Source organism: Gossypium hirsutum, chromosome D11 (assembly GCF_007990345.1).
Source record: "Gossypium hirsutum isolate 1008001.06 chromosome D11, Gossypium_hirsutum_v2.1, whole genome shotgun sequence".
In the NCBI taxonomy this organism is placed as follows: Eukaryota; Viridiplantae; Streptophyta; class Magnoliopsida; order Malvales; family Malvaceae; genus Gossypium; species Gossypium hirsutum.
In genome coordinates, this window is record NC_053447.1 from 64,088,332 (window position 1) to 64,159,343 (window position 71,012).

General features: G+C 34.4%; 8 protein-coding genes and 1 long non-coding RNA gene across 9 annotated transcripts in view; 2 read left to right on the forward strand and 7 right to left on the reverse strand.

Moving 5' to 3' along the window:
- Positions 1-22,940: 22,940 nt before the first annotated feature.
- On the reverse strand, positions 22,941-23,435 carry LOC107929739 (disease resistance protein RPV1-like). Its single transcript, XM_016861249.2, has one exon. The coding sequence runs from the start codon at positions 23,433-23,435 to the stop codon at positions 22,941-22,943; it is 495 nt and encodes a 164-aa protein (XP_016716738.1).
- An 855-nt stretch (positions 23,436-24,290) lies between these two features.
- On the reverse strand, positions 24,291-25,121 carry LOC107929791 (disease resistance protein RPV1-like). The gene has a single exon (XM_016861298.2). It carries the CDS (start codon positions 25,081-25,083, stop codon positions 24,628-24,630), a length of 456 nt encoding a protein of 151 aa, XP_016716787.2. The 5' UTR covers positions 25,084-25,121; the 3' UTR covers positions 24,291-24,627.
- Positions 25,122-28,733: 3,612 nt separating this feature from the next.
- Positions 28,734-30,736, reverse strand: LOC107929738 (disease resistance protein RPP2B-like). The gene is made up of 2 exons (XM_016861248.2): positions 29,381-30,736; positions 28,734-29,290 (listed from the first exon to the last, which is right to left on the reverse strand). The coding sequence occupies exons 1-2, from the start codon at positions 30,656-30,658 to the stop codon at positions 28,796-28,798; spliced, it is 1,773 nt and encodes a 590-aa protein (XP_016716737.2). The 5' UTR covers positions 30,659-30,736; the 3' UTR covers positions 28,734-28,795.
- Positions 30,737-32,166: 1,430 nt separating this feature from the next.
- LOC121223224 (disease resistance protein RPV1-like) lies at positions 32,167-33,613 on the reverse strand. Its single transcript, XM_041104356.1, has 3 exons — positions 32,690-33,613; positions 32,254-32,541; positions 32,167-32,211 (listed from the first exon to the last, which is right to left on the reverse strand). The coding sequence occupies exons 1-3, from the start codon at positions 33,611-33,613 to the stop codon at positions 32,167-32,169; spliced, it is 1,257 nt and encodes a 418-aa protein (XP_040960290.1).
- A 7,059-nt stretch (positions 33,614-40,672) lies between these two features.
- LOC121223225 (disease resistance protein RPV1-like) lies at positions 40,673-41,287 on the reverse strand. Its single transcript, XM_041104357.1, has one exon. It carries the CDS (start codon positions 41,285-41,287, stop codon positions 40,673-40,675), a length of 615 nt encoding a protein of 204 aa, XP_040960291.1.
- Positions 41,288-47,464: 6,177 nt separating this feature from the next.
- Positions 47,465-48,632, forward strand: LOC107929792 (uncharacterized). The gene is made up of 2 exons (XR_001692899.2): positions 47,465-47,904; positions 48,310-48,632. It is a non-coding gene; the product is annotated as an uncharacterized lncRNA (long non-coding RNA).
- A 3,970-nt stretch (positions 48,633-52,602) lies between these two features.
- Positions 52,603-54,161, reverse strand: LOC107929737 (disease resistance protein RPS6-like). Its single transcript, XM_016861247.2, has 3 exons — positions 54,068-54,161; positions 53,927-53,961; positions 52,603-52,977 (listed from the first exon to the last, which is right to left on the reverse strand). The coding sequence occupies exons 1-3, from the start codon at positions 54,159-54,161 to the stop codon at positions 52,603-52,605; spliced, it is 504 nt and encodes a 167-aa protein (XP_016716736.2).
- Positions 54,162-60,333: 6,172 nt separating this feature from the next.
- Positions 60,334-66,233, reverse strand: LOC107929736 (disease resistance protein RPV1). The gene is made up of 3 exons (XM_041104836.1): positions 65,725-66,233; positions 64,060-65,158; positions 60,334-63,232 (listed from the first exon to the last, which is right to left on the reverse strand). Exons 1-3 carry the CDS (start codon positions 66,231-66,233, stop codon positions 62,870-62,872), a joined length of 1,971 nt encoding a protein of 656 aa, XP_040960770.1. The 3' UTR covers positions 60,334-62,869.
- A 3,912-nt stretch (positions 66,234-70,145) lies between these two features.
- The window catches only part of LOC107923087 (3-oxoacyl-[acyl-carrier-protein] synthase II, chloroplastic-like), a 1,419-nt gene continuing 552 nt past the window's right edge, over positions 70,146-71,012 (forward strand). The window contains exons 1-2 of the mRNA XM_016853300.2: positions 70,146-70,832; positions 70,915-71,012. The exon at positions 70,915-71,012 is cut by the window's right edge and continues 106 nt beyond it. Of these exons, the coding sequence (XP_016708789.2) occupies positions 70,719-70,832; positions 70,915-71,012 (212 nt within the window). The 5' untranslated portion in view covers positions 70,146-70,718. The remainder of the gene's footprint in view (positions 70,833-70,914) is intronic.

Below are 71,012 nucleotides of genomic sequence, written 5' to 3' on the forward strand. Positions count from 1 at the left end.
AATGTTCCCGTTTTGGCTTGTGCATAAACTGACTAAGGTGTTGGACCCCAAAAGCAATATCTGGTCTAGTGTTGGTGAGATATAAGAGTCTCTCAATAAGTCGTTGATAGACACTCGCATCCGTTAATTCCGTACTAGTATCATGAATATCCAGTGCAGTATCATACTCCAAACTTGTCAGCTTTAAATTCTGCTCCAAGGGTGTATGCGCAGGTTTTGCATCAAGTAAACCAAGATCAGCAATAAGTTCCAGAGCATATTTCCGTTGATTCATGATGATACCTACTTTTGATCTAGCAATTTCAATTCCAAGAAAGTACTTAAGAGTACCCAAGTTCTTCATTTTAAAATTCTGATGGAGAGTAACTTGCAAGTCTTCAATCATGGAGTTATCATTCCCAGTGATCAAGAGATCATCAACATAGATAAGCATGATTACAATCTTGTTACCGGATGTTTTAACGAACATGGAGTAATCATACCGACTCTGAATATAACCAGTGTTGATGAGAGCCTCACTGAGTTTCAAATTCCATTGTCGAGAAGTCTGTTTTAATCCATAAAGAGATTTGAGCAGCCGACAGACATGATTGCTCCCTGGAGTGTCAAAACCCTGAGGTAAATGCATGTAAACCTCTTCATGAAGGTCACCTTGAAGAAAAGTATTGTAAATATCCATCTGAATGAGAGGCCAATCATAGAGAGCAACTAGAGCAACAATAACTTTGACTATAACCTACTTGACAACCGGAGAAAAAGTATCTTGAAAGTCAATGCCTTCTTTTTGATTATAGCCTTTAGCTACTAACCGGGCCTTGTAGCGTTCAATGGAACCATCAGAATTATATTTGATGCGAAAAACCCATTTACAACCAATGGGATGCTTGCTTGGTGGGAGGGGAACAATCTCCCAAGTGGAGTTAGCTTCTAAAGCTTCAATTTCCTGTTGCATAGCAGCTTTCCAACAATGATGTTTAATTGCCTCTTGGTAGGTACGCGGTTTAGAAAAGTGAGAAATAGAGGCAGCAAAACATTGAGTAGAGAAGGGTAGATGATGATAAGTGAGAAAGTTAGAGATAGAATACTGACCGTGTGCAGTAGTAGAAGATGATGAAGATCGGGATGAGGTGGAGCAAATATAATCCTGCAACCAGGCAGGTGGCCAAGAGGTTCGGGTGCTATGGCGAGATGGTGCAAGAGAAATAGAAGGAATAGAAAGGGAAGGTGGTGGTGGTGTACTGGATGAAGTAATAAGTAGAAAGTCAGGATCATGCAAAAAACCAAAAGCATGCACGTCCAAAGGAAAAAGGGGTTGATCTTTGGGTGGTGTTTTAAAAGGAAAAATGGATTCGTGAAAGAAAACATCGCGACTAACAAAAAACTTATGTGACATGAGATTAAACAAAATGTAACCTTTTTGTACCTGAGAATATCCCATAAAAATAGATGGTGTGGCTCTTGGAGAAAATTTGTCATGAAAAGTGGTGACTGTAGTGTAACAAAGACAACCAAATATTCTAAGGTGCGAAAGGTTTGGTGGCTTGTGATGCAATAACTCAAAAGGTGTCTTCCAGTCAAGCACAGCAGAGGGCAATCTATTAATCAAATAGCATGCAGTGAGAACACATTCTCCCCAAAACTTAATCGGGACTTGAGACTGGAATTTCAAAGCTCGCGCAAGCTCTAGAAGGTGACGGTGTTTGCGTTCAGCCACACCATTTTGTTGTGGTGTGTGAACATAAGAGGATTGATGAACAATTCCAAGGGAGTGAAAAAAAAGAGATCCTTCTTTAGTAAAAAACTCATGACCATTGTCACTGCGAACAACCTTAACTACTCCAGAAAACTGTATCTTAGCCATTGTGATGAACTGTTTGAGATAAAGAAAGGCATCACTTTTGAGTTTTAAGAGAAAAATCCATGTCATTCTAGTGTAATCATCAACAATTGTTAAAAAATATCTGTGACTAGAGTGAGTAGAAACGCGATAAGGACCCCAAAGATCAATATGAATAAGGGAAAAAGGGTTGATTTCCGGGAATTACTCTGTGGAAATGGTAATCGGGTTTGTTTAGCTAATGGACACACAGGACAAGTAGTAATGCTATGAGAGTTCAAAGAACTATGTTGTAAAAAAGAAATTTTATTCATTGTCGAAAAGGATGTGTGACCAAGTCTAGCATGCCACAAAGAATAATCAACATGCTTAGAGACAGAAGCAAAAGATTTTACAGGAAAAGATACTAGTGATGAAATGTGAGGTGAGGATGATTGAGGTAAAAGTATATAGAGGCCATCGTGCTCTTTACCAATCCCCATCATCCTTCCACTGCAAAGGTCCTGTAAAATACAAAAGGTTGGATAAAAAGAAACAACAATTAAGATCCTTGGTGAGCTTTGAAATGGAGAGGAGGTTGAAATGAAAATGATGAAGTTGGTTCAGCATGCAGCAAACTCGACAGCATGCAGGCCATGAAGACCAAGTCATGCAGGAGCTGCTAGAACGAGCTGAACTATTCCTATTTTGTTCATCTTGTAATCTTAAGTTAATGTAATGTACTTTAGTTCATTTAGAACTATGTTAGGTTTATGATTGATGTAATTTTGATGACAATTGAGCTGTTAAGTCAGCTTTGTTTAAGTGTGCAAGCTTAGTTTTTCAAGTTTCAATGTATTAGTGGTAGTAGGTGATGATTAGGTATCATTATGCAGATTTTGACAAGCAAATTGCTTGGTTTATGTATTGGCATTATGCCATTGTTCAACCTATGAATGAAGTTTTAGTTTGTTCATCAATTTCTCCCTTCATTTTTCTTAGCTTTTCTTCCTTTCTCTTGCTCGAATTCTTTTGTTTGCTCAACAAGTCTCGAGACTTGCTTAACAAGTTTGCACTGAATCTGTTAGTTTCAGTTATAGCACCAACAATTGGTATCTAGAGCCTATTTCTTAAGGGATCTGTTACACAAATCCATGGCTTCATCAAGCTTTTCACCAGCTGCACCTCAAGTCTTCAATGGAGAAGGCTATCACATATGGGTGGTCAAAATGAAGACCTACCTGCAGGCTTTCGATCTGTGGGAGGTGGTCAACACTGATGTTGAAACAGAGCCACTTAGAGCTAATCCAACAGTGGCTCAGATCAGGCAGCATGCTGATGAAAGGACCAAGAGGCACAAGGCTATGTCTTGCATCCAAAACTCAGTGTCTGATGTGATTTTCACAAGGATTATGGCCTGTGAATCACCAAAACAGGCCTGGGACAAGTTGCAGGAAGAGTTTCAAGGGACAGAGAGGACAAGGCAGCAACAGTTGTTAAACTTGAGGAGAGATTTCGAGAATTTGAAGATGAAGGAAGAAGAAACTGTCAAGCAATATTCTGACAGGATTATGGCTGTGGTTAACAGCATCAGGCTCCTTGGAGAGCAGTTTAATGAAGCTAGGATAGTGGAGAAGGTTATAGCAACTCTACCTGAGAGGTATGAGGCAAAAATCTCATCTCTCGAGGACTCAAGGGACCTGTCCACCATCTCCCTACAGAGTTGATCAATGCTCTATATGCTCAAGAGCAGAGGAGAGCAAGCAGACTGGAGGAGCACCAAGAAGGTGCCTTTCAGGCAAGAATAAATACTGCCTACAAAGGCAAGAAGGCCTGGAGAGACAAGCCAAAGGATGATGCTGCAAGGAGAGAAGGTCAGACTTGCAAGCACTGCAGAAAGGCTGGTCATTCAGAAGAAAAATGCTGGTTTAATCCAGATGCTGTGTGTCAGCATTGTAAGAAAAAGGGTCATGTTGAGAGAGTCTGTAAGAGCAAGGCCAAATCAAGGCGCAATCAGTCTCAACAGATGAAAGCTGAGGCTCGAGTAGCTAAGGAAGACAGTGATCAAGAGGAGCAAGTCTTTGCTGTGTCATGCTCAGCTGCTCAGGAAAGGTCCTCATCTGGTTGGCTCCTAGAGAGTGGATGTACCAACCACATGACACCTGATGCTGCAATCTTCAAGTCTTTAGACAGAAGCTGCAGAACTAAAGTCAAGATAGGAAATGGTCATTTTATTCAAGCTGAAGGCAAGGGTGATGTTCTGATATGCACCCTTACAGGTACCAAAGTGATTTCAAATGTGCTGTTGGTGCCTGAAATTGACAGAAACCTGCTCAGCATAGCTCAGTTGCTGGAAAAAGGTTATTCAGATGTGTTTAAAGACCACCAATGCCAAATCAGTGATCCAAGTGGATCCAAACTGATGGCAGTCCCTATGGCTGATAAGAGCTTTGTGGTTTGCTGGACAAAAAAGTCAGACATTGCCTACACAGCCACTTCAGATGAATCCAAGCTGTGGCATCAAAGACTGGGACATGCCAACTTCAAATCGATGGCCCGAATGATCAGAGAAGACCTAGCTGAAAACTTCATCAACTCAGTGGACCATGATGATGTATGTGAAGTATGTCAGCTAGGAAAGCAAGCCAGACTCCCATTTCCCTCGAATCAAGCCTGGAGAGCCTCTGAAAAACTCCAACTGGTGCATACTGATGTGTGTGGCCCTATGAAGACTGAGTCATTAAGTGGAAACAGGTATTTCATACTGTTCATTGATGATTTCTCGAGATATTGCTGGATTTACTTCTTAAAACAGAAATCAGAGGTGGCCACTGTGTTTTGGAAGTTCAAAACTGCTGCTGAGACTGAAACAGGCTGCAAGGTGAAGACCATAAGGTCTGATAATGGGACTGAGTACACCTCAGCTCAGTTCCAAGCCTTCTGTGATAAGGCAGGCATCAAACATCAACTTACCAACACATATACACCTCAGCAAAATGGGGTAAGTGAAAGGAAGAATAGGAGTTTGATGGATATGGCCAGGTGCTTGATGATTCAGAAGAATCTGCCTAAAGCACTATGGGCAGAAGCAGTTAACACTGCAACATACATTCAAAATAGACTTCCAACCAAGGCTCTGGATCAAAAGACCCCATTCGAGGCCTGGTTTAGCTTCAAGCCATCACTGGCTTATCTGAAGGTCTTTGGATGCATCTGTTATGCACATCTACCTGCTGTTAAAAGGGACAAATTGTCTGAAAGGGCTCGACCTGGTGTTTTGGTGGGCTATAGCACTGTTAAGAAGGGCTATAGGATTTTAGATCCTTCAACAAACAAAGTGTCAGTAAGCAGGGATGTGGTATTTGATGAGAGGTCATGTTGGAACTGGGAAAGACATGAACCTGAAGAAGTTTCTGAAGAACTTGCAATAGACCAAGCTGAGCCAGACCAAAATGTCCCTGAAATGGATATTGATGATGAACCAGTCAGAGGAACAAGGCCATTGGCTGAAATTTATGAAAGGGCTCATGTAGCCATAGCTGAACCAAACAACTTTGAAGAGGCTGAGGCTCAGCAAGGGTGGAAGCAGGCAATGGCTGAGGAGATCAGCATGATTGAGAAGAACCAGACCTGGGAATTGGTTGAAAGGCCAGTCAAAAGGAAGGTGATTGGGGTGAAATGGGTGTACAAAGCCAAGCAGAATGCTGATGGTACCTTGAACAAGCTGAAAGCAAGGCTAGTTGTCAAGGGGTTCAGTCAGAGGTATGGCTTAGACTACCTAGAGACCTTTGCACCAGTGGCCAGGCTCGACACCATCAGACTGCTGATTGCCTTAGCAGCACAGCTCGAATGGAAGATCCATCAACTTGATGTGAAATCAGCCTTTCTGAATGGTTTCTTAGATGAAGACATCTATGTTGAACAACCACAAGGGTTTGAAATAGCTGGCAGAGAGCATATGGTCTACGAACTGAAGAAGGCCCTATATGGATTAAAACAGGCTCCAAGGGCTTGGTATAGCAGAATCGATGGCTACTTGACTGATCTGGGATTCGATCGAAGCAAGAGTGAGCCAACACTGTATGTCAAGAAACAAGGGACACAAATACAACTCATTGTGTCCCTGTATGTTGATGATCTTCTGGTGACAGGAGGAGATCGAGTAGTGCTGGCTGATTTCAAGACCAAGATGCAGGAAGTGTTTGAAATGTCTGATCTTGGGGAGATGTCATACTTTCTTGGAATGGAGGTGTCTCAAGTGCAGAATGAGATATTTTTAAGCCAGAGAAGCTTTGCCACAAAGATTCTGACCAAGTTCTCCATGCAAAACAGCAAGGCAACTAAAACACCTGTTGCTGTTGGAGAAAAACTATCGAGCCAAGGTGATTTTAAGAAAGTTTGTGAAACAACCTACAGGAGTCTAGTTGGTTGCTTGCTATACTTGACTGCCACTAGACCAGACATCATGTATGCTGTAGGATTGCTCTCAAGGTTCTTGCATTGCTGCAATGAGTAGCATTTCCAAGCTGCAAAGAGAGTGCTGAGATATGTCAAAGGCACTTTAAACTATGGTTTGAAGTACAACAAAGAAGGAAATCTGAAGCTGGTTGGCTACACTGATAGTGACTGGGCTGGCTCGATAGATGACATGAAAAGCACCTCAGGGTATGCTTTTAACCTTGGTTCAGCCATGTTTTGCTGAAGCTCAAAGAAGCAAAGTCTAGTAGCTCAATCTACTGCTGAAGCAGAGTATGTGGCAACAGCAAGTGCTGTCAACCAAGCCATATGGCTAAGGAAAATATTGGCTGATTTGAATGTGCATCAAGAGGAAGCTACTGAGATCTTCTGATACGGGGTTGCGCGCGGACCAAGATCGAGTTGCCAAGTCACGAGAAACTCCTACGAAAACCCTAAACAATTAGATCTGAAACGAAACAGAAAATTAAAAGATTAGATTTTTGAATTTTCAGATCTGAAATAAAATCCCCAAATCAGAAAAGAATCAAATTGAGAATAGAAATAAGTGTTAGGGTTCTTGAAACCTTCAAGGAGATTGTGATTCTGCCCAATTGAACACCAAGATAGTTTTCCCCAAATTTCGGCAATCTAATTTCTCCCAAAAAGAGTATGGATGAATCGGCAAGAACCCTAGAAATTGGGAATTTTTGGGCTAATTCCTTAAGATAGAAAAAGGCTGAAAACACAATAAGAACAGAAAATAAATTAGATAAAGATTCGGCACAAGCAGAAATAAAGAAAGAATTGACAGTAAGAAATTAAAAGATAAGTCCTAAGAAGCCTTGAAATCTCGAAAGATCTCACAACTCCCTTCAAACGGCTCTAATCTCCCCTCCAAAGAATATCAATGGCAAGAAGAAGGTTGAAGATGGCTCCCACAATCACAAGATTGTTAAAACAACTTCTAAAGAAAACTCAAGAGAGAAATCTTGGAGAAAACTCAAAGAAAATTCTGCTCTCAACAAATCTGAAATTTTAATAATAATGATAAGTGTTTAACAAGGTGGATAGCCATGCCTTTAAATAGGCCTTATAACTAGTCCTAATCTAATTAAAAACTAAAATAAAAAAAACTCCTAATTATTTTAATATGGAAATTCGGTCAAAGGTCATTTTATCTGGGACTCTTGGACTGAATATTGACATAAAAATTTAAACTAAGTAAATAAATAAATAAATAAATAAAAATAAAAATAAAACTTTACAACTTGGGCCACTTTGACAATTTGGCCTGATTTTCAACTAAGTATGGATGGATTTCTTGATTGGGCTGGGAATTTGCTTATTGGGCCTCGCCTTCAAGAATTTGGGCTTTTGTGACTCGTATCATTCCCCCCTTCCTCAAAAAGATTCGTCCTCGAATCTGAAAAATCAAATGAACTCGACTTTCCTCTATCGAACGGGACTAATGGCAATTGAGTCCACTGAGAAGAATAGCCATGAGATAGTAAATAGTAACGGAAATAAGCTTGTAGTCCAATCATAAGCATAATAGAACAGGTATAACGCATGTGAATGGACAGATTCAGATTACCATGCAAACAATCTAATTTACTCACCACTGCCTCGTCAAATATTTGAAACAAAGATGGACATGTTTTAAGGCATTCAGTCGTCTCACATTGTTCCCACAAACCATGAATAAATTGCGAGTAATAAATCAAATGGTAAACATAATCGTCACAAGTAGGTATTTGAAAAGATTCACATGGTTCACAGAGTTGCATAATCATACCATGCATTAATCGACAGTCTATAGATTCACTCACACATGCATTATCAAAAACAAGAATCTTTTTATCAACCATCAAAACAGATAGATCATCAATAAATAAAATAGGACAGTCAAGCACGTTTCGATCTAAGTGTTCATCAACACGATCTTTATCACTATCCGATGAGTACAAAAGTGTTTCAAAGGTTTCAAGCATCTTACCTCGATAAGCAGAAGAATAAGGGTCGATTTTACCTTTTTCATTTAAAACAAACCTTCGCTCATCAGGGGCATAGTGTAGTCGAATCTCCGTTGTTGAGTTAACCTTTGTCAAATGGAACTCAAACTTCATGTACAACCAAAACTGTTTAAGGCACGAATATAAATTGAAAACAAATTTGGAAAATTTCGTTACTTTATTCTCCAAAACAGATTTGGACAAATTCAAGGATTTTACACAAGGTAAATCAAGAGAATAACAAATCACGCTTCTTTTCGTAATGACTTTATCAACCACAATCGAAGAGTAACAATTAATCGGATCAAAATGAGGGGATCTTTTAAGAACTAAGTCACCAAAAGTTTTATCAATAATTTTCAAATCTGCACTGGACTCGGTTTCTAAAATTTCCTTACCTCGCTTACCTTCGGGATCATGTAGTGTGATTTCATCTTTGCCTAAGTTGATCGTATGAAAGCGTCTTTCATTTGAGAGGTATTGAAGTTGAAAGTTATCTTTCGATCTTTTAGGAACCTGAAAAGTAGCAACACAAGAAAAATTCATATCTTGGTTAGTGGAAACATTCCTCACTACCCTTTCCACGTCTTTTTCTTTTGTTTCTTTTTCTAATTCATTTTCTTTTCTTTCTTCAATTTCTTTTTCACTCTCAATCTCTTTTTGCTCTTTTTCATTCTCTTTTTCTTTTTCCTCACTTGTTTTAACAGAATTTTTCAGTTTGATTTGGTCCTCATGGACTTGTTCCGGAGTGAGCGGCACTAAGGTGAGTTTCTTTCCTTGATGCTTGAAAGAATACCTATTGGTACGACCATCGTGAGTGACTTTTCGATCCAGTTGCCATGGTTCTCCTAGCAACAAATGGCAGGCTTGAATAGGCATTACGTCGCACACAACTTCGTCTTGATACTTACCGATAGAAAAGGCGATGCGCACTTGTTGAGTGACCCTAAATTGGCCTTCGTTGCTAAGCCCTTGTAGTTGATAAGGTTGTGGATGCTTGGTAGTGGTTAAGCAAAGCTTTTCCACCATCGTCGTGCTGGCTATGTTTGAGCAACTTTCACCATCAATAATAACTCTACAAAGCTTACCTTGTACATGGCAGCGAGTATGAAAGAGATGTTCTCGTTGCTGCTCGCTCTTTGGTTTTGCCAAAGATGATTGTCCACGATCATGAAAATCATCATCCATTCTAGGGACACGTTGAGGGCTGCACCTATGGGGCTGGTTATCCCTATCTTCCTTAATTGGATCTCGATATTGATGTTTTTGATTCACTCGTACCTCATTCAAAGTAGTATTCAATGCTTGAAGTGTAGCATTTATTTGTGTGATTGCAGCAGTATGTCCGTCTAACTGTTGTTGGACTTTCATAAGTGCATCATTATTATCACCTTTAGACATCTTCAAAACTGTAAAAAATAAACACTCAACACTCAAAAATAAAAGTTAGCAAACCTCACCATTAATCACTCAAAAAGAAAAATCAAATTCTCAATGAGGTCGAATTCAATCTTGTGAGTTCTTTATCAGAGTTTATATCAACCAATTAGAGAGTGTGAACCAAACTACCAAAGAATCCTAATTTGCACTAGGATGCCAAAAACTGACGAGACACCAAGTGATTCGTGTTGCACCGAGGAAGGATTGTGCACACGTTTAAATCCTACTAACACAAGAAACAAGAAGGTGTTAGATATTGTAAAAGGAGAATAAAAAGCAAACAAATGAAAACCTACAGCTAAGAATCAATAAAAATTGCTGAAAACAGAAAACCCGAAAAACTGCGGAGTAACTTGACAACTTCGTTCGAGGTGTTCCCGGTCTCCAAAAATCACGAAATTAAATCTGGAGTGTCCTTATATATTGAATTTTCGATCTGGAAATTTTGGGCACCAAATTCAACCCGCTGAATCTGTTTTTAAATTTTTATTGAATTTCGTATTTTTTGATTTTTTGACTGATTTTTTTGCGGGAATAATTTTTTTATATTCAAGCACAGTGCCAAAAACATGTATGTAAAATTTCAGATCAATAGGACAACGTTTACCCACTCAAATGAATTTTTTTGAACAATTTTTTTGGTAAAACTGCTGTTTATGCTTTAAAAAATAGAGATCAGTTTAGAAATCAACCAAGAACACCCAAAACGCCCAAAATCTGATACCAAATGATACGGGGTTGCGCGCGGACCAAGATCGAGTTGCCAAGTCACGAGAAACTCCTACGAAAACCCTAAACAATTAGATCTGAAACGAAACAGAAAATTAAAAGATTTGATTTTTAAATTTTTAGATCTGAAATAAAATCCCCAAATCAGCAAAGAATCAAATTGAGAATAGAAATAAGTGTTAGGGTTCTTGAAACCCTCAAGGAGATTGTGATTCTGCCCAATTGAACACCAAGATAGTTTTCCCCAAATTTCGACAATCTAATTTCACCCAAAACGAGTATGGAAAAACCCTAGAAATTGGGGATTTTTGGGTTGATTCCTTAAGATAGAAAAAGGCTGAAAACACACAATAAGAACAGAAAATAGATTAGATAATGATTCAGCACAAGTAGAAATAAAGAAAGAATTGACAGTAAGAAATTAAAAGATAAGTCCTAAGAAGCCTTGAAATCCCGAAAGTTCTCACAACTCCCTTCAAACGGCTCTAATCTCCCCTCCAAAGAATATCAATGGCAAGAAGAAGGTTGAAGATGGCTCCCACAATCAAAAAGATTGTTAAAACAACTTCTAAAGAAAACTCAAGAGAAAATCCTTGAAGAACTCAAAGAGAATTTTCACTCAAATCAAATATGAAATTTTCAATGTAATTGTAATGTAATGTAGGGTGGTTGGCCAAGCCATATAAATAGGCCTTTCAAATGTTTTCCTAATTTAATTAGAACACTAAAACTACAACTAAAAAAAAAATCCTAATTATTTTAATATGGAAATTCGGCCAAGGGTCTTTTATTTGGGACTCTTGGATAAACATTTAAACTAAGTAAAATAAATAAATAAATAAATAAAAATAAAACTTTACAACTTGGGCCACTTTGACAATTTGGCCTGATTTTCAACTAAGTATGGGTGGATTTCTTGATTGGGCTTGGAATCTTCTTATTGGGCCTTGCCCTCAAGAATTTGGGCTTGTGATCCATCTCCTACCGAAATTGAATCGTTGATGCTCGTAATGGAGATCCAATGCGCTTTGGCTGCAAGATTTGGTGTCTTGGACCAAGATTCCCAATATTTGAAATCTTGATTTTCCCTTTCTTTTGTGTACGCATCTAAGGCCTTACTAACAAACTCCTGGATGGTCCCATTTAGTTTGGAACGCATTTGTCGGGCCTTTGATGACGCTTATTGTGAATGGGAATCTAAGATTGAACTCATGTTTCGGTATTATAAATGTCCGGATGATGAAAAGGTAGCATTAGCAACATTGGAATTTTCTGATTATGCATTAAGTTGGTGGACTCAACTTGGGGTAAACCGCCATCGGAATTATGAAGGTGAGATTTCGACATGGGATGAGTTGAAACAGATTATGCGTAAAAGGTTTATTCCACCTCACTACTATAGAGAAATTAAAACAAAGTTGAGAAGACTTATCCAAGGTAGTAGGACGGTGGATGAATATTTTAAAGAGATGGAGATACTCATTCAGAGAGCTAATGTGGAGGAAGATGAAGAAACAACTATGGTTCGATTCATTGATGGTTTGAACAGGCCGATAGCTAATACATTGAGGCTACAAACTTACATTGATTTGGAAGAAGCAGTTCACAAAGCCATTGAGATCGAGCAACAATTAAAGGAACAAAGATTTGGGTCCTTCTCTACTTCACAATATTATCGAGGTAACAATTCCAATTCTGATTTTAAGAGTTCAAAACCACCTTTTGTTACTAACAAGTCTTCTTTGAGTAATGGAAGTAAACAATCAGATTGGAAAAAAGGGGCTCCTGCTAAAACGCAAACACCTTCTAAGCAACCCAATTTAGGTGATTCGAGTGCGAAAAGGACTCGTGAGATTGAATGCTTTAAGTGCAAAGGGCGTGGTCATTATAGTAGAGAATGCCCTAACACGAGATTACTTCTTCTAAAAGATAACGGTAAGTACACTTCCGACTCTGATAATACAGATCCAGATATGCCAGACCTTGTGGATGACAGTGTTAATGGCGACGAGTTGGTCGAACCACCAAAGGAAGGGGACTTTGCTAATTTTCAATGCCTTGTAGTTCGTCGAACCCTTAACATTCAGATGAAAGATGATGATAGCCAAAGGGCCAATATTTTCCATTCTCGGTGTTTTATTAAAGGTAACTTATGTTCACTCATTATTGATAGTGGTAGTTGCTCGAATGTAGTGAGTAGTTATTTGGTGGATTCTTTAAAGTTGCCTTGTACCAAACACCCTAAGCCATATCACCTTCAGTGGCTTAATGAATGTTTCGAAGTTAAAGTTACGAAACAGTCCTTGGTCACTTTTAAACTCGGCAATTATGAGGATGACGTATGGTGTGATGTAGTCCCCATGCATGCGGCACACTTGCTCCTTGGACGACCTTGGCAATTTGATCACGATGTTACACACCAAGGTAAACTTAATCGATACTCCCTTGTATTTAAAGGCAAGAAATTCACTTTTGCTCCTTTAAATCCTACTGATGTATATAAAGATCAATTGAGGATGATAAAATTTTGTGAGGGGGTAAAGGAGAAAGAGCAAGTACAAAAGACAGAGAGAAAAGAGGCTAATAGTAGTGGAAAAAGTCAAAATTTAAAAAGCCCAAAGGTGAGTGAATCCTCTAGTGGTAAAATGAGCGGAAAAAATCTTTTGGCAACAAAAAAAGATGTGAAGAGAGCCCTACTTAATAAACAGCCTTGTATCCTTGTGAGGTTTAGGCAAAATTATTTATCTTTATCTAACATTAACGAAATTTGCCTAGTGTGTTTCAATCTCTTTTGCAGGATTATGAGGATGTTTTTAGTGAGGCCCCTAAAGGTTTACCACCTTTACGAGGGATAGAACATCAAATTGACTTAGTACCCGGAGCTTCAATCCCAAATCGACCAGCCTATAGATGCAATCCCGAGGAGACAAAGGAATTGCAAAGGCAAGTGGAGGAATTACTAGACAAAGGGTACATTCGTGAGAGCCTAAGTCCTTGTGCTGTTCCTGTCTTATTGGTGCCAAAGAAAGATGGTACGTTTCGTATGTGTGTTGATTGTCGCCCAATCAACAAGATAACGGTAAAGTATCGACACCCAATCCCTAGACTTGATGATATGCTTGATGAATTACATGGTTCAATAATATTTACAAAAATTGATTTAAAAAGTGGTTATCATCAAATTCGAATGAGGGAAGGGGATGAATGGAAAACAGCCTTTAAAACAAAATTTGGATTGTATGAATGGTTAGTTATGCCTTTCGGCCTTACTAATGCACCTAGTACATTTATGAGATTAATGAATCATGTTTTGAGGCTACATTTGGGTAAATTTGTAGTAGTTTACTTTGATGATATTTTAATTTACTCAAAGTCATTAGATGATCATGTTTTCCATGTTCGAACCGTTTTGGATATTCTACGAACTGAAAGATTATTTGCCAACCTTGATAAATGCACATTCTGTTGTGATAAACTAATATTCTTAGGTTTCATAGTTAGTGCTCAAGGTATTCATGTCGACGAGGACAAAGTTAAGGCAATTAAGGAGTGGCCGACTCCTAAATCGGTAACTGAGGTGAGATCTTTCCATGGTTTAGCCAGTTTTTATAGACGATTTGTGAAAGATTTCTCTACTATTGCTACCCCATTGACTGAAGTTATAAAGAAATCAGTGGGTTTCAAATGGGGTGAAACCCAAGAAAAAGCTTTTCAAACTCTAAAAGCTAATTTATGTTCTGCTCCTTTGCTTAAATTACCTGATTTTGCTAAAACTTTTGAACTTGAGTGTGATGCTTCAGGAATTGGAATCGGCGCCGTTTTAATGCAAGATAAGCAACCTATTGCTTATTTTAGTGAGAAATTGAACGGTGCACAGTTAAATTACTCGACTTATGACAAAGAACTATTGGCATTAGTTCGTGCACTTCAAGTATGGCAACATTATTTGCTGCCTAATGAGTTTGTCATACATACAGATCATGAGTCTCTTAAATGGTTAAAGGGACAAGGTAAGTTGAGTAAAAGACATGTCTGATGGGTAGAATTCATTGAAACATTCCCTTATGTGATTCAATATAAAACAGGTAAAGATAATGTAGTCGCAGATGCTTTGTCTAGACGATATACTTTAATAACTACATTGAATGCTAAAGTCTTAGGGTTTGAACATATTAAAGAGTTATATGATGATGATACTGATTTCAGCCATATCTATAAGAATTGTGGACATACTGCTTTTGAAAAATTTTATCTTGTAGATGGCTTTCTTTTTCGTTTAAACAGGTTATGCATACCAAAGTGTTCCATGAGAGAATTGTTGATTCATGAAGCCCATAGTGGGGGATTAATGGGACATTTTGGAGTGGCCAAAACACTAGACATATTGCAAGAACACTTCCATTGGCCACATATGAAGAAGGATGTGGAAAAGGTATGTTCCAAGTGCATTACATGCAAACAAGCAAAATCTAAGGTAATGCCTCATGGCCTTTACACTCCTTTACCGATTCCTACTTCACCTTGGGTAGATTTATCCATGGACTTTATTCTAGGTTTGCCTCGAAATAAGAAAGGAAGAGATAGTATATTTGTTGTTGTTGACAGGTTCTCAAAGATGGCACATTTTATTTCTTGTCACAAAACAGATGATGCTACACATGTAGCAGACTTATTCTTTAAAGAGGTGGTAAGACTTCATGGCATCCCTAAAACAATTGTTTCTGACAGAGATGTCAAATTTCTTAGCCACTTTTGGAAGGTATTGTGGGGTAAGCTTGGTACTAAATTACTTTATTCCACTACATGTCACCCCCAAACTGATGGCCAAACCGAAGTAGTTAATCGGATCTTAGGGACTTTATTACGATCTGTTGTGGGAAAGAACATTAGAAATTGGGAAGAATGCCTACCGTTTGTTGAATTTGCATATAATAGATCTATTCATTCTACAACTGGTTATTCTCCATTTGAACTTGTTTATGGTTTTAACCCACTAACAGTACTTGATCTTGCGCCATTACCACTTGAACACATTGTTAATTTAGATGGTGAACAGAAAGCTGAGTTGGTGAAATCCTTACATGAGCAGGCTAGGCAACGAATAGCCAAAACATATGATGCCAACACCAACAAAGCAAACAAGGGGCGCAAACGGGTTGTCCTAGAACCCGGAGATTGGGTTTGGGTCCATATGAGGAAAGAACGATTTCCTGCAAGAAGAAAGACCAAGTTGGACCCAAGGGGCGATGGGCCTTTCCAAGTACTCGAGAGGATCAACGATAATGCCTATAAAATTGATCTACCTGGTGAGTACAATGTAAGTTCTACTTTTAATGTGGCTGACTTGTCCCCATTTGATTTTTCAGATTCGAGGTCGAATCTTTTTGAGGAAGGGGGGAATGATACGAGATCAAAGGCCCGACAAATGCGTTCCAAACTAAATGGGACCATCCAGGAGTTTGTTAGTAAGGCCTTAGATGCGTACACAAAAGAAAGGGAAAATCAAGATTTCAAATATTGGGAATCTTGGTCCAAGACACCAAATCTTGCAGCCAAAGCGCATTGGATCTCCATTACGAGCATCAACGATTCAATTTCGGTAGGAGATGGATCACAAGCCCAAATTCTTGAGGGCAAGGCCCAATAAGAAGATTCCAAGCCCAATCAAGAAATCCACCCATACTTAGTTGAAAATCAGGCCAAATTGTCAAAGTGGCCCAAGTTGTAAAGTTTTATTTTTATTTATTTATTTATTTATTTTACTTAGTTTAAATGTTTATCCAAGAGTCCCAAATAAAAGACCCTTGGCCGAATTTCCATATTAAAATAATTAGGAGTTTTTTTTTAGTTGTAGTTTTAGTGTTCTAATTAAATTAGGAAAACATTTGAAAGGCCTATTTATATGGCTTGGCCAACCACCCTACATTACATTACAATTACATTGAAAATTTCATATTTGATTTGAGTGAAAATTCTCTTTGAGTTCTTCAAGGATTTTCTCTTGAGTTTTCTTTAGAAGTTGTTTTAACAATCTTTTTGATTGTGGGAGCCATCTTCAACCTTCTTCTTGCCATTGATATTCTTTGGAGGGGAGATTAGAGCCGTTTGAAGGGAGTTGTGAGAACTTTCGGGATTTCAAGGCTTCTTAGGACTTATCTTTTAATTTCTTACTGTCAATTCTTTCTTTATTTCTACTTGTGCTGAATCATTATCTAATCTATTTTCTGTTCTTATTGTGTGTTTTCAGCCTTTTTCTATCTTAAGGAATCAGCCCAAAAATCCCCAATTTCTAGGGTTTTTCCATACTCGTTTTGGGTGAAATTAGATTGTAGAAATTTGGGGAAAACTATCTTGGTGTTCAATTGGGCAGAATCACAATCTCCTTGAGGGTTTCAAGAACCCTAACACTTATTTCTATTCTCAATTTGATTCTTTGCTGATTTGGGGATTTTATTTCAGATCTAAAAATTTAAAAATCTAATCTTTTAATTTTCTGTTTCGTTTCAGATCTAATTGTTTAGGGTTTTCGTAGGAGTTTCTCGTGACTTGGCAACTCGATCTTGGTCCGCGCGCAACCCCGTATCATCTTCTGTGACAACCAATCTGCAGTAGCAATTGCTAAAAATCCAGTGTTCCATGGAAGAACAAAACATTTCAGCATCAAGTTGCATGTTGTTCGAGAAATGGAGCAAGCTCAGGAAGTAAAGCTGATCCACTGTAATTCAGAGGATCAACTTGCAGACATTTTAACCAAAGCCCTTAGTGTCACAAGGTTCGAATGTCTAAGAAAGAAGCTAGGTGTTTGCTCCATGCAAACCAAGGAGGAGTGATGAAGTTGGTTCAGCATGCAGCAAACTCGACAGCATGCAGGCCATGAAGACCAAGTCATGCAGGAGCTGCTGGAACGAGCTGAACTATTCCTATTTTGTTCATCTTGTAATCTTAAGTTAATGTAATGTACTTTAGTTCATTTAGAACTATGTTAGGTTTATGATTGATGTAATTTTGATGACAATTGAGCTGTTAAGTCAGCTTTGTTTAAGTGTGCAAGCTTAGTTTTTCAAGTTTCAATGTATTAGTGGTAGTAGGTGATGATTAGGTATCATTATGCAGATTTTGACAAGCAAATTTCTTGGTTTATGTATTGCCATTATGCCATTGTTCAACCTATGAATGAAGTTTTAGTTTGTTCATCAATTTCTCCCTTCATTTTTCTTAGCTTTTCTTCCTTTCTCTTGCTCGAATTCTTTTGTTTGCTCAACAAGTCTCGAGACTTGCTTAACAAGTTTGCACTGAATCTGTTAGTTTCAGTTATAGCACCAACAGAAAAGAAGGTACATAAAGAACGTCTCTGAGGGTATGGTGAGGTGTAAGGTTATAGTTACCAACATGAGTGACAGTGGCTGTATGACCAGTAGGCAACTTGACAAAAGAGTTGTTAGCACATGCAACAGGATGAATTAAAGAATTAAAAGCATGAGTCATATGATTGGAAGCACCAGTATCCAGGATCCAATGAATCGGACTGGAATTAGAGGATGTACCTGCCATTTGAGCAATAGCTTGCACGGAGGATTCCTTGTTCAATAGATTCAATAACTGTTGATACTGTTCGACAGTAAATGCTGGAGCAGAAATAACAGATAATGAAGATGCAGGTAAAGCAGATGAATCAGAGGAAGGAACAACAACATTGTTTGCAGTTGGTGATCTCTTTTTAGTAAACTTGAAATCAGTAGGAAAACCATTAAGCCGATAACAGTCTGTTCGAATATGACCCTTCTTTTGGCAATAAGAACAGATCAAATCAGAACGTCGCTTGAGAGCAGAAGAACTGGACGGGTGCTGACTAAGAAGTGCAGTCGGCTCAGAGATAGGTGATGGAGATGCAAGTTCTCGTTGAGTCTCATCACGCATAACCAGTGAGTAAGCCTGGTTAACTGTAGGTAAAGGCTGCATCAAAAGTACTTGAGAACGAACATTAGAGTAAGTCTCATTCAAACCCATCAAAAATTGAAAAAGACGTTGTTGTTGAAGGTGAGCATTACGTCGAGTAAAATCACAATCGCAAGTAGGAGAAGGAACAAGAACATCATATTCGTCCCACAGTAATCGAATCTTAGTAAAATAAGTAGAAACAGAAGAAGTTCCTTGTGTATGGGTAGTAATGGCACGATGAAGATAGTAAATACGAGAACCATCAACCTTATCATATCGTTCTTGAAGATCCTTCCAAACAATGGCAGCATTGGATGCAAAAACGATACCTGCAGATAATTCTTGAGTAACAGTATTGAGAATCCAAGAAAGGACGAGAGCATTACACCGATCCCAATGAGGCTTAAGATCTTCATCAAAGCTATCACGAGAGCATGACCCATCAATAAACCCTAACTTATTCTTGGCAAGTAGTGCAATCCGCATAGACCTGCTTCAAACACAATAATTGTCATTACCAGTAAGCTGATGGGAAACTAAAATCATCCCTGGCATATCAGAAGGATGCAAAAAAAGAGGATGACTAAATGGCAGAGAAAAAGATGAAGGATTAGCCATTTGCAAAAACTGGATCGAAGAGAATCAAGAAAATGATCTTAGGCTGATACCATGTTAAGAAAATGAATGTAAGATTAATGATGGATACCTTCATTCAAGTAGAAGAGTAGTAAATATATACACATGACTGTAACTAACCCTACTGCAGCCTAACTAACCCTACTGCTAATTACACGTTTGTTAACTAATAACTAACGGTACATAAATGCCACTATAACAGACCTATACTCTCAACACATAGATTGGGTTGTTTCTCAGAAACTTATAGCCATACTACGACTTTACACTGTACATCAACTGCTCAAGCGTGTGGGACCTAAAACCTTCAAATTAATTGTACCACTTTAAGAGCCTCCAACTAATCGAGAGCTACATTTAAAGCTTTGGGTAACTACAGCAATTATCCCTTGATTGAAATTACATTTCAATCACTCTACTTTCAGAAATTGCATAATTACCACTAAAGTTATCCAAGTATCACTCACCTATTAACTTCCATGGCATGTTAATTTAAAGGGTTGATAATAAATTTATCCCCTAAACTATATCTAAAATATCAATTTAAAGCAAACGCGCATTGTGTGTTTACTAGGCTACTTGTTATGATCTATGGGTTTTTATTCAATTAATAGATGAAATTGAAACAAAACGTGTCATCTTTTTGTGGGCTTTCAACACTCAAATTAAGGCTTCAAATGAGAAAGGTCCTTATAATCCGGTTTATATATTTATGTATTATGTAAATTATGTAACTTATGTATTATGTAAGTTATGAAAGTTGTGTATTACGTAAGTTATGTAAGTTGTGTATTATGTAAGTTATGTAAGTTATGTATTATGTAAATTATGTGCGTTATGTAAGTTATATAAGTTATGTATTATGTATTATTTATGTATGTAAGTTATGTAAGATATAAATTTTAAAAATATATATTATAAATATATATAAATGTTAATGAGTTATGTAAGTTATGTATTATTTAAGTGTATCAATTTTATGCATGTTATTTATAATTATTTATAAATTTCAAAAATTTATTACTAATAAATTTGAAATATAGGTTATATATCCATACCATTATGGGGTGATATATAGTAAATATAGGTTTTAATATTTAAAAAATAATATTTATAATATTTTTAAAATTTTAAAATTTATTATTAATAAAATTGAAATATAGGTTATATATCTATATTAATATATGTTATATATTTGAACTACTTTCCCCTTACATTCCTTCTTTGTCCATGACAAATAATGCAAATTGTACAGCATGTCATTTGGCAAAACAAAAGAAAATACCTTTTCCTGTAAGCACTTCTGTTTCCAGTAAAATATTTGAACTTGTTCATATTGATATTTGGGGCCCGACTGATGTTGTTTCTATCACTAGTCATCGTTATTTTCTAACCATTGTTGATGATTTCAGTCGTTTTACTTGGATCATTCTATTGAAAGCCAAATCTAAAGTTCGTACTCATATTCAGAATTTTTCCACACTTATTGAAACTCAATTTTCCTCCAAAATTAAAGTCATTCGAATTGATAATGGCTGTGAGTTTGCTATTCCAGCTTTTTATGCTTCTAAAGGCATTATTCATCAGACCTCATGTGTTGAAACTCTACAACAAAACGGTCTTATTGAACGTAAGCACCAACACATTCTTAATGTTTCACGAGCTCTCTTTTTTCATTCTGGTCTACCTAAGCATTTTTTGGGACATGCTATTCTTCATTCTGTTTTTCTTATTAATCGCACCCCAACTCCTCTTTTGGCTAACCTTACTCCTTTCGACAAACTATATCAAACTAAGCCTACTTTTCAACATCTACGTGTCTTTTGTCATCTTTTTTTACTACAACCCTTACTGCTCATCGTCGCAAATTTGATCCTCGAGCACGTGAGTGTGTTTTTCTTGGATTTCTACCAAATGTTAAAGGTTATATTCTTTTTGACCTGTCATCTCATGTCATCTTTGTCTCAAGAAATGTCATCTTTCATGAGTCAGTTTTTCCTTTTTCTCATCAACCATCTCCTTCCTCCACCCCACAATTGACCTTTGACCCCTCCATTACTTATGATTTGCCACCTCAACCACAGGTTCCACCTCCTGCTCTCTTACAACCTTCTAGGCCACCTCATATTAGGAAACCACCTTCTTATTTAGACGAATATCATTATTTTTTACGCAAGGCTGCTACCAATCATCTTCGATGCCCCACACCCTTTACTCTTGCCATTAGTGCTTCTTCTATACCTACAACATATTTACAAGCTAGTAAAATTTCCCATTGGCGAGAAGCAATGCAAGCTGAAATTTCTGCTCTTGAACAAAATAACACCTGGATCATTATGGACTTACCTCCAAGCAAGACTGCAATCGGTTGTAAATGGGTTTATCGAGTGAAATATCGAGCCGATGGTTCTATTGAACGTTACAAGGCTCGTTTGGTTGCAAAGGGGTTCACACAAATCGAGGGTGTCGATTATTTTGATACTTTTTCCCCTGTAGCCAAGCTTACCACCGTTCGCTTGTTACTTGATATCGCTGCTTCTAAAAATTGGTTTTTGCACCAGCTTTACGTTAACAATGCATTTTTGCATGGAGATTTGACTGAAGAGGTTTATATGCTTCTACCTCCTGGTTTTGATTCATTAACTCTCAATAAGGTCTGTAAGTTGCAAAAATCCTTATATGGTCTAAAGCAAGCAAGTCGACAGTGGTTTGCTAAACTCAGATCAACTCTTACTTCTCTTGGTTATATTCAATCCAGTTCTGATTTCTCCTTGTTCGTTAAAAAGGATGACATTTCTTTTACTACATTATTGGTTTATATTGATGATATTATTCTGGCTGGTGATCATTTAGATGAAATAGCAAGAGTTAAAGCCTTTTTGGATTCTACATTTAGCATCAAAGACTTGGGTGATCTAAAGTATTTTCTTGGCCTTGAGGTTGCTCACAGCTCTGTTGGTATTCATCTTTTTCAACGAAAATATGCTATAGACATACTGTCTGACTTTGGTTTCTCAGATTGCAAGCCTGTTAAGACTCCAATGGCCACCAAAATTCCTTGAGATGCCTCTGCAGATTTGCTTCCTGACAACACTCTTTTCAGGAAACTTATTGGTCGCCTCTTGTATCTGGTTTCCACTAGACCTGATCTTGCTTTCGCAATTCAACAGTTGAGTCAATTCTTGGACCGACCTACAGCCACTCATCTACAAGCTGCTCATCGTGCTCTTCGCTACCTGAATGGCTGCCTTGATTTTGGTCTCTTCTTTTCTGCTTCTTCATCACCGGTACTGAAGGCTTTTAGTGATTCCGATGGGTTGGTTGTCCTCTCACACACCTTTCTGTGACTGGTTATTTCCTGTTTTATGGTGATTCCCTTGTTAGTTGGAAAGCCAAGTAGCAAAGCACTATGTCCTGTTCTTCTTCAGAGGCAGAATATCGTGCCCTTGCCTCTACTGTTTGTGAAATTCAGTGGCTTCGATTTCTTTTATGTGATTTGCACTTGTCTATTTCTGGTCCTACTGCCTTGTTTTGTGACAACAATTCCGCACTTCAGATTGCTGCAAATCTCATGTTTCATGAACGTACTAAACATATCGAAATCGACTGTCATCTTGTTCGTGAGAAGGTGCTGTCCGGTGTTGTTAAACTGCTTCCTTGTTCTTCCAAGGATCAACTTGCTGATATCTTCACTAAAGCTCTTGCTGCTGTTCCTTTTCAGCTTATATTGTCCAAGCTGGGATTGTTTCCCATACACTCTCCAGCTTGAGGGGGGCTGTTAGTCATATAGTTTAATTTAATTTTAGTTAGTTAGTTAGCAGTTATGTTTTGTTATTTTCTTGCTGTCATTTCTAATTTGTATATAACAACACCTTTACATCAAATATATTTTGAGCAGTTTTGTTTTACTCTTATTCTACAAAACTTAAAACCATCTCTGATAGCTCCAACTGATATTCTGGATGACTGCTTTTGAAGGCACATTGACAAAAGAGCTGAACAGATTCATCTCTATCTAATTCCTCTACTTTATAAATGAGATCAATGCCATATCGGATAAGCACTTTTTTATCTCTAGCTGTAACGATTACTCGACTTCCAGGGCTGAGCCGATTGTTTCCTCCGAATAAATACTCGAGTTGGCTTGACTTTGACACATCATCACAAATTATTAGAACCTTATTCCTGGAGATCCTGTCCTTAAGAAAGCCTGATCCGATTGTGGGAGTTTTGATATATAAATTTTCATCTTCTAATATGGTTGAAAAAAGTTTCTGACGCAATTGAAATAATGGTCCTTGGTCAGCTGATTCTCTCATGTTTGCAAGAAAGAAGTAACTTTGGAAACCATCTAAAACATGGTAAAAAATGGCTTCGGCAAGTGTAGTTTTGCCTGTACCTCCCATGCCCCAATTACCTAGAATTTGAAAATCTTGAAATCCATCTTGAAATAATGACAAAACTTTCTGCATCCGACTCTCAATTCCAACTAAACCCTCTAAATTAGCGCTTGAGGTTCCATGATTCAATTTCTTCAATACATCTTTGACACTTTTATCTACCAATGTTGAGTCAGGCCTATGTATTAGATGAAGAAGCAAATTATGGGAGAACTAAAAAGAATACATAAATAAATAAATAAACTTTAATTAAATTCATTCAAAAATAGATCTATAATTCAAAGTTCAGCATCTACAACCATTTTTACATACTCATATTACAACTTTTTTCTTTGAAAATAAATATATCAATTGACTCACTGGACAGTATATTTTATACATGAGAGAATCGTAGGAAGTTTGAGTTAAAGAAGAAAACAAAAAAGGCAGCAAAGAAGGACATTATTGAATATAATGCTTCACATGTTACTCAAATTCTTCATATATTTTCTACAATATGCGTCCACTCTCTATCTCTACAAAACTATGGCCCTTTTAAGATAGGTAGCCCCTGTACTTTATGAAAGTTATGAATTTAATCCTTATACTTTAATTTGATTATTTTTAATGTCTATACTTTTCAAATTATAAAATTTCAGTCCTCATCAAATGATAATTGTTAAATTCATTAAGTAAGTTCTGTCATTTCCAAATCGAATGCAGCAAACATATTATCATACATGTATTGCCATGTCAACTTGTAATTTCCACATATTCCTCACTAAAAATCTAGTCAATGGTTAACAACTATCATTTGTGTCAAGATTGTAATTTCAAATAAATTTGAAAAGTACAGGAATTTAGAATGATCCAATTGGAGAATATAGATTAAATTTATAAATGCACTCATAATACATGACTAGTAATTGAATTTAACTGCTATTATTTGGATCAAGCCTAAAATTTGAAAATTTGAAAAGTATAAAGACTAAAATTGATCAAATTAAAGTATAGAAACTAAATCTACAACTTTTGCAAAATCCAAGCACTAATATAAAAAATAACCTTTTAAGATATGACAATTTTAAAAATTATCCTTCATGTCAAATATCCACCCTTAACTCGAATAGGGAAATATGGATGAACCACTGCACTTAATACATGTTTTAATTCTACTACGATAAAAAAATGGATTGAATGTAAAGAGAAGGACGTGAAATTAGCGAATCTCTTTGGAATCCCAACCAGATAAATTCGCAGCAGACGTCAAAGCACTTCTCCAGGAATTCACCTTTTCAACATCATGCTTGAAATTTTCTTCATGCTTTGCAAATGCATCTGCAACACTCCCTCTTTGTTTCCGTACATCTGAGGGGTCTTCACCGTAAAAAACAGGAACAACACATTTGTTGCAGTCCATGATCTTGGCCAGCTCATCCAAGCACCATTTGGAAGAAGCGTAGTCTTTGGAGAAAACAATGACTGAAACCCTCGCTCCTTCAATGGCCGTTAACGGTGCCTCTGAAATTTCATCTCCTCTTGGAAGCTTCTCGCTGTCTATAAAAGTTTCGATATTCTTCCGACGCAAATCTTTATACAGATGACTCACGAAACCATCACAAGTATCCTCGCCTCTGAAGCTAAGGAAAACATCATATGTCCTTGCTTTGATCATATCAGCAGCAGCAGCAGAAGAAGAAGATGTTGAAGCAAGCATAGATTTGGTTGTTTCTCAGAAACTTATAGCCATACTACGACTTTACACTGTACATCAACTGCTAAAGCGCGTGGGACCTAAAACCTTCAAATTAATTGTACCACTTTAAAAGCCTCCAACTAATCGAGAGCTACATTTAAAGCTTTGGGTAAACTACAGCAACTATCCCTAAATTTTAATTGAAATTACATTTCAATCACTTTACTTTCAGAAATTACATAATTACCACTAAAGTTATCCAAGTATCACTCACCTATTAACTTCCATGGCATGTTAATTTGAAAGGTTAATAATAAATTTAGACCCTAAACTATATCTAAAATATCAATTTAAAGCAAACGCGCATTGTGTGTTTACTAGGCTACTTGTCATGATCTATGGGTTTTTATTCAATTAATAGATGAAATTGAAACAAAACGTGTCATCTTTTTGTGGGCTTTCAACACTCAAATTAATGCTTCAAATGAGAAAGGTACTTATAATCCTGTTTATATATTTATGTATTATGTAAATTATGTAACTTATGTAATATGTAAGTTATGTAAGTTGTGTATTATGTAAGTTATGTAAATTGTGTATTATGTAAGTTATGTGAGTTATGTAAGCTATGTATTATGTAAGTTATGTAAGTTCTGTATTATGTAAGTTATGTAAGTTATGTGCGTTATGTGCGTTATATAAGTTATGTATTATGTAAGTTATGTAAGCTGTGTATTATGTAAGTTATGTAAGTTCTGTATTATGTAAGTTATGTAAGTTATGTAAGTTATGTATTATGTAAGTTATGTAAGTTATATAAGTTATGTATTATGTATTATTTATGTATGTAAGTTATGTAAGTTATAAATTTTAAATATATATATATTATAAATATATATAAATGTTAATAAGTTATGTAAGTTATGTATTAAAAATTTAAATTATGTAAGTTATGTATTATTTAAGTATATCAATTTTATGCATGTTATTTATAATTATTTAAGAATTTTAAAAATTTATTACTAATAAATTTGAAATATAGGTTATATATCCATACCATTATGGGGTGATATATAGTAAATATAGGTTTTAATATTTAAAAAATAATATTTATAATTATTTTTAAAATTTTAAAATTTATTATTAATAAAATTGAAATATAGGTTATATATCTATATTAATATATGTTATATATTAAAAATATAGATTTTAATATTTAAGTTATAATATTTATGTCCCAAATTGATTATTTCCATGTTGTCCGGGTAGGGATCATAACTGTTACCGTAAGGTCCTTAAACCTTTAGACTTTCGGTTTTATCTTACAATTTAATAACAAACATGATTGGGTTTTTTGCACGAAGGTAGCAAACCGAGCCTTAACTCCATTGATTATTCATATTCTTAAGTTTGGCTGCTGCTTAATTTTTTTTACAAGTTAAATGCATGTCATTCGATTGGATTAAAATCATGTTTTTATTTGAAGTTAGTTGTTGTATAATTCCATGTCATTCGGTTAAATTTAGATTTACAAGTTTCAGAGTCTAAAAAACGTCTTAACAGCAGCGTGTAAATGCTAGAGAAACAAAACATGCATGGGGTGTTTCTCTTATTGACAAAAGGGAAAGAAACAGAAAATAGAATGAAAAAATGAGAAAGGTCTTTATAATCCGGTTTTGAATGTTCATCGTTCATATTTTTTGAGCGTGATGTCCATAATCATATTTTGTATTTTATTATCACTTAGATTTTGTACCCTTATTCAAAACATGTTGTTCTTCGATCTATTGACTATTGGTGGATCGATTGTTTTCATAGCAATAGACATCCCGATTTTGCCTTAGTTTTATTTAATGATATTACAAAGTGAATTGGTAAGGAGCTTACTAGCACTCTCACCTTGCCCTTTGGCACATTCTTGTCTTGCATTTTTAAATGTCCAATCATCTCAACCCATGTTCATCCTCCTATGGTCGTTAAATTTCAACCCATTAGTTTTCATGTTCTTCATCGAGCTAGTTTTAAATTAGTCTCTATTATCAGAACTTGGGTTAAGGATGACAATCATAATCCTCTAGATGTTGACGATGAAGATTTTGAAGAAGCTCATGGTGATATTCCTTTGGTCGAGCAGGCCCTCCACCGGCCTCTTCATGTGCTCAACCTTTTGCTCCGATTCACTCCGACGACATGTCTGCAGTCATTTTTGGTGTTATTACTTCCTTAAGTGAGGAGTTTAGAGGTTTTCGCACCAATGTAGATGATAGGCTGTATAGGATGGAAGACGATATTGTTTTTCTTATGTCTCAATTTCCTCCTCCTCCTCCTCAAGAAGATTAGGATGCATTTTCCTTTTTCATGCATTTATCTTATTTACATTGCACATTTTCCCATTTCTATGATTAGAACTTAATGTTTATTTTGGTACATGTATGTTAGTTCTTTCTTTCACGTTTCTCAATTTCCATTATTGAACTAACCAAGTTTCTCATAAGTTTTATTTGTTGATTTTTGATATAATAAAAAACGGAGAAGAGAAGGAAATGTAAATTTTTGGTATTTTGGTTGATTATGTTTATGACTAATCTTTTAATGCCAACATCAAGTGCTCAAATTATAAAAATCATTATTCAAAAAAATTATAAAAATCAAAGTCATTTTATTCAATTTGAACTTTAAGATGGGGAGTAACAAATTCAAAAATAAATTTATCAAAATGTTTTGTTATATCAAAAAGGGGAGATTGTTAACCTAATTTTATTTGATAACTTATTTTGATATAACAAATAAAAATATTTTTGAATGAAATTTGTTTTTGGACAAAGAATTTATTAAGCTCAAAGCATAAATATCATTTCAAGACTTCCACACTCTTTGAAGATACTTTGAACACTTAGAAAATTTTGACGAGATTCAAAAATCGTTTTTAAACTCTTAAACTTAATTAAAACAATTTTTATCATTTTGAAAACTGCTCCCAAAACAGAAGTATCAATATTTTCCTAAAAAATATCAATACCCATATGAATTTATGGATACTATTATTTTATTTCGATATCATTCTTAATAATATTTTAATTTTTTTAACATTTTAAATTTTATTTAATACTTTTATAAATTTTAATAATATTTTACATATTTATAAAAATTTTAAAAATTAAAATTTTAAAAGAATTATTTTTAAAAATTAAGCTTTAAAATAAATTAACCCTGGACAACTATATGTCCAACTTAATTCCAATAAATTTTTTTTAAGTATTCCTTTTAATTTTTTAATTTTCTTAAATTTTATATTTTTATGATGTGATGCAATCTAAGCTACATTTTTCGGGATTAAAACTATTAAAAAAAAAACCAAAACTGTCAACATAATGAAATTTCAGTACTAATAAATTGAGATAAAAAAAACCATAAATATTAACTTGTGAAGAAGTGACAAACTCAGGGGTTAAATGAGTATTTAAGCCTATTTATATTTAAATCAATTTGCACATGCATTAAATTTTTAATTGTGTTTAAATGATAAGAAAAGAAAAAAAATATAAATTTTGAGCAAAAAATAAACTTGAATAAAAACCACTTACAATTATAAATAAAACCAATGATAAAATGTATGATGTTAAATATTTTGTAAACATATTTAGGCTCTGAAATATAGTATAGATCATGAGGATGAAGCATCATTGAATCCTTAATTTGGAAATAATAGATGAATTCCGCACTGTTTTACCTTGCATTTAGACGAATTCCACTCATCAAGGTAGAAATGAAAGGAAGCCACATTGTAAATACGATTGTTTGATGCCTTACTTCTAACAAACTCCCTAACATTGAAACCATCATATACGAGGAACACGTGATCTGACAATCGGCTTCCAAACGTAAAGGAGAAAGAACAGCTAAGGTCATGATTGTCGCCATTACAGGATTTTAGATGACATTCAGACGTAAAGCGAAACCCCATACCATTATAAGAGTCTGGGAAAGAAACAGCAACGGAAGCAACGAAACATGGAAAGTTTATCCAGCTATTATTTGACCACCACTCTGAAGGCAATTGGATGTTTATGGAAGATCCTAAGCTTTTGAAATCAAACCATTCCGGGATTTCACTTCCAGGGACGCATGTAACAATAATTCTTCCAAGGGATGCTTTTTTTATTCTGTTTTTTCTTCGAGGGGGCGCCTGTTTGATTACAATTATTGGAAACATGATTGATTATTCAGAACATAGCTATCTACCAGACTGAAGACATATAGAGAAGAAGAAACTGACCTGATGATGATCTGTTAGTGCAGTGACCATATGCTCAAATGGCATCTCCAACTTTGGGGTTTCAGGACTCCTCACAGCTTTCTGATCCAGTTGGAAACAGTTGGTAAATAGCCAACCCAAGGATTTACAAAACACTACTTGCTTCAAAAGATTCTTTATGCTTGAGACTTCCTCTACTGAAGTGCTGTCATATGCATCTATATCATTCCCCACACATTTCTCACCCAGTTTGAAGCAGTTGCTAAATTTCAACTGCAAGAATCGATTCGATCCATCCTCACAAAACAGTTCTTGCTCAAAAAGCTTCTTAATGCTTGAGACATCCTCTAATGAAGTACAGTCATGTGCATCTAAATATACCAGGCTTGGTGGAAGCTCTGGTAATGATTTCAGTCTCTTGCATTTCCTCAAGATTAACTCTTCCAACAAGGGAAATTGCTTGATGGTTGTGGGCAAGTTCTCAAGATTGCTTTCGGATAAATCTAACTTCTTTAACGAGGATAACCAAGGGAGATGTTTCTGCTTCACTGGTCTGTCTCCAATGGCAGTAAACAAGTTTTCTACGACTAGATTTGAACTACCACAAAGACTAAGATGCAAAAGAGATTTCAATGTATAAAGGCTGTCAGGAAGGCAAACAAGGTTTTCACAGTTGTTCAATCTCAAATACTTAAGACCGATAAGATTGTGAATTGAAGATGGTAATTCCTTCAAAACTGTTCCGCTTAAATCAAGATCTCTCAACCTCTTCATGATGTCCAAGATTTCTGGGAAGGTCTCCAATCTTGAGCAATCTCCAAGATTGAATTTCTCAAGAGATTTCAATTTATGAATACCTGTGGGGAGAGATTTAAGTCTCCTGCAACCCCGTAGGTCCAATAAACGAAGATTGGAGAGACATTCGATGGAGGAAGGAACTTCTTCAATTGCAGTTCCACCTAACCATAGCTCTGTTACATTCGATGAAACCTCTGGAAAACTAAACAGATTTGAGCAGCCACTAAGATGAAGTTTGGTGAGGGACGTGGCTTTATAAAAGCTAGGCAGAGATCTAATACTTCTACAATAACTGAAATCCAAGAGAGTTAGCTTCTCCAGATGTTGAAGGGATGAAGGAAGCTCACGCAAGTTAAAACACCCGCAAAAGTTTATCTTTTCAAGATTTGTGGCGCTTGAGAGATCTGGGATTCTTACAAGGTTCTTAGAATTCTTGAGATTGATCACCTTCAAATCTACTAAATCCTGCAACATCAAAGTGTTTGATAAATTTCTATACATTGAAGAACAACAATGCAACAGATATGACCAAAATAATCACCACATTACAACAAAAGATTGAACTATCTACAAAATGGTATAATTAAGGTGTAATTAGTTTGAGTATTAGAACCAACAAGTTTGAGCTTCATTCCAACTCATCCCTCAAATTTTGGTTCAATCTAGATTTGGTTCCCTTTTAAAATTCAAGCTCAATTTAAGATAAAATTGCCTTCATAGCTCATTATTTTTCAACTTCAAATAATTAAAATTTCATAAAAATAATAAATACTTATTTTATAACACGTGTCCCGCTCTTAAATAAAAATAAAAATGATCTTATATTATAATAATTTCAAATTATAAATAAATATAATATCAATATAATATTTTTTATTTTATTTTTCTATATGCGTTTAAATTGTAAATTATTTTTTATTATATTATTTATCATATATTGTTATTTTATAATTTTTTTCACCCTCATCATAAATGGCTCATAATTATAAATTTCTTAAAAAATTAAATTAATATTAGACCGATGAATAAAATTATTCAATCCAAATATAAATGAAATCGATCATCTAAATAAACCTAAACTTGTTTATAATTTGGAAAAAAATATATAGAATAATAAACCCAAATTTATCTTTAAATTTGTTCAATTTTAGTATGTTATCAATCTTTTATGTAAAATTTTATAAATGTCAACTATCAAAATATATATTTTTAAAAATTAAGTGACCGGAAATTTTTAAAAATAATAATAATAAAAGGTGAATTTAAGTTGAAAGAAAATCATTTTTAACATTGTCATGTATCTTGTGACAATACCTTTTAGTACATTTGATGATCAAAATTTTAATGTCCTTAGCTTTCGCTTAAATGAATTACTCTAATAATTTTTTTTTGGTGAAAAGAATTACTCTAATAATTTAATATCAAAACAAACCTCATTAATAGTTGAGTATCATATATGTAATTTATTTATTTTTATTAATCATATAATATTAATTTATCTATTATTCTTTATACATTATCGTTTTAGAGTTATTTTATATTTTCTGTTAGTTGCTAATTAAAAAATAACTGATAATTTTACTATAAAAAATTTGCTTTTAAATAAAGACTAAAATTTTTGCATTTAAACAACTCTTTTCTTTACTCTAATAAAAAAATGTCTAATAATTTTAAATTTAAATAAATTAATAAAAATTATAGATTTAAATTTGATTAATTCTAACATAAACTGTAAACTCTATTTTTAATTATTTATTAGTTTAAGTATAAATAAAGTAACAAAATTACATATATAATATAATAAAATATTTCAAGGAGTTTATTAATATAAAGGTTTCTAATTGGATTCGATTTTTCCCCTAACATAACCCTAATAAATTAATATTATAACTCCTCTTTTTGTTTTAATGCAAAAATAACTTAAACACTATTCATATTGAAAATGGTCTTTTTTCTTGAGCTATTATGAAAACATTATGACGTAGATTGATATGTAAAGGAAACTTTAATCAAGAAATAGCAATGGAATTAGTTCCAAACATGCTTGCATCAATCTACAGAACACCATAGATTTATATCAAAAGAAAAAAGAGTACCTGTTTTCCCTCCCAGAGTTGCTCCACATGGCTGCAACTCATATCAAGTTCAACTAGGTACCTTGGATGAAACGTGGAGGGCAAAGTTTTCAAAGGGTATCCCTCCCAGCAAAGGTACCTTAAATCGTCAGGAAGTGATAAAAGCCCTTTCAAAAGTAAGGTTCTTCCACACGAATGATAGAATTTGAGGATTCTAAGCTTCCGCATCTTCATAAATGCTACTGGTTCCAATTCCAACTTTGCAAGTTTGGACATATCAAGTACAATGCCTGTGATCGTTTCCGTTCCCTAAACCCAAGAGCAGTTTATGGAGTCAAAATATAGGCAAAATATTAATTCAAGATGTATAATTTAATAAAAAGATGTGTGTTCGAATAAGACTAAAACATGACCGTCAAACATGGATGTGTTCAGAGAAAATGAACAAGGCCCTTACATTGTTTTTTGTTAGCACATCATAGATCTCTTCAGGAATCCACAGCCTACTGCGAGTTTCAGGCTTTGAAGGTGATTCATAGTGAACAATACTGCGACCCACATGTTGCCATATATCATGCATTTCTATTTTATTTTGTGAAATATATATAAGAGACTTATCAATGAGGTTTTCAATTCTTGAATATGCAGAAGGATAACAGGCCTCCATGATCCTTGTTACAAAGTCTCGATCCTCCCCTTTAAAGAAACAAGCAATATCAAGAAATATGTCTTTCTCTACAGGATTTAGTCCATCAAAACTGCTTCTCAACAATTTAAGTATGTCTGGGTTAGGAATCTGCTTTAGGTCTTTTACTGCACTTTCCTGGTAGTTTTTGTTCTTTCCATAAAGAGAGGACCCGAAAAATTTAATAGCCAAGGGGTTTCCATTAGCAAAACTTAAAACCATCCGTGATAGCCCCAACTGATATTTTATAGGATGATTGCTTTTGAAGGCATGTTGGCAAAAGAGCTGAATAGATTCATATTTATTTAATTTCTTCGCTTCATAAATGAGATTCATGCCACACTGGAAAAGCACTTGCTTATTTCTAGTTGTAACAATGACTAGACTTCCACGGCCGAACCGATCGATTCCTCCGAATAAAAACTCGAATTGGCTTAACTCTGACACATCATCATAAACGACTAAAACCTTCTTTCTAGAAAGCATGTCCTTAACAAAGCTTGGTATGATTGTGGGTGTTGAGATATCTAAATTTTCGTCTTCCAGTATATCTGAAAGAAATTTCTTACGCAATTGGGATAAATTTCTTGATTCTTCATGTTCTCTCACGTTTGCCAGAAAGGAGTGGTTTTGGAAACCATTTAAAACATGGTAAAAAATTGCTTCAGCAAGTTTAGTTTTGCCTATACCTTGCATACCCCAAATACCTAGCTTTAGAAAATCTCCAACCTGAAATAATGACACAAGTTGTTGCGTCCGCCGCTCAATTCCAACTAAACCCTTTAAATTAGCGCTTGAGCTTCTACAATCCAGTTTCTTTAATATATCTTTGACGATTTTATCTACCAGCGTTGAGTCAGGCCTATATATTAAATGAAGAAACAAATTATGGGAGAAATAAAAAGGAAACATAAGTACATAAATAAAAATGATATATAAGAGTATTCAATTGATTAACATTGTTCAATGTAGATGCTTGGCATGTTATTCAGTACCTGCCCCTCAACTCGAATCTGGGTAACATGAATCACTGCTTGAAAACAAAGTCCAAGCTTAATCTATTTTCTTCCAAATCAATATATATTTAAAGAAAAAAAAAGTGGGCGTAAAGAAAATAATATAATAAACTTGATATTTAAAGAAGAACAGATTTTTTTCAATTTATATATGTTGGAAACGTGATAGGCCGAAAATTTACTTTTTATTACACACTCAATATATTACAATACGAAGATTACAAATATTTTCTCAATGACTAGATAGTCTAGCTGCTGCTAGATTTTAACTCACTCAAGGTTTGCTAACCTTCTCACTCTCACTCACGTTGCTTCTCTTATTTCTTTTTTCTTCTCATTTTTCTTCTTTACAACACAAGTTCAAGCCTCTATTTATAGGCTGATAAAGTGACAACAAATGTGGCTATTAATCCACTTAATTTCCAGCCACAAAACATCTCAATAATGGAGCACTTTGTATGGCTAAAATTTCAGCACTTTGCATGGCACAAAATTGCTCCACGTCTCATGCTTCTAGATTATGCTTGGAGTGGGTTTGATTTCTAACACTCCCCCTCAAACCCAACTTTCATACCGAGCTTCTCTTTGAATTTGTTGAATGTCTCCACTTTCAACGGCTTTGTGAAAATATCTGCCAGTTGATCTTCTGTCCTGCAATGGACCAACTCCACGTTTTTGTTTTTCACTTGCTCTCGGATAAAATGATACTTCGTATCGATGTGCTTGCTTCGGCTGTGCGACACCGGATTCTTGGCAAGTGATATAGCGGATTTGTTGTCAACGTAGATGGTAATTGGACCTTCATTTGAAACACCTATTTCTCCCAAAATATTCTTCAACCACATTGCTTGGCATGTACAAGTTGCTGCGGCCATATACTCTGCTTCACATGTTGAGAGAGCAATTGTTTGTTGCTTCTTTGACGACCATGAAAAAACTGCGGAACTGATGTGGAATGCATATCCGGAAGTGCTTTTCCGATCATCCAAGTCTCCCCCATAATCGCTATCTGAGTAGCCAACTAATTTTGAATCTTGTGAGTGGGTATAGAATAAACCATGGTTCATCGTACCTTTGATATATCTCAAAATTCTTTTTGCGGCAATTAAGTGGTCTTGCTTCGGCTTCTCCATGAATCTGCTCACCAATCCTACTGCATATGTAATATCTGGTCGTGTGATTGTCAAATACCTTAAACTTCCAACGAGACTTTTAAACAACGTCGGATTTATCGACTCCCTTGTCGAATCAACACTTAGCTTCATCCCTGGATCAGCTGGCGTGACTACTGGCTTGCAATCCTTCATTTTGAACTTGTTCAAAATCTGCTCCGCATACTTCTTTTGAGAGACAAAAATTCCATCTTGCATTTGTTTCACCTCGACTCCAAGAAAGTATGACATCTCACCGATATCTGTCATTTCAAATTCTTTAGTCATAGCTTTCTTGAAATCATCAGACATACCTGGATTGTTTCCGGTGAAGATCATGTCATCCACATATAGGCATACGATCATGATATCTCTATATCCATTCTTCTTTGTGTACAGGGTGTGCTCGTGCGGGCTTTTGATGAATCCATTTCTTCGGAAGTACTCGTCGATCCTTGTGTTCCATGCTCTTGGGGCTTGCTTCAATCCATACAAAGCTTTCTTCAATCGGTAGACTTTGTCCTCCTTTCCTTGTATGCTATATCCAGGTGGTTGTTCTATGTAGACTTCCTCCTCCAAGTAGCCATTCAGGAATGTAGACTTGACGTCCATCTGATAGATTTTCCATTTGTATTGTGCTGCGACCGCTATGAGAAGCCTAATTGTGTCTATTCTTGCGACTGGAGCAAATATTTCATCATAGTCCACTCCTTGTCTTTGCTTGTAGCCTTTGGCGACTAGTCTTGCCTTGTATTTCTCTACTTTTTCTTCTTTGTTGGTCTTCGTCTTGTACACCCACTTGACACCAATCGGGCTATGTCCTTCTGGCAGACTTGTTAGCTCCCACGTGTCATTCCTTCTTATTGCAGCAATCTCCTCGTCCATGGCCTTCTTCCATTTATTGTCTTCAATTGCTTCTTCGTATGTCACTGGATCACATTCTGTCATTAGACAGAATAGTGAATAATCGAACTGTGTCTCTACAGGTTCCGTAGAATTGTAGATGTCGTTGAGACTCCGTGTTCTTGTGGGTGCTTCATCTGAGCTGCTGCTTCCGCTGCTGCTGGTTGGTGACGAAGGGGCTGTTGTACCAGGACTTTGATCATCGCCTTGTTCTTCTTGGTTGATGACATCATTGTCGTCTTCGTTGAAAAATAATCCTTCCACTTTCTTTTCTTCTTCACTCCATCTCCAGTAATCCGCTTCATCGAACTCGACATCTCTTGAGATAATCAATTTCTTAATAAGAGGATTATAAAGTCTGTAGGCCTTACTTCTTTTGTCATAGCCTATAAAGATACACTTCTCTCCTCTATCGTCAAGCTTTTTCCTCTGTTGCTCAGGAACGTGTGCATATGCAATGCATCCAAAAATTTTGAGGTGTCCAACTCTTGGCTTGTGATCGCTCCATGCTTCTTCTGGTGTCTTGTGTCTTACACTTTTTGTTGGACATTGATTCAACAGATAAACTGCGCATTCAACGGCTTCAGCCCAGAAAGTTCTCGGAAGGTGTTTACCTTTTATCATGCTTCTTGCCATATCCAGAATTGTCCGATTCTTCCTTTCTGCAACTCCGTTTTGTTGTGGAGTGCGTCTGGCTGTTAACTGATGAATGATTCCATGATCCTTGCAGAAACTTTCATAAAGCTTTGCAGTATACTCGCCTCCTCTATCGGATCTGAGTATCTTCAAATATCGACCACTCTGTTTTTCCACCATTGCTTTGAACTCCTTGAATTTTTCTAGGGCTTCCGATTTTGCTTTGAGAAAATAAACCCAACATTTTCTGCTATAATCATCAATAAAAGTTAGGTAGTACCTGTTTCCACCGAGTGATTCAATGTCGTACGGACCAGATATGTCGGTGTGTACAATTTCCAATGGTCTTCTAGCTCTTCGAGATTTTCCTACTTCAAATTTCTGCCTATGCTGCTTTCCTTTGACACAGGCTTCACACAGTTGATCTGGATGATTAATACTTGGTAATCCATTCACCATATTTGTCTTCGACAACAGCTTCAAGCCAGAAAATCCGAGATGTCCGTACCTTAAGTGCCACAACCATGATTCATTCTTCAGATCCGTCTTCATGCATTTTACTTCTCCAGACTCGATGTCGAGGGTGAAAAGACGATTTCGCGTCATATCAACTCGAACAACTAATTCTCCACTTTTGTTCCTGATGGCGAGTGAGCGGTCTTTCATATGAACTTCATATCCTTTTTCTAGGAGTTGACCAAGACTGATCAGGTTGCTCTTCAAAGCTGGTACGTAGTAAACGTCTGAGATGTACTTCTTCTCTCCATTCCTTTGTGTTATAACAACCTTGCCCTTTCCTTTGATTTCTGCATGTGAGTTGTCTCCAAAAGTTATTTGTCCATGAACTGTTTCATCTAATTCTGTGAACAGCTCCTTTCTTCCACACATGTGGTTGCTTGCACCGTTGTCGAGATACCACACACTTCTCTTGTGATCTTCATTTTCTCCGTAAGTGAGAAAGACACTTGATTCCACTTTTTCGTTGCCTTCTGCTACGATTGCTACATGGTTTCTTTCATCCACTTTGTGTGTTGATCTGCACTCGTAACTGAAATGTCCATACTTGTTACAGTTGTAGCATTGTACCTGAGATTTATTTTCTTAAAATCTGCCTCGGCCACGACCTCTAGATCCACGTCCACGGTTGGATGTTTGATAATCTTTATTTTCTTGATATCTCCCATATGATTGATTTCCACGTCCTCGTGATCCTCTTCCTCCTCTGTTTCCACCACGGTAGCCTCCACGGTATCCTCTGCGGTTTTCTCTTCCTTGGCTAAAGTTATTACTTGTTTCTCCGTCGTCGACGGACAACTTGCTATGCAAGGCTTGATCAAGATTTTCACTATCTTCATTTAGCTTCATCTTTTGCTCATGGGCTTGCAGAGAACCCACAAGTTCTTCGAGCGACATCTTTGACAAATCTTTTGATTCTTCGATGGCAACGACTACGTACTCGAATTTGCGTGTGAGTGACCGTAGAATTTTCTCCATCACTCTTACCTCGTCAAGAGTTTCTCCATTTCGTTTCATTTCATTTACCACCGATTTTACACGATTGGCATAGTCATCGATATTCTCGGAGCTCTTCATTTTTAACATTTCAAATTCAGCTCTAAGTGACTGAAGGCGTACCTTTTTAGCTTTTTCTACACCTTGAAATGATTTTTGCAAAATCTCCCATGCATTCTTCGCGTTCTTCACATCTGATATTTTCTCGAAGGTTGATTCATCCATACCTTGAAAGATACTATTCAAGGCCTTTTGATCCTTCTTTCGTGCTTCTCGTAACGCCTTCTTAGCGTCATTTGATAAAGCTGCTTCTGTAGCGGCATCTCCGGGCTCGATGTATCCTTTTTCAACGATCTCCCAACAATCTTGCGAACCGAGCAAAGCCTTCATTCGAATGCTCCAATTTCCATAATTTGTCTTCGTCAATTGTGGAACTTGTAGCTGAATTACGTCGCCCATATCGACTTGTTAGATGAACACCAAAGGTACTCCGAACTGGACACGAACCTGACACGAACCAAGCTCCGAACCGTAGCTCTGATGCCACTTGTTGGAAACGTGATAGGCCGAAAATTTACTTTTTATTACACACTCAATATATTACAATACGAAGATTACAAATATTTTCTCAATGACTAGATAGTCTAGCTGCTGCTAGATTTTAACTCACTCAAGGTTTGCTAACCTTCTCACTCTCACTCACGTTGCTTCTCTTATTTCTTTTTTCTTCTCATTTTTCTTCTTTACAACACAAGTTCAAGCCTCTATTTATAGGCTGATAAAGTGACAACAAATGTGGCTATTAATCCACTTAAGTTCCAGCCACAAAACATCTCAATAATGGAGCACTTTGTATGGCTAAAATTTCAGCACTTTGCATGGCACAAAATTGCTCCACGTCTCATGCTTCTAGATTATGCTTGGAGTGGGTTTGATTTCTAACAATATATATATAGATATATATATATATATATTTGCATTTTCATGTATTAAATATTTTATTCATGAGGGAATCGTAGGAAGGTGTAAAAAGTTTGAGTTAAAGAAGAAAAAAAGAAGGCAGAATGGAAAAGGAAGGAAAGAAGAACATTGTTGAATATAAATGCTACATGTTACTCAAATTCTTCATATATTTTCTACAATATGTGTCCGCTCTCCATGTCCACAAAACTATGGTCCTTTTCTACTATTAGCCCTATACTTTATGAACCTTATAGTTTTAATCTCTATACTTTAATTTGGTTATTTTTAATCTCTATACTTTTTAAATTATAAAAATTCCAATTCTCACAATATGATAATTGTTAAATTCATTAATTAAGTTTTGTCATTTTCAAATATAATGCAACAAACCTATCATCATATGTGTAATGTCATACCAGCTTGTAATTTCCACTATAGATTGACAACTACCATTTGCGTCAAGATTGAAATTTCAAAATTTGAAAGTATAAAGACTTAAAATGATCCAATTGAATAATATACTAAATCTAGAACTGTATGCATAATACATGACTAGTAATTGAGTTTAACTAAAGGTTCGTTTGTTTACATGTAAAAGGTTTTAAAGTGAATATTTTTTATATTTTCCTGTGTTTGTTTGTTTCACAGAAAACAATTTGGTCAAAAGAAAATGACTTACAGGTCAACGTAAAATAAGTTGTTTTCCCTGTAAAATGACTTACCATTTTGAAAAGCGTAAGACATTTTCCAGAAAATATTAACTTTTCCAAAAAAGTAAATCATTTTTCAAAAATTATTTTTCGAAAGTTATTTTCAGTGAAATAAACAGAACCTAAACGAACAACTTAATTGCTATTGTTTGGGTCAAAACTAAAATTTTAAATTCTGAAAAATATAAGAACTAAAATTGACCAATTAAAAAACATAAGAACTAGAAATAATTAAATTAAAATATAGGAATTAAATCTACAATTTTATAAAGTAATAGAAAATTTTAACCTAAAATTTTAAAAATTATCCTTCATGTCAAATATCCGCCCTCAACTGGAACAGGGTAGTATAGATGGATCACTGCAGTGAATACATATTTTGATTCTTGTACTACACATTCATTCTATATTCTATGTTTACTTTAGCTTCTCCAATATCATTTTATCTATCCCCTTATCCTATTTCACATTTCTTTTTTAAAAAGTACATCATCCAAATAATCAAATGTGCAAAAAAAAGGAAAACTTTAAAATTCTAAAAATAGATAAAAATCCAAAATTTTGAGAACTTTAATTTATAAAAAGAATCGTATAAAATTATTTTTGAAATTCAAAAACTAAAAACAAAAATGTAGAATTTATTTTGAAATTATTAAAAAACCACATGCATAAAGTAATTGGACAATTAAAATATCCAGATTCAAATGAAGCTATATTTATTTATACAAAATCATTCTGAATCTAATTTTTTTAGTAATTCTATAATTTTTTTTAAAAATAATATAAGGATTGAACCTCTCTTCTTCCAAATCAATTAAAAAAAAAAAAAAAAAGAGGATCGAATGTAAAGAAAAGGAGTTGCAATTACCGAGTGACTTGAGAATCCCAACCAGATAAATCGGCAGCAGAAGTCAAAGCAGTTCTCCAGGATTTCACCTTTTCAACATCATGCTTGAAATTTTCTTCATGCTTTGCAAATGCATCTGCAAAACTCCCTCTTTGTTTCCGTACATCTGAGGGATCTACACCGTAAAATACAGGAACCACAAAATAATGCCCTTTCAACTTCTTGCAGTTCATGATCTTGACCACCTCGTCCAAGCACCATCTTGAAGAAGCGTAGCCTTTGGAGAAAACAATGACTGAAATCCTCGATCCTTGAATGGCCGTCAACAGTGACTCTGAAATTTCATCTCCTCTTTGAAGCTTCTCGCTGTCTATAAAAGTTGCGATATTCTTTCGACACAAATCCTTATACAGATGACTTACGAAACTGCAACGAGTATCCTCGCCTCTGAAGCTAAGGAAAACATCGCATGTCCTTTCTTTGTTCGTATCTGCAGCAGCAGAAGAAGAAGGTGTTGAAGGAAGCATATTGGTGTTCCGCCGGATTTGATCAAAGATTTTTGGATTCTGAGTAAAACTATTGTTTTTGAAGTCAACTACGCTTACATCAACTGCAAAAGCGTGTGGAACCATAGACATTTGGAGATATTTGGACGACTTTTAAGAGCCTCCGACAAATTGGAAGCTGAGTCTTTGGAAACCATTTATATTCTACTAATGTTTTAACCCTTCCTCCCAAGTTAAAAGTAAAAATATATACATACAACTTTTAAAATTTTATATTATTTTTATTTCGAATGATATTTAAAAATTATAAATAGAGTCAACAAAAAATTTTAAATGCCTAAATCAGTTCTAAAAAATATATATTTTTATTAATGAATTGATTTATTAATTTATAATAATTTTTATTTTAATATCTCGACTCCTTTTTAATTTTATTCTTAATTTTTCTTGTGTTAATTTTATTTACATATTATATTTATCGTATAATTTTTTATATTAAAATGTTTATTTGTTGTAGAGATGTGGATTGTCACATTGATGTTACATTAGTAATTAATTAAGTTTTTAAAATATTAAAAAAATATTTTTTAAAAGTAAAAACAAAAATTATAAAAAATATTTTAAAATTTTATTAATAAATGTTAGTTTTTTTTATCTATTTTAGGATGATTTGATAAAAATAAAAATTTAAGATTTATGGCAAATATATATTTTGATTAATGAATTTGTTTATTTCATAATAATTCCTATTTTAGCATTTGGACTCCATTTCAATTTTATTCTTAAATTTGTCTATATTAATTTCATTTGCAAATTATATTTATCACATAATGTTTATTTATTATATACGTCATATTAAATAATTTTTTATATTATATAAAATAAAATTATTTTTTATATATTTGTTATTTTTTCTTATGGCATATATCTAAAATCATTCTAATTTTTCAAACCGAAAGATAAGCATCCACCACTACAGAAAGAGACGAAAGAGCAATAATTGCTTTATACTTTTTTCTTTTTTAAAGAGTTTCATGGAAATAAGGTAGTGGGATATTCGGCCGATATGTTTGAATTGATATGAAATAATGTAAAATCAACGTTGACTCAATTACCTAAATTCTTATTTTGGCAATAAAAATATTTTATTGTTATGAAATAAATAAAAGAGAAAGTAAAACAACCATAAATAGAAAAATAAATGAGAACATATAAATTTTATTCGTCACCGAAATGTTTATTATGATTCTTCAAAGTTTATATTTATAGACATAATATATATATATTTAAACAAAACAAAACTTTACTTCTAATGATTATTAGAATACTAAAGTATATCAAACTTATCTTGATGTTATTAATATTCACTTAATAATAAAATATTCATAACGCTTTCTGTTTGATGTCTATTGGTAGATAATGTGTCTCATTAGAATCTTACTAACATAAAAATCCTATGGAAAAAATTTTCTAATGGAGGAAAAAAAGTACACATATTTATAATATGCATAATATGGATAACATATTTATAAAATTTCCTAATGGAGAAAAACCTTATCAGTGGAACAAAACCTCGGTTAATGGGAAAATAGTACAACACGTATTTACTCCCCCTCTTGACATCACATAATATCTCGTCTTCTACGTAAATATTAATTTTTCAAATGATCACTTACTCGTATTTGCTAAGCATCTATACCACCGTTCTTTTGAAAGTCATCAATGAAATTTTTTTGGGGGGAAATATGTTTTGATCTCCTCAATAGTTTTCAACAATAATCATAACAAAACTTTGATCATGATAATTTCATACTAATACATATGTTCAAATCAATTCATATATATTTTTGGGGAATTTTTATATGCTTCCGGCATTCTAAATCCTTCAAGGATTTAAATACAAACTTCCACTATATAAGTGATTTATATAAAGATTGTAACAACAATCATAAGACACTTGTCAAATCTTTCATGAACTATCAAACTAATAATATATCTAAAGGTTATTGCATTTATAACAAAATAATATTATATTTTCTCATAATCACTGCCAAGACTTAGCAAAAAAACTATATTTTATTATTTCATTTTTGCAAAACTACTCATTTAATTATACTTTTAGATGCTTAAACTATTGGTCCAGAAACTTCACAAATTTAATTATACTTTAACTGTGTCTTTCCGTTTTAGTCAATTTTTTCCATGTCTATATTTCTTGACAAATTTATTCAAGATCCTCATTTTTTTTTTCATCATTTCAATAATAATATTGCATGCAAAATTGTTGTCGATAACTTTTTATTTTCACAGTTCCATATTTTCTTGTATTGACATAACTTATTGAGATATTTTTATTTTCACTATTTTCACTTTCAATTTCAAGTACTTGAAATTCTTTTAGAATTTTAATAATTAGTTATGACTTTGATCTCTTCAAAAACATCCACCTCCACTATATAACCATCTATATTTATTATTTTTTACGAGAATTTTCTATATATTTAAAAAAATTAAAAAGTCCTAAAAAATATACAATTCAATTGATTTGTATTTGAATTCATGTTAAAATAACAACAATACTAATTCAATTAAAGTTGAATCCCCAGCTGTAATCTTTTTTTCCAATCAATTGGTTGGAATTGGTGTTCACAATAAAAGAAAGGGTAAATTACACCAACAATCAATCAACTTTCGGGTAGCTGACAAAATAGTCACCTAGGTCTCATTTCAATCACTAAACTTTGGAAAAGTGACAAAATAGTCACTGATTAACAATTTCTGTTAGTGTGTTAATGGGACCGCTGATGTGGCAAGTTAACCAACTGATATGGCCAGTTAACTTGCCACGTTGGTGAAGCAGCTGATGGGTCTTGGTCTGAGGCGGGTTTAGGGGAAAATTTGAAGGGTTATGTTGGTTTAGAGTAAAAAATTAGAAATTGATTCTGATTAAGGGGATTTGGGGGGGAAAAAGAAATCGATTTGGGAAAATTTTGATTGTGATTTGGGTTGGTTTGGGTTTAAAACTGATTTGGGAATCGATTAAGAAGGTTGGTTTAGGGTTAGAAATCGATTCAATAATTGATTAATAGGATATAGGGTTAGAAAATGATTGGTTTTTTCGTTTAGGGAGAAAAGAAGACGAAACCAGAAACCTATCAGTGTTTTTTATTCTCAGCAAAAATGGTTAATAGAAGAGAAGCTGCCAATGTTGTTACATATATTGTAACGGGTAAGTTAGAAGCATTTAGTTTTTTATTTTTTGAATTTAAGGTTATTTCGATTTAGGGTTCTTTTGGGTTATTTCGATTTTGATTTTGATTTTGATTTTGATTTTGATTTTGATTTTGATTTTGATTTTGATTTAGGGTTATTTCAATTTCGATTTTATTTGTTATTAATGTGCCTGAAAGATTAAGGTTTGGTTATTAAAGTGAATGACAGATAATATGTATGGTATGCCATATGCATGATGTTTATTGTTTATATCAAACTGATGTTTGTTGTTTGTATCTGCCATTGTATGAATGACATTATCAAACTGATGTTTATTGTTTGTATCTGCCATTGTTTGTATCCTAGCTGCTATATTGTATGTGGCAATATCAGATTTGTTATTTACCTTCTATATTGTTTTGGTTATTGTCTGTCATTGCCTAGGTGTAGGGTTAAAGTATTTGGTTATTGTCTGCCATGTGCATGACAGAAATGGTTGTGTTTGTATTAAATTATTTTTGTATTAGTTATTGTCTGAAAAAAATGGTTAAAATGTTTGCCTATGTTGTCTGCCCTTATTGATGAGTAATTTGTTTGGAAAATTTAATTGATGACAATTTTAATGAGAATGAAGAAGAAATGTCTGGTAGTGATGTGTTTAATAGTGATTTGTCTTGTAGTGATGCATCTGAAAGTGATGTGTCTAATAGGATAAGAGTTAATTTAGATGGTTTAAAAATGGATGATATAGAAGTAGGTGAACTGTGTGATAGTGATGATTCTGGGAGGTTAGATAGTGCACTTGAATATGACTCAGATGACCAATATTGGCTCGAGTTCAACCTAGAGAATGACATGAGTAATTCTAGACTTAAGGTTGAAATGTTATTTAAATTTAAAGATAGTTTAAAAGAAGCTGCCAAGCAGTATGGTAGGTTGAATAGTTATTTTATTATGTTTCCCAAAAATGATCTAAAAAGGTTAAAGACAGTCTGCAGTGGAAAATGTTCTTGGTTCATATGGGCCTCTAGACTAAATCCTAATGACCCTACTGACTAGACTTGGCAAATTAAGAGTTCAAACCCTCACCATACTTGTTCTAAAGTCTATAAAAATAAGAATGTAACCTCGACTTAGATAGATGAACATTGTCAAAACCATTTTTTTATTTTGAAAAAACAGGGATCGACTTTGAGAATGAAAATGGAGTCGCCACCGACCTTTTATTGAGGTGTGATCGGCTCACATTGAAAACGATTTTGGTCTGCAAAATTTGAGAAAATAGGTTCGGGAGTCGGTTATGCACGAGGAAGGGTTAGCACCCTCGTAACGCCCAAAATTGGTACCGAATCGATTGTTTTAATGTCTTAGTTTCGAAAACTTGAAAAGATTTTAAAATACGATCCTTTTAACTTGAATAAACGAATTGGATGGCAAGACATACTCATTTCAAAGAAATAACTGTCACACTCAGTGAGTTAGGGTGCAACTGTTTAATCTTTAAAACTAAGTTTATCTTTTTAAAATTTAAAATTCATGCATTTTGAAAAGGATATTTGGTTATTTGGGTCAAACAAGAAATCAGAATCCAGTAAGTTAGGGTTCAATTTCTCAAAATTCCTAAACACCGAATATTACCTTTATTTAAAAAATCCTTAATTCGAGGTAGCAAAATGTCATATCCAGTGAGTTAGGATCCAACATTTTGAAATCCCGAAAAACTTTATTTAACATTTGTTCGGTTTTATCACAAAAGAAATACTTGGCTATTTAAATTCGTCGAAAAGAATTGAAGCCTAATAAGCTAGGGCACAATACTCTCGAGAATCGTGAACACCGAGCATTTTTTAAAATTTACGAAATAGAATGATTTTTGTGCTTCAATGAAAGACAATTTTTAAAATAAATGTAGTGTAATTGAATGGTAATGTACACCGTAAAGGATAATTTGTAAATAACACACGCCAATAAATAACAAATAATCAATATATAAATGTGAACAAGTAATACAATGTGCATAATAACAATGCTAACATTTAAGAGTTAATGAATTAAAAAAAAGTCAAGGCACTAAGTGAATTAACACATACGAAATTGTACAAGTTTTAAAATAACTAATAAAAAAAATACAATCGGTCAATCATATGTTACAATAAAATTAAAAAAAAATATATGTATATAAGAATTTTTTAAAAAATGAATCCAAGGATGAAATAAAAAATAAACGCTGTAAAAAAAATAGAAGTATAAGAATAAGATTTTTTATATGAAATATATAAAACAATATACATGTTAACCTAAATGAATGTTAAATGAAATGTTAAATGAAAAGCATAATAATAACATAAACGATAATATGTATACACAATAATATTAACACAAAAAAATGAAAAAAAAAATATAAAGTATGTAAAATAAGGTTTAAAGAAAAAGAAAAATTATATGTATAAATTAGTTTAAAAACATATAAACATAATTTTATAAAAAAAATAAAGATTAATAGTTATAATGATGCGAATTCAATAATATAATCATAAAATAAAGATAACTTAATAAAAATTATGTATATATAATGGTATAATATAAAAGTATTATCATATAGGTTTTAAAAGTATAAAAATATAAAAGAGAATTTTAAAAAAATATTATAGAACTACAGAAAGGATACAAATTATATTAGGTTAATAAAAAAATTATTAAATTTAAGTAATAAAACTTGAAAACTTAAAATGATATTATATGAAAATTTTTATATAAGATTAATAGTAAATTTAGAATAATTAATGATAAATTATAAATAATAACACATGAAGAATTAAAAATAATACATAAAATAAACATTTAAAATAATAATACAATAGATTTAAGCAATATCAACAATAAATTTATAAAAGTAAGTTTAATTAGAAATTATACTAGACTTAAAACTAAATATATTAAAAAAACATAATAAGAATAAGAAGAAAAGAAAATATATATATTTAACCGAGTTTTTTATTATTTTTTAAAAACTAAAATAAGGATTAAATCGGATTTAGAATAAAATTATAAAAAAATGAAAATAAAATAAAATTGAGCGGCAAAATGAAACGTGCGTATTTCATAAGGGACTAAATGGGAAATATTCCCTATCCCTCAAAACGCATCACAACAGTGGGGGCCAAAATCAAATAAAACAAAATGTTAGGCTAGATTTAAAAAAACTAAAATGGACTAATTTGAAATTCATTGTAAAAATGGAGGGATCATTTGTGAAAATTGACCGTAGAAACAAAAAGCGCGGATCGGAGATTGAATCGGGTCGGGTAATCGGGTCATTGGCCCTTAAACGGTGTCGTTTTGGAGCCATTGAAGCAGGCCCTAGACGGCGTCGTTTCTTTCGCTATACAAAACCTATTTTGAAACCCTAAGTTAGCAGAATCAACAAAATCAAACGCCTCTGCCTCAAAACCATGCTCTCAAACTGGCCGTTCTAAGATCCTTCACTCGATCTCCGATTGCAATGGAGTAAGCAAGGAATCGATCGCTAAGTAAACTCTTCGTTTTCTCACCTCTCTTTCTCTTTTATTTTAGTACCATTAATGAACAAAATCAGTAAAGAAAAAAACAAAGAAAAGCGAGTAAAAGTTTAAAATCACCTTTTGAATACCAGATTTCCTTTTGATCTCCTTGAATCTTTTTTTTTTGTTTTTGTATTCAAATATCCGTGCGTGTAATCGTTTACAGTGCTTTTCTCCCCTTTTTATAGCCAGAGATAAAATAAAATAAAATAAAAATACAATCAAAATAATAAAATTCTAGTTTGTTTTTGCTATTATTTTTCTGCTATTGCGTTTGTTTTCTTTGCGGTTATTCCCTTTTTGCTCGCTGTTTATTTTCTATTTTTTTCTTTTTCTTTTTCTTTTTTCGTTGCTGGTTCGTTTGTTGCATTGCAGGAGCCAGCTGGAGATGGAGGCGCACATGTGGTGGTGGCGCAGCATGCGCGGAGGAAACGATTGGTGGCTTCGGCGCGACGCATGGGAACCTGGTTGCTGCACGGAAAGGTTTCTGGAGGCTTCAGAAGAATGGGCCACTTCGAATTGGGCCACTGTAATTGGGTTTCGGGTTTAATTGGACTGCTTGGGCTTCTGCTTATTGTAATCGGGTTTGGGGTTGAGTTGATGTATTTTGGGTTTGGGTTTTAGATTTAGGCCTGCTGTTTGTAATAAAAACTGGACATTTTGTTTTTATTCTATTTAGTTTTTATATTTCATTTTAATTTGGTATTTATTTATCTATAATTTTGGGCCTGAGCTAAAATTGGGTATTAGAAACATTATAAAGAAAAATTTATTGTTGATCCTGATTATTCTCTGAAGTCATGACAACAAGATGTTAAAAGAGATTTATGTTGCATAATCTCACTAACCAAATGTAGGAGGGCTAAATTTAGGGCATTGGAATTAATTGAATGAGCTCATAAGACTCAATATGAGAATATTTATGAGTATTTGTTAGAGGTTAGGATCCAAAATTAGGGAACAACAACAATTTGTTATCCGGATAACAGGTTGTTTCAAATGATGTATGTCTACCTGTAGGCATGCAAAGATGGCTATAGGGCTGGTTGTAGAAGGATAGTAGGTTTAGATGGATGTTTCTTTAAAGGCTACTATGGTAGCTACTTACTTGCAGCTTTTGGGATAGATGCAAATAATGACATCTATCCTATTGCATATGCTGCTGTTGAAAGTGAAAACCAAGCATCATGACTTTGGTTCTTGGAGTTGCTTACAATAGACTTGGAATTGTGAGCTCATACCATATATCTTTTATGTCTGACAAACACAAGGTAAAACTCCATTTATTTATTTTTTTATATTGTTTCTATTTAGGGTTTAGGGTTTGTCAAAGATTATGTTGTTGGTCACATGTTAGAATTGTGAGCTCATACTATATTTGTCACATCTATCCTATTACATATTCCAAGTCCTTTATTCTAACATTATGTTGTTGGTCACATGTTGATGTAGTTATTCCTTTAAACTTTTCTATGTATTTAGAAATTTGTTAGAGAGTCATATTCCCATGCACATATGTCTAAAAAACAACTCTAATATAAACATTAAATAGTAATTAATTATAAATAAATGCTAATATCTTTAAACTTTTAACTCAAGACCCTTAAACTCGATATCCTAAATCTTAGATTTATTAATATTTATTTATAATAGTTACTATTAATGTTTAATCATGTCTAAATACAATTATTACTATTTATGTAAAAGTCTTCTATATATTTTTTTCTTTAATTTAATAACGATATGTCATGTTATTATATATTAAAAGTACACGAACTTATGTACTAACGATACATCAAATATTATTCTTAAAAAATTTTAGTTGTTTTATAATCTTTAGATTTTAGCAAAGAGGGAAAAAAAACTTAGCAAAAGAAAGAACCAAGAACAAAACCCAAAATTTTGAACTATGTTTTTTTTTGTTTATGTTTGAATAAAGTCAATTATTACAAGATGTTAAATTTCTCAATGCTGTCTTACCAAAAAGAATTCTCAATGTTGAATCTTGCCATTTAACCAAGTTTTGTATTTTATATATTTCATATATATGTATATATATTTCCAGTTATATAAATAGTCAAAAAATATTAATTGTTGTCTTTTTTTTTTCTTCTTCTTCATTCATGATTCAAAACTGCAATCTATTTTATTTTGGAAAAAAACAACTTTTCACTTATATCTTAAAAACAAGGGTAAACTATACCCATGGTCACTTTTGTTTACCTTAGGTTACGTTTTAGTCACTTATGTTTGAAATGTTACGTTTTAGTCATTTACGTTATCATGTTGTAACATTTTAGTCACTGAGCCATTAATCGTCGTTAATGGTGTAACGGTAAGCTGACGTGGCACGTTAAATCATCATTTCAAACAAAATTTTAGGTTAAATTATACAATTGATCCCCATTTTTTTTGTTTTAAGTAATTTAATTTTTTTCTTTTATGTTCTTTAAACTTTCCTATTTTTTTCCATTCTCTTTTGTTTCGTCCTCTGTTTTCATACATTTCCCATTTCTTTTAACATATTAGGAAGTCGAATTGGCAATGAAAAAAGAAGTAGGAAGTCAACTGTCATCATTTGCCTATAACCAAAACCCTATAACCAAACCCATAAACCCATACCATGCTTCTTTCTTCACTACCAATTCGACTTCCTGGTATGTTAAAAGAAATAAAAAAGGTAGAAAAACAGAGGGAGAAGCAGAAGAGAATGGAAAAAAAAAGAAAAAACAAAGAAAGAAAGTTAAAAGAACATAAAAGAATTAAATTGCTCAAAACGAAAAATTATGGGGACCAATTGTATAATTTAACCTAAATTTTTTGTTTGAAATGATGATTTAACGTGCCACGTCAGCTTACCATTACACCATTAACGACAATTAATGGCTCAGTGACTAAAATGTTACAACACGATAACGTAAGTGACTAAAACGTAACATTTCAAACATAAGCGACTGAAATGTAACATAAGGTAAATAAAAGTGACCATGGGTGTAGTTTACCCTAAAAACAATATAAAATATGATTGATTATATAGTTTTATTTAGAACTTTTTCTACTATTTTTAAAGTATGTCCTTTGAGTTATAAATATTTATTTAAATCCATTTAGATATGCCTTAAATTTCTAATTGTGTTTGAACAAAAGGAAACGAAAAAGAAAGAAGATATAAAAATTTGAGTGAAAAATAAACATTTATAAATAAAACCTATGATAAATATGTATTAACAAAATATATATTAACAACATATTTAGGGTTTGAAATTCACTGCAGATGAAATATATGAAGCATCACTGAGATGTCATACATTGAATCCTTAATTTGCAAATAATAGATGAACCCCGCACTGTTTTATCTCCAAAGAAATATTCCTTAGTGACGTATTCGACCCATAAAGAAGAGGGTAGAATTTAAAGGAAGCCTCATTGTAAATACACTTGTTTGATGCCTGACTTTCAACAAACTCCCAAACTTTGAAATCATCATATAAAAGGAACATGTGATCCCACCCAAACATTCGGTCTTCATGGGTTAGTAGTCCCACCCCCCAAATGGAGAATGAACAAGTAAGGTCTTGACTGTCGCCATTATAGGATTTTAGATGACATTCACATCTAATGCCAAAATTCCTACCATTATAACACTCTGGGAATGAAACAACAACGGAAGCAACAAAAGATGGAAAGTTTATCCACCACTCTGAAGGCAATTGGATGTTTATGGAAGATCCTAAGCTCTTGAAATCAAACCATTCCGGGATTTCACTTCCAGGGACGCATGTAATAAACTTATTTCTTTGAGGGGATGCCTGTTCAATTACAATTATCAGAAACATGATAGATTATTCAGCAATGCATATAAATATCAATTGTCCACATTGAATATATATATAGAAGAAGAAGAAGAAGAAGAAGAAGAAGAAGAAGAAGAAGAAGAAGTTGACCTGATGATAATCTTTTAGGACATTCACCATTTGCTTAAATGGCGTCTCCAACTTTGGTGTTCCATGATTCCCCACACCTTTCTCATTCAGTTGGAAGCAATTGGTAAATATCAACTTCAAGCATCGATATGGTTCATCTTGACAGAACAGTGCTTGCTCAAAAAGCTTTTTAATGCTGGTCACTTCCTCTAGTGAAGTGCAGCTATCTGCATCCAAATGTCCTAGGCTTGGTGGAAGCTCTGGTAATGATTTCAATCTCTTGCAATTCCACAAGATTAACTCTTGCAACCAAGGAATTTGATGGTTGTAGGTAAGCTTTCAAGATTGGTTCCAGATAAATCTAATTTGTACAATAAGGATACCCCGTGGAGATCTTTCAGCTTCACTGGTCTACCTCCAATGGCAGAAAACAAGTTTTTTACAGCAAGATTTGAACGACCACAAATATCAAGTCCCCAAAAAGATTTCGATTTATATAATTCGTTTGGAAGACAAACAAGGTTTCACAGTTGCTCAATCTCAAATATCCAAGACTAATAAAATTGTCAATGGAAGAAGGTAATTCCTTCAAAGCCGTTCCGCTCAAATCAAGATCCCTCAACCTCTCCATGGTGTCCAAGATTTTTGGGAAAGTCTCCAATCTTGAGCAATCTCTAAGATTGAATTTCTCAAGAGATTTCAATTTATGAATACTTGTGGGGAGAGATTTAAGCCTCTTGCAACCTCATAAGTTGAATACACGAAGATTAGAGAGACATTCGATGGAGGAAGGAACTTCTTCAATTGCAGTTCCATCTAACCATAGCTTTGTTACATTCAATGAAACCTCTGGAAAACTTAACAGATTTGAGCAGCCACTAAGATCAAGTTGGGTGAGGGATATGGCTTTATACAAGCTAGGCAGAGATCTAATATTTTTACAGTAACTGAAGTCCAAATGAGTTAGCTTCTCAAGATGCTGAAGGGATGGAGGAAGCTCAGACAATTTAGAACACCGGTTAAGGTATATCTTTCCAAGATTGGTGGCGTTGGAGAGGTCTGGGATTCTTACAAGGTTCTTAGAAAAGAAGAGATTGATAACCTTCAAATTTACTAAATCCTGCATGCATCACAAGTATTTGACAAATTTCTCTACATTCAGCAGCTATAATTAAAACAATTATATAAATACGAATACAAATGATCTTATATTATATTAATTTCAAAATATAAATAAAATATAATAAAATTAAAGGATACTATCAATAAAAGTAAATATACAATCTCTTTTTATTTTGTTTTTCCATATGCATTTAAATTATAAATAATTTATTATTATGTTATTTACAATATATTATTATTTTATGATCATATTTTTAGTTGTAAAGTTTATCGAATGTTATTAATAAACTACACATATAATCATCAATCGATTCAAATTTGATCATCCATCTATTAAACATAAAAAAATTCGTCACCTAATCGTCAGAGTGGGTAGTATTCTCATGACACATAGTGTTACCAATTCTTTCGATCCAAAGTTCTCTTTCTTTTGTTTTCCTAAGTAATGTGGGATATGATCTTTATATAGACTTACACTCGTTTTGTTTTTTGTTCTAAACTATTGAGTATGACTCCTATTTAAGTCAAATTTGAGAAATAATCTTTTAGTTTCACTTTGTTTATTTGTTTCAATCAAACTCTGATTAGTCTAGATTATTTTTTTATTATTTGACCTATGAATTTAGCCTATAAATAGGCTCTTTTACAACCTTAGAAAATACACCCATTATAGATTAGAACTCATAACACATTTAGAGAATTTTGTGTTTGCGTTTTGAGGGTTCTTTGGTTTCTAGTTTTCGGGGTTTAGTTTTTATCTCCATCTTTTGTATTCTTCGTTCTTTTGTCATTATAATAAAATTATCTTTGCCCGTGGTTTTTTATTCTCTTTGGAGGGGTTTTTCCATGTTAAATTTGTGTGTTCAATTTTTCAATTTATTTTGCTATTTTTTTTACTTGTTGCTTAATCGGGTCGATCCCAACATAAACAATGTGAGATTCATTACCCTACTAATAGAAGACTTAAGAGCAAACTTGGCACCTAAAAATTAATGATAATAGCTAACCTTTGTACAACAGTAAACACTAGCAAAAGATATTTTCCAATAAGTTGGAGTTGATATTCAACACTCCCTTTTAACACCAACCTCTACCATGTCCAGCTGATGACAGAAGCTCCTGAGCTTGTTGCCACACAAGCCTCTTGTGAGTAGGTCTATAACTTGGTCTTCGATCTGACATGTTCTAGCTTGATTTCTTCTGGCAAGACTTTCTCTAATAAAATTATAATGCACATCTACATGGTTAGTTCTTGCATGAAAGACTGGATTCTCTGCCAAGCATATTGTTGACACATTGTCTCAATATAAAGGAATTGGAGTCTCCACTAGTTGATGCAAGTCCACCAATAGTTGCAAAAGTCAAGTGCTTTATTGAGCTATTATCTCCACTGCACAGTACTCTGCTTCCATTGTTGACAAAGACACTATCGGTTGTCTTTTGACATACAATGAAATTGTTCTAGACCCAAGCATAAACACATACCCAGTTGTTGAACATCAGGCATCATGGTCTCCTGCATAGTCAGCATCATAGTAGCCAACTAATTTACAATCTCCATCCTTTTTGTACATAATACCACAACCAAGTTTACTTTTTATATATCTCAATATTTGTTCAAATGCTTCAAAAAGAGGCTTCTTTGTTTTTTGCATGTAGTGACTCATAATGCTAGCTACAAAAAAAAAACATGTTATTGTTAAAGTTAGGTAGATAAGACTACCTGCAAATTGTCGATAGATTGTGGCATCTTCTAAATTTTTCCTTTCATTAGCACACATCTTGGCATTTGATTCTATCGGCGAAGAAATTGTCTTAAAATTGACCATTCCAAAATTTTTCAATAAATCATTAGAATACTTTTTTTGGTGAGAATAGTTCCTTCCTTAGTGCCTGAGAATAGTGTGATCAATCTCAAGACCAAAAAGTGCCTGAGTTGTCAAAGTTCTTTCATCTTAAAGCAAACTAATAAATTCTCCTTGGTTTGAAGAATTTTTTCTCACAATCTCTTATGATGATTAAGTTGTCCATATATACTAGCATGATAGCTAGTTCTCCTCCACTCGCTTTTACAAACAAACTCAAATTTATAAGTGCCACTAAGCAACCACTACGAGCAAGAAATTTAGTAATATTATCATACCAAGCCATTGGTGCTTGCTTTAACTCATAGAGCGCCTTTCGAAGCTTACACGTATATTCGGGATTATCTTACTCTGAAAACCAATTGGTTGATCTATGTAGATCTCTCGATCTAGCTCTTCCTATAGAAATGCATTTTTCATATCAAACTGCCATAAGTTCCAATTCTTTCTACTAGCCAGTGCTAGTAAGACTTGAATAGTTGTAAGCTCCAATACTGGACTAAATGTTTCAACATAGTTTAGTCTATATTGTTGAGAGAATCCTCAGGCTACCAATCGAGCATTGTACCTCTCTATTGATCCATTTGGGCAGCATTTTATCTTGTAGACCCGGCAAGAGTTAGGTTTTGCATCTCTTAAATTTGGTATTAGCTTCTAGGTTTGAATTTCTTTCAAGTGTAGCAACCTCTTCTTTCTTTGCCTTAGCCCATTTAGGTTCTAAAATGCCTCTTCAAATGTCTCTAGTTCTTTTGGATCTATCTCTTATATTATTCCAACTTTAGCATATTTTAGATTTGACTTATTAACTATTGTTGATCTTTGAAATGGAATCAGTGCTTTTGTTTCACTAGGTTCATTACCCTCGTTTAATTGTTGGTGAACACTAGCTTGCCTTGGATTTTGAGCAACTCATCCAACATCTCTACCATTATATACAACTTTAATTTCACTTAGACTTAATAGATTTGAGAAGACTATAACCCATCTTTGAGAGTATCGAGCTTAGCAATAATTCCTTGTTTGAATACCACTATCAAGATGGTTTGTTAAACATTGCATTTCAAGACATGTAGCATTTTCCAATTATAAGATCACAACTTCTCCACCCTTTTTCTGACTGTCATATCCTATGCACCTAACAACTTTCTTGTCCATTTTGTTATGTAAATGATCAGGCAAAAATACATAACATACACATCCAAACACTCAAAAAGAGTTAGATGTAGGTTGTTAGTTGATGTGTTTAGGACTGCTATTTTTAAAGTTTGTTATTTTTAATATTTGTTATTTTTAGGTGTTTTGTTATTTGAATTTATATTTGATGCTTAAGTTAAAGAACATATTGTTAGTGGGTTGTTGTTTTCACTTAGTATAAATTGTGAATCTTGTTGAATAATATTCATCTGTTTAGTTTTAATTCCTGATAAAATACCAACAATTGGTAATCAAAGTTTTTTTTCTTAAGGGTCTTGTGTTAGTGTTTGTTGCATTATGGAAGCTGAAATTAATTTCTCTTCGATTGTGCCACCTATTTTTTATAGAGATAATTATCAAAGTTGGGCAATACAAATGGAGACTTATCTAGAGGCTATAGATCTTTGAGAAGTAGTGGAAGAAAACTACAAGATTCCTATGTTGCCTACCAACCCCACTGTGGCACAAATCAAAACACAAAAAGAAAAAAAGACAAGAAAATCAAAGGCAAAAGCCTGTTTGTTTGTTGCAGTTTCACCAACTATTTTCATACGAATTATGTCTCTAAAGTCAGCAAAGGAGATATGGGATTATCTCAAAACTAAGTACAAGGGAGATGAGAGAATTCGCAAGTGCAAGTGTTGAATCTTGTACATGATTTTAAGTTGCAAAAGATGAAGGGGACTGAGACAGTGAATGAGTATTCTGAAAGGCTCCTTAACATAACCAATAAGGTCAGGTTGCTAGGTTCATTCCTAGCAGATTTAAGGATTATAGATAAAATTCTTGTAACAGTACCTAAAAGGTTTAAGGCTACCATCACCACCTTAGAAAACACGAAGGATATGTCAAAGATTACTTTAGTGGACCCTTAACTACTTTACAAGCACAAGAGCAAAGGCATGTAATGAGGCAAGATAGGGGCCATCGAAGGTGCTCTACCAGTTAAGCATCAAGATGATAGAAAGAATAGGAGTCCAAGGAATAAAAATATTCACACTACAAATGGAGAAAGTTCTGCATTTGGGAACAAAAGTAAAACTAGAAATAGAAGATTATGAGTAAAGAAGGATTATCCTCTATGTCAACATTGCGGCAAGAAAAGTCACCCTCCTTTTAAGTGTTGGAGAAGAATAGATGCAAAGTGCAACAAGTGTAACCAAATGGGACATGAAGTTGTTATTTGTAAGTATAAAAATCAGCAACAAGGAGATGAAGCGCAAGTGGCAGATCAATAAGAAGAAGATTAGCTTTTTGTTGCAACTTATTTCACTAGTCACGAAACAAGTAAAAGCTGGCTCATTGATAGTGGTTGCACTAATCATATGACACATGACAAAGAGTTGTTCAAAAAAGCTGAAGAGTACCGAGTTCAAGAAGGTCAGAATTGGGAACGGCGACTACATTGCAGTCAAAGGAAATATAGCCATTACAAGTTGCTCAGGTACTAAGTTCATTACTGATATTTTATATGCACTTGATATTGATCAAAACCTGCTTAGTGTTGGTTAACTAGTAGAGAAGGGATTTAAAGTGAAGTTCATGGAAAAGACATATATGACAGAAGATGCTATAAGACAGAAGATGTTCGAAGTTAAGATGGCAGGAAAGAGTTTTTCCCTCAATCTAATGCAGGACGAGCAATTAGATTTTCTAATAATAATAAAAAACCTCACAATGTTGTGGCATAAAAGGCTCGAACACTATCACCATTAGGGGATACTACAGATGAAGTCCAAAAGGATGGCAATTGATCTTCCGAAACTTGTTGATCACATACCAACATGTAAAGCTTGTTAATTTGGAAAACAAAATAAAAAGCCATTTCTCAAGACAACATAGAGAGCCACTTATAAGTTGCAATTGATTCATACAGACATTTCTAGACCTCAAAGAACTTCTTTGTTAGTAGATAGTTAGTATTACGTTGTTTTATTGATGATTTTACAAGAATGTGTAGGATTTTCTTCTTAAAATTCAAGTCAGAAGTGGTTAGAGTATTTTGGAAATTCAAGAAGACCGTGGAATATGAAGAGTGGAAATGGGATGAGAAAAGTGGCCAAAGCACGATAGATATGAAGCTTAAATTTCCTGTTTCAACCACATATAAAGATGAAGATTGGTTGAATGAGTTGGTGGATGATGCTCCAACAAGGGGTACTAAGTTGCTCACTGACATTTATGCAAAATGTAATATAGTTGTATATGAAATTGCAGATTTTTTTACGGCAATGAAGGATATAAAATGAGTGGTTGCAATGAAAGAGAAGTTGTCCATGATTGAGAAAAATAAAATATGGGAGTTAGTTGATCGGTCCCATGATAGGAAGGTGATTGGAGTCAAGTGGGTGTACAGAGCAAGTTTTTTGTGTGGATTATTCAGATACCTTCGCACCAGTTACTCATTTAGGCACCATAAGACTTTTACTTGCTATAGCTGCTCAAATGAATTGGAGAGTGTATCAACTTGATGTAAAATCATCTTTTTTAAATGACATTTTATAGGAAGAAATTTACGTTGAGCAGCTTGAAGGCTTTGTGAAGAAAGGAGGGGAAGACAAGGTGTTTCTTCTCAAGAAGACTCTTTATGGGCTGAAACAAGCTCCAAGAGCTTGGTACAGTAAGATAGATGATCATTTGAAATAAAATCTGTCCGAGACCACTCTTTATGTCAAACGTCAGAATCATGATATTTTGATAGTCTCTCTTTATGTTTATGATCTCGTACTGATGGGAAATGATGCACAGTTGCTTGAGGAATTTAAACAGGAGATGGTGAAGGTTTTTGAAATGACAGATCTCGAATTGATGTCCTTTTTTTCTTAGAATGGAAATTAAACAAGCTGAGCATGAAGTATTCATCTGCCAGAAGAAATATGCCAAGAAAATCTTGAAGAAATTCAAACTTGAAGAATGCAAGGAAGTGAGTACTCCTATGAATCAAAAGGAGAAGTTGTATAAAGAAGATGGAGCTAATAAAGTTTATGAGAGATATTTTAGAAGTTTGATTGGTTGCTTAATGCATCTTTGAGCAACACATCCTAATATTTTAAATGCTATAAGTATTTTGTCACGATTTATGCATTGTGCTAGTGAATTGCATCTCAGGACTGCCAAGAGAGTAGTTCATTATATCAAAGGCATGAGTAATTTTGGTTTTAAATTCACAAGAAACAAGGAGTTCAAGCTTGTTGGATTCTTCGATAGTGATTGGGGAGGTTCCATTGATGACGTGAGGAGTACATCAGGCTATTATTTTACTTTTGGATCTGGTGTTTTCTCATGAAGCTCGAAGAAGCAAGAAATTGTGGCTTAATCCATTGCTGAAGCAGAATTTGTTGCTATAGCAGCCGCTGTTAATCAGACTTTGTGGTTGAGAAAATTATTAAGTGATATTAACCTTGAACAGAAGGAAAGCACAAATATTTTCATTGATAATCAAGCTGCCATTGCAATTTTTCACAATCCAATATTTCATGGAAAGACTAAGCATTTCAACATTAAACTTTTCTTTTTGAGGGAAATACAAAAAGAAGGTAACATTATATTGGTTCATTGTAAAACAAAGGAGCAGGTTGTAGATATCTTCACCAAGCCGCTCCTAGTAAGAAAATTTGAAGTTTTGAGAACAACACTTGGTGTTTGCAGCTCCTAAAGCAAGAAAGAGTGTTAGTTGATGCGTTTAGGGCTACTATTTTTAGTGTTTGATATTTTTAGGTGTTTTGTTATTTGAATTTATGTTTGATGCTTAAGTTTTGGAACATATTGTCAGTGGGTTGTTGTTTTCACTTAGTATAAATTGTGAATCTTGCTGAATAATATTCATCTATTTAGTTTTATTTTCTAATACAATACCAACATATGTTTCAAGTTCCATAACTTATTGAAGGGTGAAAGAAAACTTAACCTTTACTAAGGAAGCCTATTGGTCATAAAGGTTGCAGTTTTCATTGTTTCTAACTTAAAAAGACTTAAAACATTCTTTGCATGAAGCATTCTTTGACATATTTTGGCCAGGTGCCTACTCTTCCATTCCGCCACACCATTTTATTATGAAGTGTTAGCACATGTGAATTGATGGCATATCTGACATTCTTGAATGAAACCTAAAAAATCATTTGAGATGTACTCTCCTTTGTTATCAGTGTTTAGACAATAGACTCTTTTAACAACCTCTACTTCACAACCCCTTTTAAACTCTTTGAACTTTGAAAGATCCTCAAATTTTTCTTCATAAAATAACTAGAATAATCATCAATGAAGGTCACCATGTACTTCATCCCACTCATGAAGGCTTGTTTAACATGCCTAAACACGTAAGGTGGAATAACCCTAATGATTCTTTCACTTTAAATTTGGACTCCTTATACAACAATTTATATGTTTTTCCATATTGACAGCCCACGTATATTGTGTTTGTTCTCACTTCAATTTTTGGGAGTCCTTTCAACATTAACCTTATTGCCATCACATCTATCTTAGAATAGCTGATGTTACTTAGTTGCATGCAAGTCCATCATCTTATTTCTTCTTGTCTTGTCAACGTATACAATTTCTATGGACATCACATAGACTGACTTTAATATTTTTCCTTTCATTATTAGCTCTTTCATATTCTTAAGATTATAGTATACTTTCACATCTTGTGGACCAAACAAAACAACATGACATGTAGATGTTAGTTGTGCTACTGAAACAAGATTTTTTTTCCTCATACTTGGCATATGGTAGACTTTTTGAAGTGCTACCTTGATCTCATTATGTTGAGGGGAAACTATTGTGTTACTAACACGTGCTATTGGTAACTTAGAAGTTAGAGCTTCACATAATTCCTTTTAGAGGATAACTTGGCGAGCATATCCCAAGCTTCCTTTGGGATTTTAACATCACATATGTGTTCTAACACATCTTCTTAGATGGTTGTCTTTAAGGCGAACATTGTCTTGCCAACTTTTATTTTCCATTTTCCTAGTGTGCCACTTGCATTCTCAGCTTTCGGTTGCGTCACTTCACTGCCATTAACAACCTTTCATAGGTCTTATCCTTGCATACAAGACATTATGCAAGTTGACCATGTATTATAGTTGTTATTAAGCTTATTCATTTTGCTAACAACTTGTGGGTCTGTCATCTTGTCAACAAATGCCTCACAACTAAATATTGGAATAGTGAAAGTAGTTCATGAACAATGCATCGATAGGTTCCCAAGGAAAAGAGATAGGTCACAACGAACAATTTTAAGTACCAATCGTTTCCTTAACTAGAATCTTTCTTTCCTAGACCTGCAATTTCACACTACCACATTTCCTTATAACAACTAAACAACCAAGGATAATCTTCAAGTAGCTATGAAAGTTTATTTTCTAATGTGGAAGATAGCCCACAACATCACTAAACTAATATTTACCTACACCTCCCTATATTCCAAAATAAGAAAAAGAAGATGAATTTAAACAAACCAAATAAAAGATCCAATATTTGGTAACTGCAAATATGTCTTACAACATAGGTCTTTATATAGACCAAAAGTCCCCCTTCCCTTATTTTTTATAAGCAATGTGGGATATGGTCCTTATATAGACTCATAATCCCTTTTCTTTTTGTTCTTAACTAATGTGAGATTCATTGCCCTACTAACAAAATACTTAAAGACTAAACTTAGTATTGAAGAACTAAAGACAATGGCTAAACTTTGTACAACAATAAACACTAACAAAACATATTTTTTAATAAATTGGTTTTGATATTCAACATATTGCATTGCCAACATGACTTTATAATGATTTACTTTATAACAATTTTAAATCCTTATACTAATGCACATAATAAATTATTTAAATTTACTTATTATAATTAACTTATATACATAATAAGCTCGTGCATTACAAGGGTAAAAAAATAGTATATATAATAAAATGTTTGAAGCAGATTTAAAATATATAGAGCCCAATAATTAAAAATATCAAATCAAAATTTTAATAGAAAATTTACTCTATGTACATCAAAATAGTAAGATATGCTGATAAAATTAAATATTTTAATTTGGAAGGATGTTGTGGTCAACCACTTCTAATAATTTTTTAGTTGACCTTATATAGATAGATATATGATAAAGAAATTAAATGATAGCTAACAAATAAGTGTTAGGATATTCAAATTCAACTTGCTTAATAACTAAGCTCAAACTAAAGCTTGGATCAACAATATAGTTTGATTTTTTTTTCAAACATAGCCCTAATATATTAATGTTATAGCTCCTTTTTTTTTTTAATGCAAAAATAACTTAAACACTAGTCATATTAGAAATGGTCTTTTTTCCTAAGCTATTATGAAAACATAAAAAAGGTGCAGATTGATATGTAGAGGAAACTTCATACAATCAATAAATGACAATGGAATTAGTTCAAAAAAATGCTTGGAATTAGTTCAAAAAATGCTTACATCAATCTACAAAACACCATAGAGAACGAGGTATATCTATTGTTAGAGGTGTGACCCAAAATCATGTTAAAAATAAAATGGTGGCAAGGTAGGGGAATTTGTGAGGGTGAAGGTCGAGGGTCGAAGTGGAATCCGTATAGAAGTTTACTTTCTCTATTTGATGTTGATTAGAATAAAGTGTTTTAACCGTACTGCATTACGTCTATTTAACTTTGATTAGAATATGATTTTACAAACCTATAAATAGACATAGTCTATACTCCTCTTGTGTATCATTTGAATTCGACATAGTAAATTTTTGGTCCTCTGCCCTTGATTTTTTCCCGAAAGAGTTTTCATGTAAAAATTTGTATGTTCTATTTTTCTTCTTTTCTTTGCGATTTATTGTTATTATCGATGTGCAATTCTAACATATATAAAGAAAGAAAGAAAAATGAGTACCTGTTTTCCCTCCCAGAGTTGTTCAACATTGCTATCTCTCATATCAAGTTCAACTAGGTTCCTTGGATCAAAATTGGTAGGTAAAGTTTTCAAAGGGTATCCCTCCCAATAAAGGTATCTTAGCTCATTAGGAAGTGATAAAAGCCCTTGAGGTAGGAGGATTTTGGATTTCATTTGAACCCTTCCAAACGTAGAAGGAAGGTAGAACTTGAGGAATTTAAGTTTTCGCATCTTCACAAAGGCTTCTGCTTTTAATTCCAATTTTGGAATTCTAGACATGTCAAGTAGCATGCCTTTGAGTGTTTTTGTCCCCTAAAATCAAGAGCAGTATGTCAGAATAAGGTGCCAAGATATATGCAAAATAAGAATTATATTGTTATTCGAATTCAAGATAATTGTGAGATAGTATATGTATCCAATAACATTATAACAAGTATCCTAACAAATGTGAAATTCCACACACGACTCAATTGTGAAATTCGAATGCATGATGATATAGCACATTGTCGGAGCAACGAATACTATCTCTATCCGAGAATAGGGTTGAATTTTCGAAAGCATCAGATTCAACAGATATTCAAAGGAATTTGCAAGTCGCTATCAGAGGGAAATCTCCTAATCCTTCCTCGTAGGTCCGATTAGCTACACGTAGAATTAATTTAAGAAAATTTTTAATAAAAGAGATTTTTAACCTGAATAAAAAAAATTAATTTTTTTTATTTAACCCGAATATGAATTACACAATTCGAGTTATCCGAATAAGAAAAGATAAAACTACGTTGTTTTGATAAATATTTACCCATTAAGTGCAAAATCATTATTTATGTAATTAAATAATCTTATATTTTGTCTATTAGTAAAAATAATATGTCCAAATAAATGCAACATTGAGTATAAATAATAGGATTCGTTAACTCAACTCGACTTGACTCGAAATTTTTTGACTCAACCAGATTTGATTTGAAAAAAAAAATTCAAATTAAGTTCAGTTGTTAAAATAGAATTCATCAACTTAACTAATTCGAAATATTTTGACTCGATTCGAGTCGACTCAATCGAATACTCACCCCTATTTGTCATGCCAAGAGAAAAAGAAGAGTGATGGTAATGTAAGTGAAGGAAATGAACAAGGCTCTTACACTGTTTTCTATTAGCACGTCATAGATGTCATCAGGAATCCACAGCCTACTGCGTCTTTCAGGCTCTAAAGGTGATTCGTTGTAAACGATATCCCAACCCATCTGTAGCAATAAATCATGCATTTTTATCTTGTTTTCTGAAACACATATAAGAGATTTATCAATGAGGTTCTCAATTCTTGAATATGCAGAAAGATAACAAGCTTCCATAATCCTTGCTACAAAGTCTCGATCCTCCCCTTTAAAGAAACAAGCAATGTCAAGAAACATTTCTTTCTCTCCACATTCTAGTCCATCAAAACTCCATTTCAACAGTTTTTGAATGTCCGGCTTAGGAACTTGCTTTAGTTTCTTTGCTTCACTTTCCTGGTAGCTTTGTGTCTTGCCACGAAGAGAGGATCCGATAACTTTAATAGCTAAAGGGTTTCCATTAGCAAAACTTAAAACCATCTGTGATAGCTTCAACTGATGATATTCTGTGGGATGATTGCTTTTGAAGGCACGTTGACAAAAGAGCTTAATAGATTCATCATCATATAATTCCTCCATTTCATAAATGAGATCAATGCCATACTGGATAAGCACTTGTTTATCCCTAGTTGTAACGATGACTCGACTTCCAGGGCCGAGTCGATTGTTTCCTCCGAATAAATACTCGAGTTGGCTTAACTTTGACACATCATCACAAACTACCAAAACCTTCTTCCTAGAAAGCCTATCCTTAAGAAAGCTTAATCCAATTGTGGGAGTTGAGATATATAAATATTCATCGTCCAATATGGTCGAAAAAAATGTCTGACGTAATTGAGATAATGTTCCTTGGTCATCTGATTCTCTCACGTTTTCAAGAAAGAAGTAGCTTTGGAAACCATTTAAAACATAGTGAAAAATGGCTTCGGCAAGTGTAGTTTTGCCTGTACCTCCCATGCCCCAAATACCTAGAATTTGAAAATCTGGAAATCCATCTTGAAATAATGACAAAACTTTCTGCATCCGCCTCTCAATTCCAACTAAACCCTCTAAATTAGCCCTTGAAGTTCCACGATTCAATTTCTTCAATATATCGTTGACAATTTTATCTACCAGTGTTGAGTCAGGCCTATGTAGATGAAGAAACAAATTATGGAAGAAATAAAAAGAATACATAAATAAATAACTAAATTGATCATTCATATGATCAGTTTTAAAAATAGATCTATAATTCAAATTTCACTATCTACAACCTTTTTTATATACTCATATTACAAATTTTCTTTGAAAATAAATATATCAATGGACTGGACAGTATAATTTATATATAAGAGAATCGAACGAAGGTGTGTTAAAGAAGGAAACATGGAAAAGGAAGCAATTAAAGAAGAACACTGTTGAATATAAATGCTTGACATGTTACTAAAATGCTTCATTTATTTTCTATAATGTGTCCGCTCTCTATGTCTACAAAAGTATGGTCCTTTTAAGATAGATTAGCCCCTGCATTTTACGAAAATTATGGATTTAAATTCTACTAAATTTTATCAAGGAATAATTTTTACAAACTACAAGCACTAATAAAAAATTTTAATGAAAACGTGAAAGGGGATAAGAGGATAAATGAAATGAAGTCGAAGTTTGAATCTCTCTGCTTCCAAATGATCGACTTTAATGAAGTGGAGTTGCAATTACCGAATCTTTTCTGAATCCCAACCGGATAAATTGCCAGCTGAAGTCAAAGCAGTTCTCCAGGATTTCACCTTTTCAACATCATGCTTGAAATTTTCCTCATGCTTTGCAAATGCATCTGCAAAATTCCCTCTTTGTTTCCGTACATCTGAGGGGTCTACACCGTAAAATACAGGAACAACACATTTGTTGCAGTCCATGATCTTCACAAGTTCATCCAAACACCATTTGGAAGAAGCGTAGTCTTTGGAGAAAACAATGACTGAAACCCTCGATCCTTGAATGGCCGTCGACAGTGCCTCTGAAATTTCATCTCCTCTTTGAAGCTTCTCGCTGTCTATAAAAGTGTTGATATTCTTTCGACACAAATCTTTATGCAGATGACTTACGAAACCATCACGAATATCCTCGCCTCTGAAGCTAATAAAAACATCGTATGTCCTTGCTTTGATCATATCAGCAGCAGCAGAAGAAGAAGAAGAAGAAGAAGAAGAAGATGTTGAAGCAAGCATATTGGTTTTGTTGAATATTGGCAATATCCCACATTAGGAAAAGATAGAAATGGAGGGGGTTTGGTTTGTTATATATAGAACCCCTCCCCCTTTGGTTGTATCATCCCAAAATCTTCTCCTTTGTAATATTTCTAGAGGAAATATTAATTTGGTAGTGTCCGAGGACGTAAGCTAAATTGGCCGAACCTCGTTAAAACTCTGGTATTTTATTTCTTATTTGTTTGCTTTTATTTAATAGCTTTATGTTGGTTATATTTATTTAGTTATTATTGCTATAAATATCTAAGTGAGTTCTGTCTAGTTGTTGGGTTTTAAGCGGGACCATTGTGACCCCTCCAATTTAACTGGGAATTTTCTTAGTATAATTGTTGGCATAATAATTATCTAAATATTTCTGATAATATTGTTATTAATATTATCGTCGCTTCCGCAACAATTGGTATCCGAGCCAAGGTTTTGTAGTATGCTCTGTGTTTGCAGCTTAGTCTGATCTTACACATCAGAAACATTTCCTAAAGCTTGTGGGTATTCTGCATTTGGTGGCTATTAAGTAGAAGCTATGGCAAAAATGACAGAAGAAAAACCATCCATATCAACAACTTCCACTTCGTACATTTTGCCGAGGATTGGAACTGCAAATACGAGATTTGTAGTGGAAATTTTTGATGGAACAGGTCATTTTGGCATGTGGCAAAGTGAGCTTCTAGATGCCCTCTTTCAACAGGGTCTAGATATTGCCATTGAGGAAGAAAAACCAGAAGGGGTTGATGATAAAGAATGGAAGACCATCAACCGATTGGCATGTGGTACAATTCGATCATGTCTTTCCAGAGAGCAGAAGTATACATTTAGTAAAGAGACTTCTGCAAGTAAATTGTGGAAAGCATTGGAGGAGAAATTCTTGAAGAAGAACAGTCAAAATAAGTTGCATATGAAGAAAAGACTGTTTCGTTTCAATTATGTTCCTGGTACCACGATGAACGAGCACATTACCAATTTTAATCAGCTGGTGGCTGATTTGTTGAATTTGGATGTGACTTTTGAAGACGAAGACTTGGCGTTAATGTTGTTGGGATCGCTTCCTGAGGAGTTTGAGTACCTTGAAACTACTCTACTTCATGGAAAATCGGAAGTAACTTTCAATGAAGTAACTGCTGCATTGTATAGCTATGAACTACGCCGAAAGGATAAGTTGAAAGGTTCAGGTGAAGCAGCAGTGGAAGCATTGGTAACAAGAGGTCGTCAGCAAAGTCAGTCTAAGGGGAAGAGAAGAAAGTCCAAAGGTCGAGCTGTTGCCAAAGATGAATGTTCTTTTTGCAAAGAAAAAGGACATTGGAAGAAAGATTGTCCAAAATTGAAGAAAAAAGGGAAGACTCCGCAAGATGCAAATGTTGCAGAATGCAATAGTGAAGCAGAGTCAGACTTTTCTCTTAGTATGACATCTTCAACATTATATGCAGATGAGTGGATCATGGATTCTGGTTGTTCCTATCATATGTGTCCCATTCGGGAATGGTTCTTTGAATTTCAAAAACTAGATGAAGGGGTTGTTTACATGGGTAATGATAACACATGTAAAATAGCCGGGATAGGTTCAATTAAACTGAGGAGTCATGATGGATCTACTAGAATTTTGCGGGATGTACGATATGTCCCAAAGTTGAAGAAGAATCTCATCTCTTTGGGGTCGTTAGAATCTAAAGGCCTAGTTGTGACAATACGAGATGGAGTTCTTAAAGCAACTTCAGGAGCATTGGTGATGTTGAAAGGCATAAGAAAGAACAATCTGTATTACTACCAAGGTAGTACAGTGGTCGGGACAACAGCAGCAGCAATTACGAGTACCAAGAAGGACGCTGAGGCAACACAGCTGTGGCATATGCGTTTGGGCCATGCTGGTGAAAAATCCTTGCAAACTCTAGCCAAGCAAGGATTATTGAAAGGTACAAAGACTTGCAAACTTGAATTTTGCGAGCATTGTGTTCTGGGAAAACAACGAAGGGTGAAATTTGGCACTGGGATTCACAATACTAAAGGTATTCTGGATTATGTGCATTCTGATGTATGGGGACCGTCCAAGACTCCATCACTTGGAGGAAGACGTTATTTTGTCACCTTTATTGATGATTTTTCCAGACGAGTTTGGGTGTTTCCTATGAAGAACAAAGATGAGGTGCTTGAAGTTTTCCTTAAGTGGAAAACTAAAGTTGAAAATCAGACAGGAAGGAAGATTAAGGTTCTCCGATCAGACAATGGTGGAGAATATAAAAGCGATCCTTTCCTGAAGATATGCCAAGATTGTGGCATAGTAAGGCACTTCACCGTAGGTGGAACACCGCAACAGAATGGGGTGGCAGAGCGTATGAATCGAACGCTTGTGGAGAAAGTTCGATGTATGTTATCTAATGCTGGATTAGATAGAAAGTTTTGGACTGAGGCTGTGACGTACGCTCAACATCTCATCAATCATTTGCCATCATCTGCTATAAATGGCAAGACTCCTTTGGAGAAATGGTATGGAAAACCTTCTACTGATTATGACACCTTGCGCATTTTTGGTTCTATTGCATATTATCATGTGAAAGAATCAAAGTTAGATCCAAGAGCAAAGAAGGCTCTATTCATGGGCTTCAATGCTGGTGTTAAGGGATATCGTTTGTGGTGTCTAGAGGCAAAGAAGACGATAATCAGTAGGGATGTTACCTTTCATGAATCTGCCATGTTGAATAAGGTAAATCCAGAAGGAGTGAGTAGTACTTCGCAGCAGGTGGAGTGTACTCCGCAGCAGGTGGAGTTTGAGCAGAGTGTGGTAATTCCAGCAAAAGGTACCACTAGTGATTCTTCATTGGCAGATGCAGAGTCAGATGAGGAAGAGGTTTCTACCCAAGAACCTCAACAGCAATCAGAGCCAATTGCAGTCAGAAGGCAGAGACGAGAAATTCAGAAACCTGCTCGTTTCACTGACATGGTAGCTTATGCACTTCCAGTTGTTGATAATATTCCATCCACTTACACCGAAGCCATTCAGAGTTTAGAGAATAATAGATGGTTAGGTGCAATGGAAGAGGAAATGCAATCTCTAGAGAAAAACAAGATGTGGAAGCTGGCACAACTACCAAAAGGGAAGAAGGCGATTGGTTGCAAAATTGAAGACACTATTGAAGTTTGTGTTATGAGAAGATGTTCGAAGATGTGGAATATCGCCAAGGTGGAGATTTGTTGAATATTGGCAATATCCCACATTAGGAAAAGATAGAAATGGAGGGGGTTTGGTTTGTTATATATAGAACCCCTCCCCCTTTGGTTGTATCATCCCAAAATCTTCTCCTTTGTAATATTTCTAGAGGAAATATTAATTTGGTAGTGTCCGAGGACGTAAGCTAAATTGGCCGAACCTCGTTAAAACTCTGGTATTTTATTTCTTATTTGTTTGCTTTTATTTAATAGCTTTATGTTGGTTATATTTATTTAGTTATTATTGCTATAAATATCTAAGTGAGTTCTGTCTAGTTGTTGGGTTTTAAGCGGGACCATTGTGACCCCTCCAATTTAACTGGGAATTTTCTTAGTATAATTGTTGGCATAATAATTATCTAAATATTTCTGATAATATTGTTATTAATATTATCGTCGCTTCCGCAACAGGTTTTCCACCGGATTCGCTGAGAGATTATTGGATTTTGAGTAAAGCTATTGTTTTTAAGTGAATTGGCCTTGCATTTGCTTCTCTCTTAGAAACTTGCAGTCAGAGTACTACTTTCAACTGCAAAAGCGTGTGGGACATTCACATGTAATTGTACGACTTCTCCAGCAAATTCAAAGTCCAGTTCTTGGGTTGAGCCGGAATTGATGAAAGAGTAATGGGAAATGAGTAATGTCAAAAAAGCTTACATCTTTTGAAAACTACAACATGTTTGGTTTGGTGTATTGGCTAAGCCAATACACCCCTAATCGGTGGACCCCACCTAATCCCTCTCTATCCCGTGTTTGGTTTAAAGTATTGGTAATACGGGTGTAATCGGTTACTTTCCTAATCGGTGAAAATCACCGATTTCTATTCCCCCCATTTTGCCCAGATTAGGAACGACTTCAGCAAACCCTCCCTGTTTTACCCTCCCCGATCCCCTGTGTTCCTCTTCCGTTCCTTCAAGCTTGCTCCCCCCATTTCATTTCTTTTCTTTTTTGGCCGATTTGCTTTCTGTCGATTTGCTCTCTGTTTTACCCTCCCGATTGCCTTCCCTATTGTCTTCCTTCCTTCTACCTTCTGCCCATTTGCTCAAGTTTCGACTGATTTCCTTCTACCTTCTCCCTTCTTTTCTTTTTCTTTACAACTTATCTGTCACTCTTTCGATTGGCCTTCTCAACCAGTCGACACTCTTTCGATTGCTCTCAAGTAGTGGGTTTCGACACTCTTTCGACCGATTGCTCTCTCGAAAGGTAAAGGTTACTGCCTTGTTAGTGCAAAGACGAGTGGTTGTGATCGGGATGGGAGTAGTAACTCCGCTTGGACATGAGCCTGATGTTTTCTATAACAACCTGCTCGAGGGTGTTAGTGGTATAAGTGAAATCGAGACTTTTGACTGCGCTCAGTTTCCGAAAGTAAGTTGTCTTTGGTTGGGATCTCTTGTTTTGCTCTTGTTTGTACTGCTGCTCGTTCTTACTGCTCCTGTTTTCTCTCCAGAGGATTGCTGGAGAGATCAAATCTTTCTCAACTGATGGATGGGTCGCACCAAAATTTTCCAAGAGGATGGACAAATTCATGCTTTATTCTCTTACTGC

What these genes read in the sequence shown, in the direction of transcription:
- LOC107929737 (XM_016861247.2), bottom strand. Translation starts at nt 54,161, where the DNA reads ATGTCAGATCGAAGACCAAGTTATAGACCTACTCACAAGAGGCTTGTG. An exon ending in ATCAGCTGGACATGGTAGAG is followed by an intron (nt 53,962 to 54,067) that starts GTTGGTGTTAAA and finishes ATTAATTTTTAG; the next exon opens with GTGCCAAGTTTGCTCTTAAG. An exon ending in TTAAGTCTTCTATTAGTAGG is followed by an intron (nt 52,978 to 53,926) that starts GTAATGAATCTC and finishes TGATGCATGCAG; the next exon opens with GATTTAGTAAATTTGAAGGT.
- LOC107929736 (XM_041104836.1), bottom strand. Translation starts at nt 66,233, where the DNA reads ATGCTTGCTTCAACATCTTCTTCTTCTTCTTCTTCTTCTTCTTCTGCT. An exon ending in TGGGATTCAGAAAAGATTCG is followed by an intron (nt 65,159 to 65,724) that starts GTAATTGCAACT and finishes TCATCTACATAG; the next exon opens with GCCTGACTCAACACTGGTAG. An exon ending in ACGTGCTAATAGAAAACAGT is followed by an intron (nt 63,233 to 64,059) that starts GTAAGAGCCTTG and finishes TCTTGATTTTAG; the next exon opens with GGGACAAAAACACTCAAAGG.
- LOC107929739 (XM_016861249.2), bottom strand. Translation starts at nt 23,435, where the DNA reads ATGGGAGGTACAGGCAAAACTACACTTGCCGAAGCCATTTTTTACCAT.
- LOC121223224 (XM_041104356.1), bottom strand. Translation starts at nt 33,613, where the DNA reads ATGCAAGGTATAGGCAAAACTAAACTTGCTGAAGCAATTTTTTACCAT. An exon ending in ATGTGCTAACAAAAAACAAT is followed by an intron (nt 32,542 to 32,689) that starts GTAAGGGCCTTG and finishes TCTTGGGTTTAG; the next exon opens with GGAACGGAAACGATCACAGG. An exon ending in AACTCTGGGAGGGAAAACAG is followed by an intron (nt 32,212 to 32,253) that starts GTACTCTTTTTT and finishes GGTGTTCTGTAG; the next exon opens with ATTGATGCAAGCATGTTTGG.
- LOC107929791 (XM_016861298.2), bottom strand. Translation starts at nt 25,083, where the DNA reads ATGATCAAAGCAAGGACATATGATGTTTTCCTTAGCTTCAGAGGCGAG.
- LOC121223225 (XM_041104357.1), bottom strand. Translation starts at nt 41,287, where the DNA reads ATGGTTCCACACGCTTTTGCAGTTGATGTAAGCGTAGTTGACTTCAAA.
- LOC107929738 (XM_016861248.2), bottom strand. Translation starts at nt 30,658, where the DNA reads ATGTATAGAAATTTATCAAACACTTTGATGTTGCAGGATTTAGTAGAT. An exon ending in CACTAACAGATCATCATCAG is followed by an intron (nt 29,291 to 29,380) that starts GTCAGTTTCTTC and finishes GTAATCAAACAG; the next exon opens with GCGCCCCCTCGAAGAAAAAA.